At 36.3% G+C, this 72,089-nt stretch overlaps 3 protein-coding genes, 1 long non-coding RNA gene and 1 other non-coding gene across 9 annotated transcripts; 2 read left to right on the top strand and 3 right to left on the bottom strand.

The window, feature by feature from the left end:
• Positions 1-7,421: 7,421 nt before the first annotated feature.
• Positions 7,422-12,157, top strand: LOC105637120 (FAD-dependent oxidoreductase family protein). 3 transcript variants are annotated; one of them, XM_020680495.3, is made up of 5 exons: positions 7,422-7,692; positions 8,602-9,211; positions 9,290-9,726; positions 10,732-10,891; positions 11,640-12,157. In XM_020680495.3, exons 2-5 carry the CDS (start codon positions 8,654-8,656, stop codon positions 11,754-11,756), a joined length of 1,272 nt encoding a protein of 423 aa, XP_020536154.1. In that variant the 5' UTR covers positions 7,422-7,692; positions 8,602-8,653; the 3' UTR covers positions 11,757-12,157. The 3 variants fall into 3 exon arrangements, with proteins under 3 accessions (XP_020536154.1, XP_020536153.1, XP_012075914.1); XM_020680494.3 differs by having other exon boundaries at positions 7,423-7,692; positions 8,624-9,211; XM_012220524.4 differs by having other exon boundaries at positions 7,425-7,692; positions 8,624-9,211; positions 11,347-11,680.
• A 5,020-nt stretch (positions 12,158-17,177) lies between these two features.
• ABO6 (DEA(D/H)-box RNA helicase family protein) lies at positions 17,178-39,834 on the top strand. 3 transcript variants are annotated; one of them, XM_089724744.1, is made up of 19 exons: positions 17,178-17,489; positions 17,573-17,727; positions 17,846-17,933; positions 18,058-18,294; positions 19,257-19,352; positions 20,749-20,937; positions 21,064-21,223; positions 21,324-21,454; positions 22,164-22,334; positions 22,722-22,994; positions 25,110-25,304; positions 25,937-26,140; positions 29,563-29,632; positions 29,756-29,904; positions 30,444-30,752; positions 30,838-30,897; positions 32,311-32,463; positions 32,543-32,653; positions 33,254-38,714. In XM_089724744.1, exons 1-19 carry the CDS (start codon positions 17,280-17,282, stop codon positions 33,362-33,364), a joined length of 3,072 nt encoding a protein of 1,023 aa, XP_089580870.1. In that variant the 5' UTR covers positions 17,178-17,279; the 3' UTR covers positions 33,365-38,714. The 3 variants fall into 3 exon arrangements, with proteins under 3 accessions (XP_089580870.1, XP_089580869.1, XP_089580871.1); XM_089724743.1 differs by lacking the exon at positions 33,254-38,714 and adding an exon at positions 38,745-39,834 and having other exon boundaries at positions 17,179-17,489; XM_089724745.1 differs by lacking the exons at positions 20,749-20,937; positions 21,064-21,223; positions 21,324-21,454; positions 33,254-38,714 and adding an exon at positions 38,745-39,834 and having other exon boundaries at positions 17,179-17,489.
• Positions 39,835-40,519: 685 nt separating this feature from the next.
• On the bottom strand, positions 40,520-43,259 carry LOC119370420 (uncharacterized). The gene is made up of 2 exons (XR_016322181.1): positions 43,130-43,259; positions 40,520-42,616 (listed from the first exon to the last, which is right to left on the bottom strand). It is a non-coding gene; the product is annotated as an uncharacterized LOC119370420 (long non-coding RNA).
• An 8,624-nt stretch (positions 43,260-51,883) lies between these two features.
• Positions 51,884-52,348, bottom strand: LOC110009863 (uncharacterized). The gene has a single exon (XM_020680492.1). It carries the CDS (start codon positions 52,346-52,348, stop codon positions 51,884-51,886), a length of 465 nt encoding a protein of 154 aa, XP_020536151.1.
• Positions 52,349-60,406: 8,058 nt separating this feature from the next.
• LOC149494231 (small nucleolar RNA R71) lies at positions 60,407-60,513 on the bottom strand. Its single transcript, XR_016322359.1, has one exon. It is a non-coding gene; the product is annotated as a small nucleolar RNA R71 (small nucleolar RNA).
• Positions 60,514-72,089: the final 11,576 nt, after the last annotated feature.

Here is a 72,089-nt window from a genome sequence, read left to right as displayed (position 1 = left end):
TTACAATGCATCCTTCCTCTCTTTATATAGACTTCTTGGGAGAGAACTTCTACATTGTTTAAGGAATAAATTCCACCTTGTTTATGGAATAAATTCCACCTTGTTTATGGAATAAAGCTCTCAATCAAGCCTTGAATTTCTCTCAATTATGTCTTCCATGTGCATAAATTAAGGCTTGATTTGTATGTGAAGAAAGTTGTCCAAGATTAGCTCCATAAATTGGTGGAAGTTAGTTGGCAACTTTTGACTAAGTTTAGGATTCTTTGCTTGGCACGGGCGTGCACTGTAGCACGGGCTGGGGCGTGCACTCCTCTGGAAGTCTTATGCAATAACAGCACGGCACTGTAGCACGGGGGTACTGTAGCAGCACGGGCGCTGTAGCACGGGCGTGCTACTGTAGCACGGCCGTGCTTAATGAATTTTCAGCTCATTTTTGTCCTTTTCTTGCAAAATCCTACAATATTCTTTTCAATCAAATGAGTTGTGGTTCAAGGAAGCTTTTAAATAAAAACATATTAATATTTCATAAAAACTACTTTAAATAAATTGAAAGCAATAGAAATTTTAATCAAAATCACAATAAAAATACTATAAAAATAACACTTATCAGAGCATATTAATGGTATGTCAATAGATAAAACAAAAGTATAGTAACTGTGTCATAATTTGCATGCTTGTGTCATGTTATTTTCACATGCTTATGTCATAATTTGCATGCTTGTGTCATGAAATTAACTGCTTCATAATTTCACAAACCTTACTGCTTACCTGTATGCGGATAGCCTTGCCAAGCGGGCAACTTGTGTCATGTTAGTTTCACATCATTTGCATGCTTGCATTTTGTGTTTATGCATGTGTTCATGTTGTCTTTTTGCTTTAAAATGATTGAAGGCATACAAGTTGAGAAAAGGAATACAATTGCATAGAATTCATAACTTCATACACCATAGTGTTTACCTCATTTCACATCATTTGCATGCTTGCATGTTGGTTTGATACATGTTCTCATGTTTTTTTTTTTTTTTTAAATGATTGGAGGCATACAAGTTAAGCAAAGGAATACAATTGCATAGAAAATGATATCCAAAAGAGTATCAGAACACAAGTCGCGAGCGCGAGAAGCACATATGAGAGTCAGTGAGTTTACAGGCCAAATTCGCGAGCGTGCAATGAAAGTCACGAGCGCGAGAAGTGCAAAATGAGAGTCAGAGAGTTTACAGGCACAATTCACGAGCGCGCAGTGAAATTCGCGAGCGCGCGTCGTGTTTTCCAGCCTGCGCAGTCTGTACTATTTTGGTCATATCTCTCAATTTACAACTCCGATTTGGGTGATTCAAAAACCCATGGAAAGCTAACACATAGAGGAACAAATAACTCTTCTATGACACTTCCTAATTCCATCATTAAATAGGGTCAAAATCATGGTGAAGTTACTAGTTACTTTTCCAGCAAAACCTGTTTCAGCATGAACTCAATATCTACTTCATTTATTCATTTCATCTCATGCTTTTTCACCATTTTCAGTCTTCTCACTCAACATTAAGCAACATATCTTCTCATTTTCAACACATCACACAAATTATCATGTAAGGAAATGAATTAAACTAAAAGAGATAGCACACCTTCACTCCAAAAAGCTTGAGCTCTTCTTCTTAGCTTCCTTTTACCTTTGAGCTCACTTCTCCTATACATAAGAATTCTTATGAATCATCGAAAAATATCACCAAATGATTCAAGTATGAAATTCAAGAAGGTTTACTTACTTGGTTAGACTAGAAGTTGAATATAATGCTTGAATCCCATGAAAATCTTCACTACCATTAAAAGTGATGGAGAAAGGAAGGTGGAAGAGGAAAGTAGAGGAAGAAGATGAAGATAAGGATGAAGAAATGAAAATGAAATGGAACTCACGAGTACATCTCCAAAATATCATGATTTTTATGTGAAAATTATCAAATGGTACCTCAAGTGTCAAAATGGTACAACTCAATACCTAGGCTTTATATTTTAGAGCAAGTAAGTCCTAATCCTTATACTTTGATCTTTTTGTTTCCTTCAAGTAAGTCCACTTCTTTTCTTTATTTCAGTTACATCCCATTCTAGCCCACTCTAGACTCCAATGGCTCGAACCGGGTTTTGGATCAGCCCGACTCGACTCTAAACAACGACTCGATTCAATAGAAAAATGGGACGTTACAATACACCTAATTAACCTTTTCAAACTTTTAATTTTTACTTTTTAAATTTTATTTTTTAAAAAAAAATAAACATATATGTATTGGTTGATGAACAATTGAAAATTTTAATTTTAAAAATACATATAATATTTTATTGTTATATTTATATACTCCCTCCGTCCCAAAAAGATAGTCCACTTTCTATTTTCATACAGATTAACAAATGACAATTATTATGGATAAAAGGACAAGTTACTTATACAACTTTCCTATTATGTCCATCTTAAATTACACAGAGTAATTATTATATTGGAATAACAAGTAAGAATTAATGAAGGTTATTGAAAATAATATAAAATTTAATAAGAGTATAATAGACAATTTATGAATTAACTATAATACAAAAAGGGAAGTGAACTATACTTTGGGACAAACTAAAAAAGAAAGATGAACTATTTTTTTAGGACGGAGGGAGTATTATTAAAATGTATTTATTAGGTGATATTGTAGAATTGTACATATACAGTTATAATGAATTTTAGATAAATAACGATATAAATTCAACTGAAATGTGTATGTATATACATACTACTGTTTTATTGATTAATTATTATATTTACACTAATTTTATATGAAAATTTTTTTAACATTATAAAAATCTAAATAATATAAGATAAAAATTATAATCAATACTTAATATTAAAAAATAAAAACAAATATAAATAACAAACGAAAGTGAGCAATGACATAAAAAAATTGAACGAGTACGAATAATAAGTAAAGTCAACATTCAAAGCTAAAAAAAACTAAAAAATTATATCTTATTAGTTGATTGGATATAATTAAAACATTCCATATTTTTATTTTCAAAAAAAAAATTTGGAATTCAGTTAAATCGAAAATCCAGATTTCAATCTCATGGGCTACAAGTGTCAATAATTATAATTCAAATCCAAGTTCGCAAAGTTAGACACAAGACCCAAAGAAAAACAAGTTTGTCGAAATTTCAAGTCAAGAACCTTCTAAACTTTTCAAGAATTAATATAAAAAATATTAATTATTATTGTTATAATCTTACTAGTTAGTTTAATTAGTTGCAAATGTTATTATTATTAAGGAAGACTCTAGAATCAATCCAACAAATTAAATTATAGAGTCTCTAACCAAACAAAGGGGAAAAAACCAAAGGTTTATTATGAGAACTATATAGACAATTAAAAAACCAGAGTTTGAACCGAGTCAAACCCAAATAAGACCTAGAAGTTTCTAGCCAATCATAGAAGAGAAAAGGAATAAGTTTTGATAAAAAAAAAAAAACAGAGAGAAAAGACTAGGCATGGCCGGTTCATTGAACCGCTGATTTGAAATTTTTAAAATGTTGAACCTGAACTGGCCCTTTGACAGCTGGTTCCGGTCCGGTTCCAATTCCGGTGCAGTTTCGATGAATTGACGGTTCCAATCACGGTTTCCGGCGATATATATATATATATATATATATATATATATATATATATATATATATATATATATATATTTTAAAAAAAATCAGTTCTAACGTTACGTCTTTCTTTTTAAAATATTAATACGAGTTTAAAAAATATTAGTAAATTTTATTTTAAATAAATTTTAGAATGCTCATACTCATATAAGAATAAAATTAATTAATTTTACAAATAATCAAATAAATTATCATTTTATTTTATTTAAATATTATTAATTAATAAATTATAAGAAAATTTTGAAAAATGCTTGAAAAGAATGTAATTTTAAACTTAGTAAACAATTTAAAAGGGTAAGAAAACAAGTTAAAAATAATATAAGTTCAGACTAAATATTTATTTCTCCCTTTTTTTACCATTTTACTTTTTAGATTTTTAACTTTTAAAGTATAGTGTATTTAAAAAAAAAGTCTTAAGTAAAGTATATCACGTAGTAAAATATTATTGAGACTTTTAGAGATATATAAAATAGGCTAAGTGATTAGCATTTTGAAAATAAAAATAAAAAATTTTCAATTCTAACCGAACCAGAATCGCCGGTTCAGGGCCAGTTCAGGTTCAGATTTTAATATTTACATGAATCTTAACTAGCCTTTGAACCACCGGTTCTGGTTTAAAACTTTGAACTGACTGTTCCAGTCCAGGTTCGACTCATCTATAGTACGATTCGGTTCTGGTTCAAAATGAACCGGTGTCCATGCTTAGAAAATATCGATCCTTATTCTCGATCGCGCGACAAAACCCCCCCTAAACAGCTTCACCTCCGGCCACCATCTAGTACGATTCCGGTAGCCACTCACTCTCTCATTGATGGTGAACCCATTTTCAGCTTTCCCTTGATGGCTGGGAGCCATCTTTCGTGAACTCCACGATCTCAGTCGTGCCTTTGACTACCTTGAGCTATCTCCGGCGACTCCTTTCGAGCAGGTAGACCGGTTACTGCTATCTAATTTATCTATGAATGATTTCTTTGCATAGTTGTGTATGAATTGGAGATTTTAGGAGGATTTAAACGTAGGTTTTAGTTGCTAGAAATTTGGGATTTTATTAAATAATTCCATAATTTGTGAAAGTTGATTTAGGAAATAGAATCCCCACTAGAAATGGAATGTCTTGATGTTAAAATTGCTTGATTTGACTGAAGATTAATTACTGGCCACCACTTGCCGGCGGTTGTTTCTAGTGACCGAGAACCCAAACACTCAGTATATCAAGTTTGGTGCGTAGAATACGAATTTGATAATATTTTTCAATCTAATATTGTTTGATAATTGAATTTGTAATAGATGCAAGTTAGTAATTAGATTTCAAAGCTGAAATTGCAGAAAATCAACTAAAATAAGAGATGATAAAACCATAGTTAAGGTAATAGAACGTGACAGTGTAGTATAATTCATAGATTCTAATTATGTAACTAAAAATGCAAACTGACTTTGTTTAGTAACACAAGCATTAATCAATGCAAATTTGATATGTAGGCTTCCAAGCCGAAATGTTGCAGAAACTTAAATAAATGCGAGTTATATGATTTTTAGAAGATGTACATGGATAGATAACAAAGCAATTATTATTTTAAAGTGATTAGAATTGATTATTGTTGTAATTCAGGTTGGAGGAAGTTTTAGTTCTCTCTCTCTACATAAATAACCTTGAACTTAGTTGCATTTAAGTGTAAATTTAGAACTAAGTAGCATAATAAAATAATTAGGATTTATTATTATTATGATTTAAGATTAAAAGAAGTTTTAGTTTTACACTTACATAAAATCTTAAATTAGTTACTTTAAAACGTGACTATGAACCTAGTAACAAGAAGTTCGCTACTATTAGTTGAATTACAAGTTAGTTATTATTTTGAGAATATATGGACCCATGGTATAAGTATTGATAGGTTGAGATTGGATGTGGTAAATATGTTCTGAACTAATTATTAGTGAAGTGAAAGTAGAATACTTGGATTTCTAATTATAATGAATGAGTAATGCTATTGGCAGATGGGATTTTGAGTTAGTCATTGGTTTCTTGTGGATTGAAATGTGATTATGTTGATGTGTTTGTGACTTTAAACAAGTTGGATAATCCGACTTTTAGGGGTAATGTTGCCGAATTTTCGGTAGCATAGTAAAGTAATATAAAATAAGACTTTAGTAATTTCGAGGAAACTAGAATACTTAAGAATTAATTATAATAAATATAGTAACTTAGGAATTTTGAACTAAACCGATAAACTTGAAACTACTTGACTATTTTTTTTTCCCTAGCTATCTTACTGGATTTTCAAAAAAGTTTTCATCAAGCTCATAAAGATCGAAAAAGGAAGTAGGAATTCATATAAGCTATTACAGGTTTCAAGACTTTCAATAACTTGTTATCCTTGATCACCAAACGTCTCGAAGAAACCTCAATAAATATTTTGAAATTTTAAATTCCTAGATTGTTTCACAATTACGATAATCATATATATTCTTTGAAAATCATTAATCTATTACTTATTAAAGTTTTTATTATATAATATATTAATATGGGCCTAGAGAACTTTTGAAAATTGAATTATTATTGAATATAATGATACGGGCCAAGCGAGCCCCAAGACTTATGACACTTGACTGTTTATAATATTGGCTTGAGGACATTTCTATTAAACAAGAAATTTATTTGGTATGCGTTTGGCTCCCCACGGGTTTTAGTGACTATAAGCCTACTCAGGTTCTAGTGCCGGTCCGGCCAACATAATGGGTCGTGACAATAATTTATTAAAATTATTTTTAAAATAAATACATATAAATTATTAAGTATTTCAAAATTTTAATTTTTATCTTTTTTAAATTTATTTTTAATAAATATATATGATAACGAGATATTTAAAAATTTTATATATTATTGTTCAAATTTATTTTATTTGAATATTTTATTCTGTTTTCATTATAATTTTAAATATTTCATTTAAGAGAGATAAAAAAATAAAAAGTATTTTTTTATAATATTCTTTTTTCTATATGTTTGTATAATTTGATTGGATATATTTTTTAAAAAATAAAATTTCAAATAGAATATATATAATTAAGCCTTTCAAATTTTGAATTTATTTACTTTTAAAATTTATTTATAAATAAAATGGACATATGTGTGCATGGGATGACCAAAAACTGAAAATTTTAATCTTAAAATATATATAGTATTTTATTGTTATATCTATATATCTATATGTATTGCTATGTATTTATTAGGCGATATCGAGAATTGTACATATACAATTTTTATTAATTAGCAATTATATTAATATTAATCTCATATGAAATATTATTTTAGCATTATAAAAATTTAAATAATATAAGACATAAATTATAATCAATATTTAAAATTAAAAAATAAAAACGATTATACATGACAAGTAAAAGTGAGCAATGATATAAAAATTTGAATGAATATGATTTTTAAGTATAACCAACATTAAATATCTATAAATACAATAATTTTAAATGTCTATCAGCGAAACATGAGTAGCTAAATTAACCAAAAATATTATATTCTGTCTTTTTAATTATTTTAAACAAGTTCAAATAATAAATTAACCTAAAATATTAAATATGATATTTTTAATTATTTTAAATAAGTTCAAGAATTAAATTGATCGAAAATATAAATTTTGATTTTGCTAAACAAATTCAGTAGCTAAATTAAGCTTTATTTATTTTAAAATGAGGGTGAGAAATTGGAATAATTTAAGAAGGGAGGGTGAAAAATATGATTTAGCCATTTATTTTTGTCAGTTGTCAAGAGCCCGATTGATGGTTGTTCTGGTCGGGTGCCGGTGAAAGAAGAGAGCAAGAAGAATGCAATCATCAGACACAAGTGAAAGAAGAGAGCACGAAGGCATTTTTGATATTCATACGGTAGATTTATCCTCAACAGTCGGTTGCATTAGCCGAACAAGTAAGTGAGAGCTATACCTCTGCTTCTCTTCCAATGCGAAATTCCAAGTTAAGGAGATTTTCTCTCCGGACGAGACGCATAAGGTTTTCTTTCTTTCTTTCTTTCTTTCTTTTAATTGAAAACCATCTTTTCTATTTTGGGATTTTTGATGATATTGGGTGCTAATTTAGTACACATCAGTTATCTATACTCTGAAATTCTAGAGTGTAATTCCCATTTCTTGGAAGTTACTACCTCTGTAATTTGTAAAGACATAACAGAGAGACATAGGCTACTGTATTTGGTACTAATGTGCACGAGGCCTTAGTTCGATTCTTACATACGCAAAACAGAATTGTTATGTGGAAGAATAAGGAAATTTAGATGTAGTTCATATAGTCATGTCAGTTGTTATCTATGTAAGGTAGAGAAATGAGAATCTATTCACTGATTGTAATACAATTCTCTTTCATGCTCCATTTCTCTTTCTCTCTGTCTCTGTCTCTCTCTTCCTTACTTGAACTTTCTCTCTCACCAAACGGAAACAATAATTCTAGCTATAATAAGGATGTAATGGAACACCCTGAGTTCGATTTTTCGGATTTTTAGATGAGCTTTTTTGTCTTAAGGTGGAAAATGAGTTTCAGTCCCTTTTGGTATGTGTCGTCACAGGGTATACCAAGAACATATTCTGGTTCTTCATTCTTATACTAGAGTTAACTTTGGTATTCTTTTATGGCCAATGCATATTAAATTACTTATATAACTCAACAATTACTCATTTTTCTAAATTTTAGATACGGATGATTATCGTAAAAGATTCCCAACATATCATTAGACTGCCTTTCTTCAAAATACATGCTTTTCCCAAACCCAAAAAATAGACAGAATTCTGGGATTCTTCCTTAGGGCAAATACTTCTATACATACTTCTTCTAGTTGATCTATACCATACGCCATTCTATATATTTATATATATATATATATATATATATAATTTATTTGATGATTAGCCTCTCAATCATATGGTAAAAGGGGCAGAGCCTGCAATTGAGAAGAAATAAGATGCTCAAGCATACAACTGGAAATTTGAAAAGAAGACTAAGCACAATCTCAAACTCAAACACATTAAGACTAAAAGCCTTGCAAGTGCCAAAGGAGAAAGTAGAGTGTGTAGTGATAGGAGCTGGTGTAGTGGGTGTAGCAGTGGCCAGAGAGCTTTCACTTAAGGGCAAAGAGGTACTAGTGTTGGATTCTGCCCCAACTTTTGGCACCAGCACTAGCTCTCGCAACAGTCAAGTCATTCATGCTGGCATCTATTACCCTCCTAATTCTCTGAAGGCTTTATTTTGTGTGCGGGGAAGAAATTTACTCTACAGCTATTGCTCTAAACATGGGATTCCACACAAGCAAACAGGGAAACTCATAGTTGCCACTAGGTCTTCAGAGATTCCAAATCTATATCATCTAATGAATCGTGCAGCTCAAAATGGAGTGGATGGCTTGAGAATGCTGGAGGGTTTTGAAGCTATGAAAATGGAACCTCAATTACAATGCCTCAAAGCTTTGTTCTCTCCTGTTTCTGGGATTATTGATGTGCATTCTCTTATGCTATCTTTAATGGTAATGATGCTACTTTCCTCTTTTCTTCCTTTCATATATAAGTTACAAAGTTGTAATTTTTGACCAATTTGGGTCCAGGGAGAAGCTGAAAGTCATAGGACAACATTCTGTTACAATTCTACAGTCATTGCGGGCCATCTTGAAGGAAATCATCTGCACCTTCATGTCATGGGAAGCAATCGTCTCGAAAACTGGGATGAAAAATTTGAAGTGCACCCAGAGCTTATTCTTATTCCAAAGCTTGTCGTGAACTCTGCAGGATTGAGTGCCCTGCCCCTTGCAAGGAGATTTAATGGCCTACCTAGCAATATAATTCCACCAGCATATTATGCTCGTGGTTGCTACTTCACCCTATCAAATACCAGCATCCCTCCTTTCAGGCATTTGATATACCCTATACCTGAGGATGGAGGCCTTGGAGTGCACGTTACACTTGATTTGGATGGGCAGGTTAAGTTTGGCCCAGATGTTGACTGGATTGATGGTGTGGATGATATATCAAGCTTTCTGGATAAGTAATCCTTCTTTTGTCCTGTGTTATATCTCCACATCATTTATAACTTTTTTCATTTTAAGTTCGAAAGAATTATTGCCTAATTCTGCAAAAAATGCTTAGCATATGTGGGATATTATCTAGAAAGAATCTACTCTTTGATTTTTTAATGTTGCAACAAAATTATGATTTTCTGAAATCATTTCTTTTACACTATTGCAAATACTGAGCAAATTCTTGTATGTTGGGGAGCACCCCAAATACATAGAGCAACTTCTGAACGTGTATCTGAAACATGAACAAGAAATCTGTTATGCTGTTACATGTATTTTTTCTCATATGTTACATTTTGAAAAGGATATATGAATATGGATGGTGGTATCACTGTTGTAGTGTGAGTGACCTCTGTGTGAAAAAATGCTTTGTGTTTAGGTGTGTTACAGTAATATTGAAATGTTGTTCTAGCTATGCTTATCAATTCTATTAATCATTGATAGAGATCTACTTGGGAGGTTCTAATCATACAATTCATAACTTGTCTAATTCTTCTCTTCATTTAGTTTGTAATTTCTCCTCAATTTATGAGTCTGATTTTGTATGAATTACTTCGTCATTTTTCAATCCCAAGGCTTGGTTTGGGTTCTAACAAATCTTTTGTAATGGTTAAACCATATCAAGTTTCACAAATCACATAGGACCTAGTAATTGTATGTATTGTTAAATTTTCAACTTTGAAGCTTTCATTTCATTATATTGCAGGCGCCTGCTATCAGACATAATACACCCACCAATTGCTTGTCTTAAGTTCTTCAAATAAGAACCTGGGGTTTGAAAGAAGTATTTCTAGTGAAGCTTTTGGAAACTTGCAATTTCTTTATGAATAATGAATTTCGTGCTGGTGTTGCTATGTAATAGACAGTAAACTATGTGGATGGAAATTTCTTTTAATTGTTTATATGCGACATAAAAAATCTGTTAATAAGTGGTCATTTAATTATAAAATCTGAACTCTGTAAGACGTTTTCAGGTATGACTATTCTGTCAGTGCCAATCGTTCAGAAATTTTTTACCCAGAGATAAGGAAGTACTATCCAAATCTGAAGGATGGTTCACTGGAGCTAGGTTATGCAGGGATTCGACCAAAAATTTCTGGTCCTGGACAATCTCCTGTTGACTTTGTAATACAGGTAAGCACCCTCCTTTTAACTGTAAATTCTTAATCCAACCTGCTTCACATCCTTGGGCATTCTCTATCAAGTGGTAGGCGAAGCTGGGGATGTGAGGTCAAGGTCATTACTGAAAGAGCTAGAAAGTTTTGCTAATTGTCAACAACTATTGAGCATTGTAGCATATTTTTGCGCAATTTGCTCTTGTGAATATTTGAAAGTTCACATTATATTTTCATGTACAATAAACTTGCAATTGTCTTTGATTTGACTTCTGGGGTATGCAGTGATGATGGATTAAGTGATGTACGGGAGTATGAGATTATGAGGTTAATTAACTACAGGTCCTATCCATAGGATCAAAGATTAGTGCTGAACTCTGACACTAGCTATGTTAATCATTATTACCAAAAATGAATCAGTAAATAAAATTTTGACTCACTAGTAATAGTGTTCTTGCAACCTTGTTTACATAGGGTGAAGAGGCTCATGGAGTGCCCGGTCTTGTCAACCTTTTCGGAATTGAGTCGCCTGGTTTAACATCGAGCATGGCAATTGCAGAATATGTAGCTAATCTCAATTGAAGTTGACGATTTATTGTTTCAAATTCAATTCCATGGAGATGGAGATGGGCAGAACTATCAATAGTTTAACCTCTGTTTATTTTTTTTTCTTCATTTTGACGTGAAGTTTAACCTCTGTTTATTAGTCATGAGAATGTAATCATATTAATAATATACTTAACAATTCTATATCTAACTATATGTAGGGATGGCAACTTAATCCGATCCAGTGTTTATCCGAACCAAACCGACCCAATTTTTGTGGATTCGGATACTGTATAAATGGGTTTGGCCTAAATTTTGCGGATTTGGATAGTGTATAAATGGGTTCAGGACGAATCTGAATAGTGATTTTAGTACCCGCATCGGGTTCAGATCGGAGTCGGATTCGGATTCAGGAGATCGGATAATAGGTACCCAATAGTAAATGGGTAATGGGTTTGGGACGAGTACCTGCAGCACCCGCCCCATTATCAATTCGATTTAAAACAAAATTTTTATGATGATTAAGCACCTCTATGTAATAATTAAACTACCTTTCCACCAACCAACTCATACAAAGTTTCTGGGTTTCTGCATGTTTTATTTGTTGAAAGTGTATATATTAAAAGACGAAAGGATGGTGAATATAAGCCAATTCGTGGCTATATGAGTGAAATTTGACATGTTTGGTTTGTTAATTCAAAGTTTGGATTGTTAATAATGATATGAGTGAAATTTGACATGTTTGGTTTGTTAATTCAAAGTTTGGATTGTTAATAATGATTAAGATTGTGTAGAGATAGTGAGAATGAGATTATTTGCATGTAATTGTCATATACTGAGAATGGTTTGTTAATAAAGTTTAATTTTCTGCTGCTAAAATTATGAATATTCATATATATTTTGTGATTTTGCACGGGCTGAATTTTTTTTTTTTTTTTTTTTTTTTGAAGTTTATTTTTTTATTTGTTATTTTTTTGTTGAGAATATGGGATTAGGGCCAACTTGGATAGGTTGAACATGTAAGTGTTTCAGTCACATTGCTACTTTGAATTTGCTCTAAGTGAAATGTTGCTTTTTTCTTTTTTCTTTTTTCTTTTTTATTTTTTCTAGACTGATGTGCTCTCAAAATTGGTCGTTGGCTAACTCAAGTGGTAATTACTAAATTTATTGAATTTTAGATAGGAAGTTTATCAAATTATTATAATATCAAAGTTTCTATCTATTTATTTTTCAGATTTTTATTCATGCGCAGAGTTATAATATATTTTTTGCGCGGAAGGAGATGATGTTGAATGTTAATCCTCGTGATTGGTTCTTGAATAACTGGAGTTGAAGAATTATGTTTATCATAATAATATTATGTTTACGTAAAATTCCTGTGTTGCTGTTGTAGGCTTGTTGGGCTGTTCTGTTTTAATGTATTTTTTAATTCAGTAATTTTTTTTATTGAGATACGTTTTATTATGATTTATATGGATTTAGTTCCTTATTACATGATAGTTTTTTATATTTTAGTATTATTATATTTTAATTGTTTTTAGTTTGTTATTGTTATTATCTTGAATTTCAATAGATGTTTGATTCTGAAATCGTATAATTGAGATATTGCTTTGAATTGTTTATTTATTGTTTAATTCTTTTGTTTTATTTTAATGTTACTATGTACTGTGTTTTAGAATATTATAGGTTAAATTATTTTATTGTTTTGAAGTTGAATTTTAATGTATATTTCATATATTTTTTTGTTGTAGTTTGGGTCGGATTTTATGCGGATTCAGATTTTATAGATTGATTAATTTCGTAATAAACGGGTAATAAACGGGTAAGAGTGGTATGGGGGCAATTCTAAACAGATTTGGATGGATCTAAGTATTATTGGTTTAATCGGGTGGATATGGGTATTATAGATTTAATTTTTAGTGAATTCAAAATGGATTTAAAGTACTTAAAGTGACAACGACTGGGATTGTGTATTTTTAGGATGCTAGTCCTGCTGCTGTTCTTTTTTTTTTTTTTTTTGAAAGAAAATGTTGGATTTTATTAGTCATCTAAACAAATTAACGAAGAAACAAAAGACGGGAAATTACAAAACCAATCTCCCACATTCGACAAGGAACGAGATGCTTGAGCTAGTCGGTGAGCAAACTCGTTTGACGAGCGATAAACATGCTTAAACTTAAAAACACAACCAGATTGTGATGATAACTGCCGAATAGAAACGATAATATCACCCAAAATCGAGCCATACACAAGCCCACTTCCCTGTAGAGCATTAATTATTGATAAGTTGTCAGATTCCACAACAATTTGATGCCATCCTCTCCCCTTTAACCAGCTTAACGCTTCTTTGATGGCCATTGCTTCTGCTTCAATTGGCCTTAAATTGGCCTCAAATTTGCCAACCTTAACACCCAGCAAAATTGCATCACTATCCCGTAAAACTGCCCCATAACCAGCACCAGTACCACCTGTATAAACAGCTGCATCCACGTTTAATTTGACCCAATTAAGTTCCGGTTTTTGCCATTTAGACACAGCAGATGGTGTTCTACCTGACCCAGTAGCGGCCTTCAACCAATCAGACAGAAAACTCGAGGCTCTATGCCAAACAGCCATCGGTGAGGAGTGCTTATGAGACCATATAATATCATTCCTCGCTGACCAAATCTGCCAGCAAACAGTCATTGCCACAGCCACATCCTTATCATTAAAAAGAGCAAAAATCTTCCCCATCCACTCTTGGAAAGAGGCAACCATAGGAGAATACCAGCCAAGGAAAGAAGCTCTCCAAACTTGCTTAGAAAACGGACAATGAACCAATAAATGAAAAATATTTTCATCAGATTGGCAACACAGAGGACATATGGAAGGAACATCCACACAACGCCTTCGCAATAGATCACGAGTTGGCAAAATATTATTGCTAGCTCTCCATGCAAAATTAATTACCTGCGATGGTGTTCTAATCTTCCATAAACGAGTCCACAACCTCCTCATATCTGCATGGATCATTAATGGCCATTTCTGCACAAGTGCTCTATAGGTAGTCTTCACTGAATACGACCCATCAATCTCAAACCTCCAAATGATCTCATCAGCGGCTCCAGTGATTATGGGTATTCTTAAAATGAAGGATACATCTTGATCATTAAATATCCTCCGTATCAACTGCTCATTCCAACTTCCATTTAACATCAAATCCTGCAAATAAAAGACTCCAACACCAGGGTCAAAATCCGTAGTAATAAATGGGTAAATCGCATCACGAAGCCATGGTTTTGACCATATAGCAATACTCCTTTCGCATCCAACTTTCCAGCACATCCCACTCTGAATAAGCTCCTGACTCTCCCGAATACTTCTCCAAAGATAGCTGGGATTACCTCCCAAAGGTGCTGCAAGAAAATCGACATTCGCATAATATCTCGCTTTTAGCAACTGTGCCACTAAGGATTCTGGCTCCTTAATCAGTTTCCACCCAATCTTCCCAAGGAGAGCAATGTTGAATTCCCGTAGTTGCTTAAAGCAAGACCTCCAACATTTTTATCCCAGCATAAACGTTCCCAACTCATCCAATGAATGCCTTTATGTGTAGCATCAGAACCCCACCAAAAGCGGCACATAATTTTCTCCAATTCATCACAAAGGGACTTTGGGAACAAAAATAGCATCATAACATAACTAGGCACAGCTTGGAGCACTGTTTTCAAAAGAACTCCTTTACCTGCCTTTGATAACTTCTTAATCTTCCAAGAGTTGAGTTTTTTCCAAACTCGATCCTTAATGTACCCAAAGACTTCTTTCTTATTCCGCCCGATAGCCATAGGTAGCCCCAAATAAGTGCCAAGGTCATCGTGCTCCCCAACCTGCAGTAAAGAGCAAATATCCCTCTTTGTACCAGTATCTGTGTTTGGGCTAAAATAGACCAAAGATTTTGAAAAATTAATGGCATGTCCTGATGCAAGTGCATACTCTGAAAGCAAAGACTGAATAGTTTGAGCCTCTGGAACAATAGCCTTAAAAAATAAAACACTGTCATCGGCAAAAAATAAGTGGGACACTGTTGGAGCACCTCTAATCATTTTTATCCTATGAATTGCTCCTGCATTCTCCTTTGCTTGAATAAGTCGTGAAAGGGCTTCGGTACAAATAATAAATAAATAGGGACTTAAAGGATCACCCTACCGCAAACCCCTACTAGGTACAATAGGTCCGATAACCTGTCCTTGATGCAAGACTTTGTAAGAAACCGAAGAAATACAGTGTAGAATTTGGGCAATCCATTTCTCGCTAAAACCCATTTTCCTCATAACAGCACTTAGGAAAATCCACTCAAGCCTATCATAGGGTTTGCTAATATCAATCTTCAATGCAGCATAGCCAACTCTTCCACATCTTCTGGCTTTCAAATAATGAACTAACTCATAGGCAATAATTGAGTTATCCTGAATGTGCCTTCCCGGTACAAAAGCACTTTGAGTCGGTGAAATAATTTTTGGAAGGATAGCCTGTAATCTATTCGCATACATCTGGATATAATCTTGTAAAGGACTTGACATAAGGCAATAGGACGTAAGTCCATCATTGTGACAGGATTTTGCTTCTTGGGAATTAACACCAGAAGAGTTTCATTCAGAAGTGGTGGGAACGTACCTGCATCTGCACATTCAATAAAAAATCTGGTAACATCAGGGCCGATGATACTCCAAAAGTGCTGGTAAAAGCCGGGATTTAGTCCATCAATACCAGGAGACTTATCGCTCCCCATGGCAAACACTGCCTGCCTCACTTCCTCGGCTGTAAACGCTTCCTCAAGATCCTGATTATCCAACCAAGACACACACCTGGGAATCGTGTTAAGGATACTCTCTGGTGAGCAAGCCTGTGCCGCATAAAGGTCACCAAAATAGTTTGATATAACACCACTTAGACCCGTGTCCCAAGTCTTCCACTCTCCATTAGAATCCTGTAACCGTTCAATTCTATTCTTCTTCTGCCTCGCAGTAGCCTTTGAGTGAAAATAACGGGTATTCCGATTACCACACTGCAGCCAAAGCTCCTTAGCCCTTTGTTTCCAGAACAACTCCCACTGCACATAAATTTCAGCCAGTCTCTCCCTTGCCTGCAAATAGTTTCGCCTATCTGACTGTGATCTCCTACCTCGAAGTAATTTCAGCTTCTGTCTACAATCATTCAAGTCTTTCTTAAAACTGTGTCGATAATTTCCCCCCCATTCATTAAGTGCTTTACTACAAATCACCACTTTATCCAAGAAATTAGCTTCATTGTGATTCGTCCAACATTCTTCTACCACCTGTCTACATTCCGGCTCCTGCTGCTATCCTTAGTTATACGTATTTCCGTTAGTCTATTTCTCATTTAACTCGTCCACATAACATTTATAAGAGGACGGCCGCGCGTTGCCAATACCTACTATAATCATTCAACAAGAGGCCCGCACAGTAATATGTCAAACTGATCGAACCCACTAATTTGGTTTGGTTTGATTTTGAAAAAAATTAATTTGATTTTAGTTTTAATGAAAATATAAAAATAAATATTTGGTTTTGATTTTTTTAAAAATCAAATTAGTTTAATTCAAATGATAAGTTAAAATTGAAAAATTGAATTGAATTGAATCAAATCGATTTGATTTGATTTTTTAATAAAAAATTTCGGTTTAGACATTGATTCGATGTCCGAAATGTACGCCTCCACAGAGAAAGTGAATATTACTGGTTCACTTGATTAGCCGGCTCGATATTTTTGATCAAGGGCTATCAGCACTTTGCGTCGCTGTAGAAAGCACCTTGTGTTGGCCAGAGTGAAGAAGGGGGAAAAGCCATGCCTCTGCCTTTGTTATGATGCGAAATTGTAAGTTAGGTGGTTTCCTTGTGGGCTGCGCCAACAATTACAAGCTTCACTCCTCCTCTTCAAACCGCCATCGCACCACTTTTCTTGCTTTGCTTTTGTCTTTCCCAAATTCTTCTTTTTTCGCCCGCCCTTTCTCCGGCTACGCTGCCGAGCAGTTTTCAGATGACGACTACGAATGCGATTTCGAGACCCATAAGGTATCCTTTCTTTCTTTCATTCAATAGAAAAGAAATCAAGCAGCTTTCTTTCAAGATTAAGATTGGACTGTTGTTAATGGCAGGCATCTTCCTCTGTGGCCAATATTGATGAGTGGAAATGGAAGCTCAGCTTGCTATTGCGCAATGAAACTGACCAAGAAATTGTGTCCAGAGATAGAAAGGATAGGAGGGACTTTGAGCAGATTTCCAACCTAGCCAAAAGGATGGGCCTTCACAGGTAATAATTAAGCGTTATTACGAATTTTTCTTTTTGCTTTTGAATCTTTGTAATTTATGGAAATGACGTATCATCATCTGAACTGTTATTTTCACTGGTGTATTACTACTGCTGATAGTGAAATGTATGGAAAAGTGGTGGTTGCAAGTAAAGTTCCTCTTCCTAACTATAGACCGGATTTGGATGATAAGAGGCCTCAAAGAGAGGTATTTATTGGAGAAAATTTTCAAATGCATTCATGTTTCTTAGAGATTGAGATCCTTTTCTTGCATCATCCTCTTTCTATCTAATTTTGTGTAACATAGTTTTCGTTGCATTATTTTGGTGAAGGTGGTAATCCCACTAAGCTTACAAAGAAGGGTAGAGGGTTTACTTCAGGAACACTGTGATAGAACTCGGCTAACTTCTCCAGGAGCTGGTGATGCTGCAGGCGATGCTAAGTCTCTTGATCAGGTTGAAGATGTTACTCTAGATGACAATCCAGATTCTTTTCTAGATGGCTCTGTTATGGAAAAGGTTTTCCAGAGGAGGAGTTTGCGGATGCGTAATATGCAAAGAGCTTGGCAGGTGTGTGTATATATATATTAAAGAATTTCCTATATGAATCTGCAGCTGTGCTGTCTCATGCACTAGGCTTTGGGCTCCACATTAAGTCATGTTGTCCCTAGTTTAAGCAATCAAAAGACATATCCTTAGGATTGCCATTTACAAGTATTAATATGTTGTCACTTGTCAAATGTATGCAAAAGCTTTTTGGAGAGCTTAGCCAGTTGCCTGTTTTTCTCTTATCTTATATGTTTTCCTAGGGCTAATCTAAACCTCAAGTTCTTAATATGTTGTCACTTGTTAAATGTATGCAAAAGCTTTTTGGAGAGCTTAGCCAGTTGCCTGTTTTTCTCTTATTTTATATGTTTTCCCAGGGCTAACGTAAACCTTTCCAAGTTCTTAATATGATCTGGTCATAGCTCATTTAATCATTTCATTTATTTCTGTATTTTGTAATTTCCTTATAAAATTTCATGTTATATAATTTCATGCGTCTATCAATTTCTGTTGCCTTGTGCCAACAAATATGTCTTACATGAACTTCAGTGTATCTTTTTACTGCATAATGACATTCAACTTAAGTAAGTAATCACCTTTTTATGATGTACTCTGCATGTTAATAGTAGAAATAAACTTGAAAGGCCTAAATCTGTTATTTCTTAGCTCTTATCCATTCATGCAATGTCATAGATAAAAGTGCTAGTTTCAATTACTTTTCCTAAGGTATGATTGAAATTATTTTGAAATTCTAGAATGTTATTCTTACCATGTGCAGAAAAGGATGGCGCTTCTTGATTTGGAACTTGGATTAATAGAGTTATTGTTTTTGGTGGAATCTGATTTTTAGTCTCTTTTATATACTTGGTGCTCTTTGTTTGCATTATGATTTCCTGTAGTAATTAAAATACCTTGAGTGGGAAAACAAATCAATTTGTATCATTCTGGCACTATTTTTTTATAAATTTACTGCGTCTGTTTTACAGGAATCACCAGAAGGCAAGAACTTGATGGACTTCCGGAAGTCTCTACCTGTATTCAAGGAAAAGGAAAAACTGCTTCAAGCAATAGCAAGGAACCAGGTTTGATTATGGAACTCAGAATCTAAGATGTCAGAAGTGTTTCGTAGGTTGAAGAGGATGACTCTTTCTTCACTTCAATTTTCAAGAAATTTCTGCTTGCTCCTCTCTTGACAAGTTCCCTATATTTAGTTTTGGATTTTTGTCTTAATACTTATTCAGAAGGGGGTACCTTGAGGGTTGAACTGGTAATATAATTGTTTTCACCAAATTTCGTCAGTATTAATTGATTAGTAGAATGTGTTGAGAGTGCAGCTCTAGTGATGGGACGGAAGGAAATTAAGGTGGAGATATCTCCGGGGCATGTAGGGCATAAGACACATATTTCAAATATCTACTATCTATCACAGGGTGTGTTAAATGAGGATGCTTAGGTGGGTGCATGGAGAGTTAAATAAAGAAGGAATGAATACATATTTAGGAAGGTGGAAGTGGCACCTATTGAGGAAAAATTAAGTGAAAGTACATATGAGATGGCTTACATGTGTACTATACACGATAGACCAACCTAATCCTTTGTGGTAGGAAATGGAGGGCTAGGCCTTAAGTGACATGGAAAGTAGTGAACCAAAATCTCGAGGCCCAAGACCTTAATGATAATGCAGCTCGAAATTGGGCGGAATGGAGAAAATATTTGTGGTATTTCAATCCATTAGTGAATATTGAATAAATTTTTTGCATTACCGTAATTATTAAGTGGGACAGCTTGGAAGAAAGATTAGTTTGAAACATTTTTTGTTTGGGTTTTAAATTGATTTGAGTTTTCTTTTATCACTTAACATTAATAGAGAAAAAGGGAAGAAATATCTTAACTTTGGATAATATCAATATGAATACTCATCTAGGAAAAAAAGAGATATTGTGCTGATATTATTATTGCACAAAACATTATACCTGGTAATATTTTCTTTTAAGCATGTTTCAAAGAATGAAGATCTCAAAATTGATGACCCCTTTTCTAAAATAAAAAGTAGCAGTTTGATTTTTCAAAACCTGGACTGTGTCAGCCAGTTCATGGTTGAACCTCTTTCTCGGCTGGTTTTAGCTGAGCGGTATACTCTAGGTGTTAGGCCTTCCTGATTTAATTGGCTGATATAGTCTAGACAAGGTGTATGGCTGCTTCTAACTCATCTGTTTAATAGAATGATGAATAATGTGGTTTGAAATCCAGATCTTTTGGTTCTCATACTAAAGAGTAAATATATACCTTTGGAAAAGAGAGAGAAAAGAAGAACAGAAACACACAATTGGAAATGCTTTTAAATGCAAAGCAAAACACACAATAATGCATTGTTAAGCCTAAGAAACTGTAGAAGCCGATTTCCATTTTTTTTTTAATTTTTACAAAATAGTCATATCCTCTAGTATGGGAATTCTTAACAAGTTATTTTGTTCATAGGTCATAGTAGTATCTGGGGAGACTGGATGCGGTAAAACAACTCAACTTCCTCAGTACATATTGGAGTCAGAAATAGAATCTGGTCGTGGTGCATTCTGCAGTATAATTTGCACGCAGCCTCGAAGAATATCTGCTATGGCTGTTGCAGATAGGGTGTCTACAGAGAGAGGAGAGCCTCTTGGTGAAACTGTGAGTGTTTATCCCCTTAGAGCACAAATACATGCACATACAAAGCTATCATCTGCTGAAGTAATTATTTGTGAATTGAAAACCTCTTTATTCTTGCTGCTATACCACAACAGATTTTTTTGCTAGGTTGGTTACAAAGTTCGGCTAGAGGGTATGAAAGGAAAAAACACCCATCTGCTTTTTTGTACCAGTGGAATTTTACTAAGACGGCTGCTAAGTGACAGAAACTTGAATGGTATAACCCATGTTTTTGTTGATGAAATTCATGAGCGGGGCATGAATGAAGGTGACTTCCTTATAAGTTCAGTTTAATCACCTAGTGCAAACATGAAGCTGTTTAGTTTAGTTATAAAACCATTTCATTTGTTTATTTTTCCTTATAACAGACTTCCTATTGATTGTGCTCAAAGACCTTCTTCCACGTCGTCCAGACTTAAGATTGATTTTAATGAGTGCCACTTTGAATGCGGAACTATTTTCCAACTATTTTGGCGGAGCACCAAGGATTCATATTCCAGTAAGCTAAATGTTATTAACACTTTAGACTGACATTTGGTTGTAAATTGTCTTGATATCCATAGAGTGTTGAGTTGTGAGTATCAGCCAATTGAATAAAAATTATTATTTTTTTATTATGTATCAGCCAATTGAGTAATTAATTTCTTTTGTTATGTATCTGTATCAATTTCAGTGTTGGGACTTTAAGTTGTGACTTGTGATGTCTTTAGTTTTCAGGTGACTTTTTTGTTGGTTTTGGGGCTTGCCGCCATTTAACTGACAGAAAAATTTGCATAGAGAAAATGTGAATGGCATGTTGAGAAACTGCACATGAATAAATGGCTTGCTTATGTGCTTAGAAGCGTTTGAAAGCCATACTGTCTTTCTTTTGTGATTAACTATGAGAAAATTAATTCTCAAATCAAAAAAAAAAGTGAGAAAGTTAGAGACAGTGTATATTTTGTATATGCAATGTGGTCCAAAAACTGCTTGGTGATTCTATCATTGATTAAATCCTTTTAGAAAAAAAGCTAAGTGTTTCCAAAGCCAATTTTCTATTCCTAGACAATTTTACATTGTCTTATTTTATTTCCAAATTTGAAAATTTGGCTGTCTCCAGTTGTGCTATACAATTATTGAATCTTTTTACTGGAGTGATGATGCATTTACATGCTAGAGATATATTGCACCATGGATGTGGTACTTAGGCCCCGTTATTTGTCATTCAGGGCTTTACATATCCAGTAAGAGCACATTTCTTAGAAGATGTACTGGAAATGACTGGATACAAGTTAACTTCTTTTAATCAAATTGATGATTATGGCCAAGAGAAAATGTGGAAAACACAGAGACAGCTTGCTCCTCGGAAAAGGAAAAATCAGATCACTGCTCTTGTTGAGGTATGACTTCTGACAGCTAGGGGAACTCTTGACATTAAGAATTGCTACAACTTTGGTTGAATGGTGGACAAGTCTTGGAAGATTCCAGTGAAACTTTCTGAGTTTCTCCCTGTTTCTGTTATGTTTTCCTATGCTTTGGGTTGTTGAATTCTTAAATATGTATACACCACAATGAATATCTCTAGTATGTAGCATCTTGAGACTTCATTTTACATGAAAATTGTCTCTTCCATTTTGCTTTCATTATTTACATACAAAAAAAATCGTTCGATTACCTTTTATGATTATTGCCATTTAGTTATGCACAAAACTTTTTTGTAGAAAATCCACATCAGATTCTTAAGCTTTGCATGGAATGTCTTTTTTTTTTTTTTTTTCTCTGCACAGGATGCTCTTAATAAATCAAGTTTTGAGAATTATAGCTCTAGGGCACGTGATTCCCTAGCATGCTGGATGCCTGATTGCATAGGATTCAACCTTATTGAGGCAGTTCTATGCCATATATGTCGAAAGGAACGTCCTGGTGGTGTCTTGGTATTCATGACTGGCTGGGAGGATATTAGTTGTTTGAGGGATCAACTTAAAGCTCATCCCCTCCTGGGAGATCCAAATAGGGTTTTGCTTTTAACATGCCATGGTTCTATGGCGACATCTGAACAGGTAGCATTCTCTTTATTTGACCTGATTATTCATTTTGCTATTAACTTTCCTACAGGTTTAGGATTTCATTTTTGCGCCAATCTTATTAGAGGGGGAAAAAAAAAAAAAATCTCCCTTGATTATTTTATAGGGCTACCAGATATTAACCGATTTGGAAGGACTGAGAAGACTGATTTGAGAATAGCTTGTATCGTTATTGTTGATACTGATTGTGTCGAGTAATTGAATGGGATATAAATTTCATTTTATGGTAGGTTGTTGGAGCTGTATCGTACTTCTCTTGTACAAATGTCAGCATTCAGTTGTGAAATCACATTTTGACTAGTAATTAAGTGCTAAGGAATAATGCTTGATACTAAAAATAGGAGCTGGCATGCAGAAGATACAAAGAGTTGAAATTCAAAGTTGAAGTTGTTAAATTTAGATTTCTTTAGTCCTTTGATTTCATGACCTATTTACTAATTTTCTGTACTGGGTATACAGTATTGCCATGAGGTGGAAATTTTTTACCTGAATTGGGAATCCAGCCTAAATTTGCATGAGTAATAGGGCCAAACCCCAACTGTATCTACACTATACTTGGGAATGAGCTAAAACAATTTTAGGGTCAACCTGAGCATTCTAAATGAAACAAATTTATTTTAAATTGAAAAATTATGACACTCCCCAAAACTAAAAATAATTAAAAACAGAATAAATTTCAAAAATAAAAAAATAGACCAAAATGATTTTCCAAGAGGTTGACTCATTGGTGAATGTCCAAGACAAGTTCAATGGGTTTATTCTTATATGCCACAGTGTTAGTAATTCATGCTTTTACCTAACTCCATTTACCAACTTGCTATCACAGCAAGTATTTTAATAATAATAAAAAAACAAATACAATTTTCCCTCCAAAATATTATGTATTGTGAGAGTACCTAACCAAATTCTCAAATCTAATGACAATGTTGAGGTGATTGTGTGAATTGTTAAGCATTGAATTTAGCAGAGCATCCTCCCTATTAATCTCTTTTCTTTTTGGTGGATTTGTAAAGATTGTAATAATGTTTTGCATCTATGGGTTTGTCTTCCGACGTGGTGCCTTTAACCATATATGTTGTGGTGGGGTTTTCAAACACCACTGTTATCAGCTTCCCCAAGATTTCCACACATCATAAATTGACCTGGCCCTACCTGACTCAATTGCCACCTTATTTTGTGCTAGTGGTGCTGACTACTAGTTGGTCATATTCTTTTCATATAATCAGTATGTGTGGGGGGCATCCTAAGCTTAAGTTATCAAGCACTTGAGTTTCATAAATATTCCCATCAGTTTAGTATAAAGTTACAAAGCGATCTGCAACACAAACAAAGATGAGATTAAGAAATCTTAGTTGAACGCATATTTACACCGCTTGATTAGAGCCAAGCCAAGCGGAAAACAGAACATGAAAGTGACCAATTGTCCAAAAATGCAACTTTGTTGTTAGTTAAGTCAATAATAAGCTAATGGCAAAAAGTCTATAGGGATCCTCATATCGTAATTGCAAAATAGGAAACCCTAACCCTCACAAGTAACATAAAACCAAAAAAAACCTAATAATTGTTATTATTTCTAAATTTATTTCCTAAAATTTGTACCTTATGATCCTGCAAAATAGATTCACTTGTGCTACCTTTTCTATTCTTGCAACATCAGTTGTTGAATCCTCATGCCCCCTGAAATTGTTTTCTGCACTTTCGTTGACTGGCTCCTTACTTGGTTTCATTGTTAAATATAGTGGAAGTGGAACAATTATGAACTAACATTTCTATTTTGAATTCTTGGGAGAGAGAGAGAGAGAGAGAGAGAGAGAGAGAGAGAGAGAGAGAGGGGGGGGGGGGATGTGAAACAGTGCCTTATCATATAAGTTCATTCTTCTTCCTTGAAAGTGAATGAATCTGGTCTGGAAATGGTAGACATGAATGTTTTCAATTTTCAATAATAAATATCGTACAAAACATTGCTTGTAATTGGTCTACTGCAGTTAACTGCATATTGTTCTTATGAATATGTAGCATGCCGCTGTATTTATCATCTGTGGATTTGACATCATGCATTTTATTCACTTCTTCTTGTATTGGTTTTTGCAGAAACTTATATTTGACAGACCACCTCCTAATATCCGTAAAATAGTTCTTGCCACTAATATGGCAGAAGCAAGTATTACAATCAATGACGTAGTTTTTGTGGTTGATTGTGGAAAAGCAAAGGAGACTACTTATGATGCTTTGAACAATACACCTTGTTTGCTGCCATCATGGATATCACAAGCATCTGCACGGCAGGTAAATTTCGCATACATTAATTTCACTTTGACTTGTTCTTAGGGTTGTATTTCTGAATTGAATAATTGAAATTATTTCTGGAACTTTTTTTGATGTCTTCTATTGTATAAAATTTTTAAATTCAAGTGCTTTTGCACTATTTTAAAATGCATAACCTATTTCTGGACTTCATCACCTTTAATGGCTGTTTGCCTGTTTATGTGTTGCTGGTAGTGTTTGCTTGACAGCAATATCGTAAGCATGCTTGGTGGCTTGTGTAATTTGAGATGGTTTTGCACAGGTAATTGGGCCAGATCAAGGGCTCAAATTAATGATTTAGATGTCATAGCTTACCTCATATGCAGTGGTGCAGGATTTAAAGCTTGGTAGGGCAAATGAAAAATTTTTCAAAAAATTAGGGGGGAGAGGGGGGTGGAGGAGCTCAAAAAAATATTTACTATTTTATTGGCTAAAAATTAAAAATATATAAAAAAATTTGGAGCTACCTCCTTACCTTTGCCACTGGTCATATGAACTGCTTAAGGTCTAATTTGCATCTTTAAGAGCATTTATAATCTAGCTTCCTTTTGTCCTTTACTTTCGGTCTTTATCCACATCTAATATGCTCTTTCTTGGAATATACTTGTTTGCAGAGAAAAGGCAGGGCTGGCCGTGTGCAGCCAGGTGAATGTTATCACCTCTACCCCAAATGCGTTTATGAAGCTTTTGCTGAATATCAACTTCCTGAACTTCTGAGGACTCCCTTGAACTCTCTTTGCTTGCAAATAAAAAGCTTGCAGGTGGGAAGCATTGCAGAATTCTTGTCAGCTGCACTCCAGCCACCGGAACGATTAGCTGTAAGTATTATTGTGGAACTCTTATTTGTCTGGATAAACCATGCATGTTGGCAGCTCTAAACTTTCTGAATCCCATCTAATTTCAAGAATCTGTCTCTTCCCAACTCTGAGATTGTTACATATGTGCAATTGCATTGCGTTCTGTGTTTCTAATGTTTGTCAAACCACATTAGCAAATAAATGACATTATATAGATATGGGAAATATATAGGTTTTAGACAACTTCTACCAAAATTTGTTCTTTATGCTAATGTGGCATGTTGAGGGGGAAAAAAAAGAAGCATGCAACTCATATAGACAGATTAGAATAAAAAAAAAAAAAAAAAGAGAGGGGGGATTAGCGGAAGAGGAATTTTATATATGGTCCAGAAATATGGGTCTATGGAGATCCACCGTGAGTTATCTTTCAATATGAAGGAAATAAGGGTAAGTATTAATTATAAGTACCCTTGAAGTATCTCTTACCGTTCATATATATTACTAATTTGAATTTTAGTAAAAGACCAAGTAATAAGGAAGCATAGAATCTGGTATTTAAGCAACATCTTTTGTTGAAGACCCTGTCTTTCTCTCATGGTTGTTGTCAATGTATAATTACAACTATTGCTGCTTCTACTATTTTTTTTTTCTTCTTCTAAAAAAAAAAAAAAGGAAAAAAGAAAGTTCAACTACTATTGCATGGGCTAACAGAGAAGATCTTGTATAAAGGATGATTATTTTACCATATAATGAATTACTGTTTTGCATAGATTAAAAAATGATCAATTGGCTCCTTGACAGTCTGCATGAACTCGCATTATTTACTTGCAACTCCATGTTCGAGGTCAATTATCGTGGAAATGCTTGTCCTAAAAAAGTTTATTTTAACAATTTGTTCATTGAGTCGTGCTAAATGGCTCAAGTTGGGCCTAACACAACTTCTACTGTAGCGGGCTAAAATGTCTGAAATGCCCTCAGCAGGTTCATGCGGCGAATTTTGCCCGCAATATATATGCAGGGGCATGTTAGACATTTTATCCCGCCTGATAGAGAAGTGAACGTAAAGCAATAGAAAAAAAAAGAATAACAGATGGGGAATTTCAGAGAATTGAATGGCAAAACTGAAGAATATGCTGTATTAGTTTCTCAATCCAAAAAGCTACAAGATGGCTAGAAAATTCTGGAAACATGAACCAGCTACTAACAGAAAAAGAAAAGGATAAATGACTGATAGAATCAGCCCCCAGGCCTCAGCCCGTGCAGAGAATTCTGCCCTACAGTAGTTGGTTGTCCAAAGATGCCTTTCTCACTTCTTGATTCTTCTATAAAGATCACAGCTCTAACTAACTTGTATGACGTGGCTTATTTCCTTGTTCCCCAATCTTGCTAGCCTTAGCTGTCTTCCCTCTTCTAGAATATACCAAATAGGGCCGTGGGCCTGGTAGAGCAGTATTTGTATCATTACCTCCCACTGGAAAATCTGCCTTGTCCTCAAGGCAGAAATGAGGAACTTGAGCTATGAGATCATATTCATTTACCCAAGTTGCGTTATCTACTGTCTGTCCTTGCCATTGAACTAATACTTGGGAAATTTGCTGATGCCCATCTTGTAGTATACGTCTCTGACAGACTTTACAGGATTCCAGAAGGGGTCCTTCTTCAATATCCAAGCTGTCAGGTAATTGTTCTTGCACTGCATGTGCTCGTATCACCTTCTTAAGTTGTGAAACGTGGAAAGCAGGATGTATTTTAGAGGTAGGTGGTAGTTGAAGCTTGTAAGCAACAGCCCCTATTTTGCCAATTATTTGGAAAGGCCCAAAATAACGAGCAGAGAGCTTCGCATTGACCTGATTAGCCACTGATTGCTATTGGTGAGGTCTAAGTTTTTAAGAACACCTTGTCTCCCACTGAGATGTCTGCTCACCGGAAGGATGGCGATGGAAAGCCTGTTGCTGGGTGGGCTGTGCCAGCTCACGCTCCACTTCCCTGGCAATTTGCATGGCTTTGTATAAATCAGTAGTGTCATAAGAACGGAGGCAAATACTGATTTGTTCTCGCAAACCATTCAAAAAGTAACCCAAAAGCTGTGAATCAGATTGATCAGGAGTTTGCGCCACTCAGGATATAAAATCATCTATGTAATCAGATACAGACCCGATTTGTTTTGCTGCGGCAAGGTGTACATATGGATTATCTAAGAGATCACTGCCATATCGCTGCATTAATTCCAATCGCAGTTGTGTCCAACCATGCTTAGGAGTCCTTTGACGGATCCAGCGAAGCCAGTGGAGTGGGTGGCCCTCCATAGAGATTAAAGCCAGAGAAACTTGTAGAGTAGGAGGGATCTTATGGAGCTCAAAATACTGCTCCGCTTGGGCTACCCAGCCGATTGGGTCTGTTCTGGCAAAGGTGGGCATATTGAGTTCTTGGCTGTAAAATGGGTATCAGCTAAATTTTTGGGGTTGGTGGGAACAAATCTGTGGTGGGTGGAATTGGGTGATTCTGTTTGGGCGTTTGGTGGAGGGTTGGAGCTACCTGTGGATTCACCCGAGTATTTGCCCTTAAGGAGTAGTTGTTTTAGGTCAGAGAAACCTTGTTGAAGTTCATGAAATTGGTGCTGGGTATCCAGTTTCATTGAAGCAATAAATTCATCAATTGTTGCTACGTTCTTTTCTAGTAACTCTATTTTGGAATCCATTTCTCGTTTTGGTCATGGACGAAAGACTCTGCAGGTCTGACCAATGATAGAGAAGTGAACAGAAGCAATAGAAAAAAAAAAAAGAATAACAGATGAGGAATTTCAGAGAATTAAATGGCTAATCTGAAGAATACACTGTATTAATTTCTCAATCCAAAAAGCTACAAGATGACTGGAAAATTCTGGAAACAGGAACCAACTACTAACAGAAAAAGAAAAGGATAAATGACTGATAGAATCAGCCCCCAGGCCACAGCCTGTTCAGAGAATTCTTCCCTATAATAGTTGGTTGTCCAAATATGCCTTTCTCACTCCTTGATTCCGCATATAAAGATCACAGCTCTAACTAACTTGTATGACGTGGCTTATTTCCTTGTTCCCCAATCTTGCTAGCCTTAGCTGTCTTCCCTCTTCTAGAATATACCAAATAGGGCTGTGGGCCTGTTAGAGCAGTATTTGTATCACCGCCACAGTGAAAGTTGGACTAGGCCCAAGTTGGGCCAAATATATTTTTCGTTGTTCATTTATGCCGACTCATAATGTAATTGTTCTTGAAGTTGCCTTATAATGTCTGATCATATGCTTAAATGTAAATGTATAAAGGGCCAATGGATGCGAGCATCTTCACGTTACCTTGTGCATTATAGGGCTTTTTTTTGGTCAGTTTGTAATTTCATAAGTTATAATAGAGTTTTCTATCTCGTTCGCTGTCAATGGCACAAATGATCATTTTGATGGGTGACAGGTCCAAAATGCCATTGATTTTCTGAAGATGATTGGTGCTCTGGATGAGGAGGAGAATCTAACTAATCTTGGTAAGCTTGCTTTTTTTTTTTTTTTTTTTTTGGCTGGGAATAATAAATATTCTGCCATAATTTTTTCTCTTTAGCATTATGATAGTTATTAAAACTCTCTCTCTTTGTTTTATGTTCAATCAGGGAACTTTTTATCAATGCTTCCAGTAGATCCCAAGCTAGGGAAAATGCTAATTATGGGTTCTATCTTTCGTTGCTTTGACCCCATCTTGACAATTGTATCTGGCCTTAGTGTCAGGGATCCTTTCCTTCTTCCACAAGAGAAAAAGGATGTAAGTAGCCTATTGCGGTGTTTTATTTGGCTTCTCAAAGTTTTATTATGATGTCTGAAACTGTATATGGAAGTATTCAAGCATAATTCACGTACATTGCTTTTTCGAAATATGTTTATTAGTAGTTTGAATTTGCAAGTCCTTGCTGTAATTTCACAAGGCAAGATGAGAACCCAGTTGGGAAGAAAACTAGTAAATGTCAATGCGACATATAAATTCATAGTACAAAAGAAATTGATTTTAAACTTGCTATTGAAACCACATAATTGTAATAAACTCCAACTTTTATTTCAATCGATATAGAATAAGAAAGCTTTTGGACCAGTTGGGTGAACTTCATGAGATGGTATCATATCTTATTTGTTCTCATTTGGTGCTAGTGGTAGTCAAGATGTTTGTGAGTTTGTTAGAAATAGAAGACTCTTCAGCCATGGATCACACCGTGTCATGAAGTTTGTGAGTTATTGCTAGAATAAATGCAACTGTCAGGTTCCATTGTCGGGATCCTCATTAAATAATGATTTTTCTTCCTGGTTTAGTTAGCTGGGACAGCGAAGTCTAGATTTTCTGCAAAAGACTACAGTGATCACATGGCTCTTGTCCGTGCATATGAAGGTTGGAAAGATGCAGAACGAGAAGGGTCAGCTTATGAGTATTGCTGGAGAAATTTCCTATCTGCACAAACTCTACAAGCCATCCATTCTCTCAGGAAGCAGTTTAGCTTCATTTTAAGAGATGCTGGGTTAGTCGATGCAGATGCAGGCAACAACAACAGATTAAGTCACGACCAGTCCTTGGTTCGTGCGATCATATGCTCTGGCCTCTATCCTGGCATAACATCAGTAGTGGTATGCTATGTCTACTTAAAATTTATTTTCATTTTTCACCAGAAATTTATTAGTTGATCTTTTGCTGTTTTTTCATCATGTGCAGCACAGAGAAACATCCATGTCTTTCAAGACTATGGATGATGGCCAAGTTCTACTATATGCTGTAAGTGTAAAACTCAAACTAGTGAACCCAATCTATACTTTTGTTTGCATAGGGCTTGTATATGGATAGTTCATATGCTTGTGCTTGGAAAGCTTGAATTTCTAGAAAGATTCTACAAATGCTCATTTTTCAGTTGGGTCTGCTCTAACTTTGAGTTACACTGCATATGTAATATGTCATTGCCTCGCATCTGGAAATGAGGGATTATTATTATTATTATTATCATTATTATTATTATTTTTGAGATTGAAATAACAATTGAATTTGATGAAGTATGCATTATATAACCAACAATACCAACTATAAGATCATAAGCATCCATTTTATACTTTGGTTACAGGGATATCTCTCAAAGTGAAAGAGTTATTGTATTTTTCTTTTCCAATTAATCAAACAATATGAAACAGTTGAAATTTCTCATAACATCTCTTTTTAACATACAAAAATTAGACAAATGTTTGTACTTTGTTCTCTTTCTTTTTTTTATCTCATGGTTAAAAGGTTAACCTTTCCTTTCTAATCCAACCTACCCTCCCCCCTGAAACACAAAACACACGCGCGCGCGCACACACACACACACACACACACACATGCACGCACCAACCGGTAAAAAGAAAGAGATAATGATAAGAGTTGGAAAAGCTTGAGAAAAAAATATGAAACATTTCATTAGGAAGAAGTGTATAGATAAAAAAAATACAGTTTGTTCATTATTTTCAACGAAGAAAAGATCTCAGAATCCAATCCATGGGATAGAACCAAGGAATTATTGCTTTTTATTATTGGGATGGTACAAAGTACGGAACAAAGTTGGATAGTTTCATTTTTTTATTTTTTTATTTTTTTTGAGTATTCCAATTAATTGGGATGTGCTTTTTTAATGATATTTCTGGTTTGAACTTTTAAGAATATTAGATAGATAATATGCAATTTTTTCTTGGCGTTATGTGGGCCAGCATATTGGAGCAAAAGGAAGGCATTGGAGTGGTTAATTGAGAGTATATTGGAGATATTCTCTCGTCCATTTCTTCTCCTTTTCTATTATTATTTTTATCCTTTTCTTTTCTCTCTCTTGTTTTCTATCTCATTGCTTTACGCAAAGTTACTAAAAATTAGTAGAACGTCAGTGTAAAGAATCTAAGAACTTATTTTCGCATGACAGTATCTAAGTCAGTGAGAGAATTTTCTTAACTGAACAGTTCCTGCAAATGTGAAAATTGTAAAATCAAAAAATTAGGGATCCTTAGCAAGAACAGCAATATATATGTAGCTGCATCATATATCCATCCATCTGTTAATGTTAATTTGTATGTGTTTTCTGTTTGGTTGTCCAGTGTTGTTTCCTTTATTATCATTACTTGAATAATTGTGTCATGCCTTAGACAATTTAATAATAACTTGTTTCTGGTTCAGAATTCTGTAAATGCACGTTATCAGACAATTCCTTACCCATGGCTGGTCTTTGGTGAAAAAGTTAAGGTCAATACTGTTTTTATACGTGATTCCACTGGCGTATCTGATTCGATACTGATCCTTTTTGGTGGTGCTCTCAGTTGTGGTGGGCAGGTGATTACTTTATTGGGAAGTTAATTCTTTTGTATTTATGGATTATATAATCATTGATCACTAAATTTTCTGTATGCAGGCTGGCCATCTGAAAATGTTGGAAGGGTATATCGATTTCTTTATGGATCCTAGTTTGGCAGAGTGCTACTTGAACCTTAAGGAAGAATTAGACAGGCTTGTTCAAAAGAAGGTAAGGGTGAAGAAAAAAAGTTCATAATTATGGGACAACATAAACAATTTTCAGAGCAAAAATATAAATGAAATATGTGACTAACAATTTTGAGGGTCCTTTGCATATCTTGGAAGAAATATTTGAACCACAACATAAGAAACAAAACATTTTTGAAAGTACATATAAGAAATTATAAGAAACATCAAGGCTGTTTTGAAGTTATTTAGGCAAATCTCAGAGACTCTTGTAATTGTAAAGTTTAGAAAATATTTGAAGCTTTTGCTTGATCTATCACTCAAACATGTTAGGTTTAAATAGAATCAAGAATCAATACAAATATGGTGATACAATCTTTGCAAATCCAAATCATAATCGCAGCTATAACTCTAGAGTATATTCTAATAATTACAATATATTCTAATGCTCTCCCTCAAATTGGAGCATGCATATCATATGCTCGTAGCTTGTTACAAATGTATTTAATCCGAGGACCTCTAAGAGATTTGGTAAGAATATATATAAATTGATCATTTGAATTGATGGAGGTAACAATACGGCTTTACTGAATAATCTGTCTAATACAATGATATTCTATCTTTATATTTTTCATTCTTTCAGGAAACATTTGATTTGATGCAATATGCAGTGCTGCCTGATTATCACATATTAGTTTCATCTATTTCATTTCGCCACACTTCAACTCTTGAAGAAGTTGTTTTAGCCAAATGAGTTAACAAGTAGCCAATTCTACGACTCGATATTCCGCTTTTGCATTTGATCTGGCCACAACACCTTGCTTTTTACTTTTCCAAGATATTAGATTCCCTCCAATCGTAACACAGCAGCCTGAAGTCGATCGTCTATCAGAAGGAAAGTCTGCCCAATCTGCATCAGACTAGCCAACTACTTGTTTATGACTTTTGTCTTCATAGAATAAGCCTTGCCAGGGGTACCTTTGACATACCTTAGAATGCAAACATCCCAATGGCTATTACATGGGGACTGGAGAAATTGGCTAATCACACTCCCTACAAAAATAATATATTGTCGTATGATTGTGAGATAATTAACCTTATTGGCAAGTCTTCTGTATCGACTAGGATCTTTAAATGGCTCTTTCTATCCCAAAACAAGTTTCACATTGGGTTCTATAAGAGTATCCACAGGTTTGCAGTCTATTATGCATATTTCCTCTATGAAATCGCAACATCCGTCTTGGATTGTGCTATCTCTATCCTTAAAAAGTGTTTTAGTTTTCCTCAGTCTTTGGTTTGAAAGTGGCTAAATAAATAAATGCTGCTTAAGTTGGGAGATCCCTTCATGATCATTGCCTATTATGAAAATATAATCAACATAGACAACCAAGTAAGTGCATTTACCATGATCTCCATGTCAGTAAAAGCCTGAATGATAAGCTTCACTCCGACTCATGCCAAATTGTTGAACACTAACTCTTCCAAACCATGCACGTGGAGATTGTTTCTAACCATGCAGAGATCGACGTAGTCGACATACCAAACTAGACTCCCTTGAGCATCAAAACCAGGTGGTTGCTCCATATATACTTCTTCAGCCAACTCTGTAGGAAAGCATTTTAATATCAAGTTGATGAAGAGGCTAGTGATAAATGGCTGCCAGAGAGAGAAGTCGGGTAGAAGCAATCTTTGCCACTGGTGAAAAGGTACCATAGCAGTCTAGACCATAAATTCGTGCGTGCTAGCTACAAGCGTAGATTTCAAACGGTCATTTTGCAATCAGGACCAACTTTGACAGTGTAAACCCAACACAACACAAGCAACAATACTTTTGCCAGGAGGTAATGAAACAATTTCCCAGTTGCCATTATGGTGAAGAGTAATCATCTCTTCAGTCATAGCTAAGGAGAAACCGGGATAGGCAAGTGCTTCATGACATTCTTAGGTATAGAAACAACAAACAAGGTGGAAACAAAGGCATAATAGGAAGGGGATAAACGATGATAACTCAAGAAATTGTAAATAGGATGAGGATTTCGAGTAAAATGAATACCTTTTCGATGAGCAATGGGAGTAGTAGTTGCCTCTGTGATTGGCATGGCCAGTGTAGGAGGTGAGACCGGTGTAGGAGGTGAATCACTAGGTTGTTTACCTGTATCCAAAACAAGGTCAGTAGTAGGACAACGAGAATAGACTTGAAGAGATCAAGATATGGCTGGAGTTGGAAGAATAGGGATCGGAAGGACTTCATAAACTTAGTGTTGATGAGTTGGTTGACTTGGAAAATAAGGAGTAGTCTCGAAAAAGGTTACACCTGCAGAGACAAAACTTAGAGGAAATAGGGTTATATCATTTGTATCCTTTTTGTAAATGAGAGTAACCTAAGAAGACACACATAATTGACTTGGGTTGAAGCTTTTCTATCCTAGAACAACGAGAATAGACTTGAAGAGATCAAGATATGGCTGGAGTTGGAAGAATAGGGATCGGAAGGACTTCATAAACTAAGTGTTGATGAGTTGGTTGACTTGGAAAATAAGGACTACTCTCGAAAAAGGTACACCTGCAGAGACAACTTAAGGAAATAGGGCCTATATCATTTGTATGCTTTTTGTAAACGAGAGTAACCTAAGAAGACACACTTAATCGACTTGGGCTGAAGCTTTTCTATCCCAAGAGTATGGTCACGGATAAAGCAAGTAAAACCAAAAATGCGAAGAGGAAGACAAAATGGATCCTATTTAGGAAACAAAATGATTTTGTAATACAACATTCTATTAATAAGAAAACATGCAATAAAAACTACATCCCCCCCTCCAAAAAAAAAAAAAAAAAAGTGATGTGGAACATGATTATAAAGAAGTAGAATATGAGCTATTTTAATGAGATGGTGATTCTTTCATTCGACGATCCAATTTTGTTGAGGTGTATATGCACAAGAGGACTGATGAAGGATACCTTGAGAAGACAAACTCGTTAAATGGTTGAGAAAAATATTCTCAAGCATTATCACTGCGTAATATTTTAATGGAAACACCAAACTGATTTCAAATCTCAACACAATTTTTGAAAGATGGAAAATAATTCTGAACGATTTTTCTTTAGGATCAACCAAGTACAATAGGAACAGTCATCAATAAAGGTAACAAAATAATTAAATCCCAAAGTTGTACTGACACGACTAGGACCCCAAACATCTGAATGAACAATTTCAAACATAAATGAGGCTTTATTATTGACATGCTTAGAAAAAGAAACATGAAGTTTGTTTCTCAAGTTGACATGAGTCACACTCTAAAACAGTTAATCAAGTTAAATTAGGAACTAAATGTTGAAGTTTGGTAAGATTGGGACGTTCGAATTGGTTGTGAAGAAGTTCAGCGGAAGTAGTAGAAGCAAAAGCAACAGTGGTTCTGGGAGTGGAGAGGTAGTACAGCCCTTGTGACTCATATCCTGCATCAATCATCTTCCCCATACGTCGATACTCTACAAAGACATAGTCAGCTATAAAGGACACAATGCAATTAAGTTGTTTGGACAATTTACTAATAGAAAGTAGATTATAAAGGCATTCAGGAGTGAACAAGAGTGATGTCATGGTCATTGAAGGAGGAGGTTGAACTTCCCCAAGGCATTTAACCTCAGTTTGGGAATCATTAGCAAGGGTAATTATAGATGAGTCTGGAGGGTGAGAGTAGAGAAAAGTTTTCCATTACTAGAAATGTGATCAGAAGCACCGGAGTCAAAAACCCAAGGATCATTGGTTAGTCATTAGGAAACCTAAGTGCTAGACTGAGATACAGATGATGACTGTTGTAATGCTTGTTGTTTGGCAGCCTGAAAGTGTACATATTCATCATAATCGGATCCCGTCAAAGTGCCCGAATTACTTGATGCACCAGGCAAATGAAGGATTCCAGCTCTGTTACTATGGACCATATGAGTGACTAACTGTTAATGTTGTGGTGGTTTACCATGTAATGTCCAATAGGTCTCCCGGGTATGACCAGGTTTTATTACAGCGAGTACAATGTTTAGATTTGTTTCCTTTCCATTTTTGACTACCGTTCTGTAGAACAAACATAGATGCTTCAATATTAGGAGATGAAGCTGAAGTCACAGAAATGCGAAGAAGGCGAGCAGAAATATCTTCCAGAGTAAGGATAACAGAACTTGTCAATATTTGATCTCGTACGGAACTAAAATCAAGTCGAAGACCTATAAGTGCCATGACCATGAAGAATTTATTCCTTTATTGTTCTTGTGCAGTAATACTCTCTGAGAAAGGCTTAACGAAATAAAATTCATCAAGTAATGTTTCAACTTGTCCAAGATGACTAGCCATATCTTGTTGATTTTGCTGCAAATGGACAATATCAGAGACAATTTTTTATATTTGTTATATGTTATTTGTATACAATGTCTTGGCTTTAGTCTAGACCTTACAACAAGTTTTGCAAGATTGAAATGAAGGAAGGAGTTTGGAATCAAGAGAATGCCACAACAAACTACACAATTGTGCATCAATCTTGACCATGTTGTCCTATCTGTGGCAACAATATCAACAACTTCTTTGGTTAAGTGATCATCATATCCCTTCCTCATAAACCATAATTCTACAGATGAAGCCCATGAAATATAGTTACTGTTGCCTGACAATTTAACTGTAGTAATAGTACGTATTAGAGAAAAGAGGTTTAAACAGATTGGATGATGAAGATTCAGTAGTTCTAGTCATTGTGATACTGAATAAGGGTAAAGAAAGAAAATTGTACCTTTTTTAGAAGAAATAAAGGGTTGTTTGTACCTTGGTAGAAGAAAGAGAAGGACCCAGTGAAAGGGGTGACCAGAAAAAGGACCGCCAGACTCAGGTGAACTAGACGGTGGTATCCGTTGAACTAGACGGTGGTATCCGTTCTAGGAGAATTCGCTGGAAAGTGGGCTCACACGCCAGCGTGTGTACTGGCCGACAGAAGCTTGTGGTGGTGTGTGGACAGTGACGACAGGCTTCGGAGATGAGATTGAATGATTGAGGTTGTTAGCTACTAGCACTTCTTCTGAGATAGGCAATGAGAACCGTAGATTGGTAGGGTTGTGTGTTTTGTGCTTCGGCAAAAAAAAGGGTAGAGCTGAAACTAGAACAAAATCAGAGAAGAAGAAATCAGGTTTGTTTGGCTTTGATATCCTATAAAGTTTAGAGAATATTTGAAGCTTTTGCTTGATCATTCTCTTAAGCATGTTAGGTTTAAATAGAATCAAGAATCAATACAAATATGGTAATACAATCTTTACAAATCCTAATCGTAATCACAACTATAACTCTAGAATATATTCTAATAATTAAAACATATTCTAACAATAATCAAACCATAGTAAATTATTATATGGGAGAATTATGATTTAATTCATGTATTTTACCATAATATACAGCATTGCCTCTGCATTTTTAGAAATACATGGTTTTGTCCTTATCTTTTATCACACTGTTATATAATTTTGTCAAATTTTTTGTACTTTTCTGTCAACAAATTACTATTTTTCCAATATCCATGTATTTATTAACTATTTGTCCTTGTATTTTATCAAAATTAGCTAATCTGTCTCTATATTTAACAAAAAAGTACAAAGACTTGAAAGAAGGATATAGCGTCACGAAGGCAAAAGATGGGGATAAAATTATGTATTTCTAAAGTACAGGGTCAAAGTCTTGCATTTTGTCAAAATGCAAGGATAAGATAGTAATTTTCCCTTATTATATTCCTTGAACTATTTCCTATGAAAACCTGCCAAAATCTGCTTTGAAGATGACCTCCTTTATTGTTTGAAAGTTCTCGCACTTGTGGACACTTTTTGTTTGAACGAAATTTCTTACTTTGAACAGTTTATATAGCATAATGATAATGATGGAGGTGCTAGTTCCTATCATTTATCTACTTAATGATATTTCTTGACTCAAAATATTGACTGATTCTTGAGTTCTTACATCTTGATTTGTATTAAATTGTTTCTGTTAGAGGGGTCCAGTATAGTGGAACACTAAGTTGGTTGAGCATTGAACTTTGGAATTGGAAGTTTTTCAAAAATAAATGATATTTATTTCTAATACCGAGTGATATGGCCTTGCAATGATGCAGCTACAAGATCCTACCGTTGACATTCATAAGGAAGGAAAATACCTCCTTCTTGCAGTTCAAGAGCTGGTGTCAGGAGATCAATGTGAAGGGAGATTCGTCTTTGGACGTGAAAGCAGAAGGCCAAAGGAGTCGAGTGAAAGCAGATTTACAAAGGATGGAACAAATCCAAAGAGCTTGCTACAAACTCTGTTGATGAGAGCAGGGCACTCCCCTCCAAAATACAAAACAAAGCACCTTAAGACGAATGAGTTTAGGGCTCTAGTTGAATTCAAAGGAATGCAATTTGTTGGGAAACCCAAGAAAAACAAGCAACTTGCCGAGAGAGATGCTGCTATTGAGGCGTTGGCCTGGTTGACTCACACCAGTGACAACCACCAAGACGAACATGATAACTCACCCCCAGATGTTACTGACAACATGTTGAAACTTCTAGGAAAGCGCCGTAGGTCGAAGCGCTGTTCTGGTTGATGGTTCTGCTGTGCACCATTTTCTTGACAGATGCATGGCAACCAAGAAAATACATAATTTTTGAGGAAGAGAGATACACGATGCATCCATTTGCTGTAAATCTCTAAGAAAACTTTAGTTTTTTTTCCATTAAAGGGCAGCAATATAGATTATAGAGCAAGCATTCTTGTAGATTTCGCAAGTATCGAGCTTAATAATATAGTGGTGTTGTTAGACAAGGCGTCAGTGGTACAGGGCTAGTCCAGATGCATGCAAAATTCCCAGATGCCCGCTTTCTCTTGTCTGGTATCAGATATTACAGTTCTCAATGCACTATCTGAAGGGATTGCCAGCCTTCGTTTTTATGTTGATCTAGACAGCTGGTTGAGGGGGAAATTTACAGTTGGTTCATAGCTGATTACATATTGATATTGCATACACTTGAGTGGCAGGTTCTTTACAAAGGAATACAAGAAATAGTCTATTCGCAGGTTTGAGCTTTGGTTTTATGAATTATCCGCAGGTTAATAAGATTTAGATTTTTTTTTCTTATTAATTTATGCTTAATTTGTTAAATTGGAGGATGTTTACAGCAAATACTTGTGAAATCTTCAGGGGATGTATGCAAGTGAGTGTTTGATGACCTTTGTTTTGCAGCTGCTGTAGGATTGTGGATAAATGGATTGGTGAATGATTGTTTTAAATTAAAACCAGTTAAGTAAACAAAATAAGTGAAGCCTATGGATTGAAAAATAATTGCAAGAAAAGATGGGATGCAAAGTGTGCTGAAAAACAATTGCCCATGGATTCATCTGTGAGACATTTTCTTAAAATTCTTGGAGGTCTGTATCAAAGTTCACCTCATGAAACCACTCTCAAATGTTTATATATGCTAAATTTCTCAAGAAGATCCTATCAAACAAAAGGGAGCTCGAAGAATATGAGACATGAAAGAATACAATGCAAAATGACATTTCTCCTAAACTTAAGGATCTTGTATTGGTAATGTGTGTATAAGAATGCCTCTATCATTTTGGAGCTAATGTCAGTTTGATGCCCTAAACAATTTTTTTAAAACTGAATCATCACTTAATCGCAATTGGCGGATAAATCCATGGTTGAAATCTTAGAAGATGTACCTATTAAAGTTGGTAAATTTCATATTTCAGAGGACTTCTAAATTTGTACCACACTTGGACGACCTTAAACACCTTAAACAATTCAGTATCAACCTAAGCAACATGCCATGGCTTGCCATTCCATACGAGGACAGGACGTGGCGAGTCCTCTGTAGGATCTTCAACATTATTTTTTAAAGAAAGAGGATGTAGTATGCAAGATAATTTGTCATTTATCATAAGAGCTTCAATAGCTAAAGGAAGCTCAAACCAAATTTGGAAGCTAGCATAATAATAAGAGGCCTTTGCTAAAGTATCAGCGACATTATTCGCTTGCCTCCAACCGAGCAAACTATAACATTGTTGCTGTTGCTAATTATATGACGATAATCTTCCAAGATGAGGTGCCATTCAGAAATCCTCGAAGAAGAGCCCAACTATTCCTTCCAAAAATCCTGAGCATCTGTCTCAAATACATTTGAAATTCCCTCTGCTTGATCCAGGAGAGGACCTCACGTAGTCCGACGGCCTTCCGTCTGGCTAGTTGTGTAAACGCCGTGACAATACTCTGATGATCCCAGGAGAAAACCTCCATTACTATCACGGAGCACAACACCGTATCTAGTCCGGTTTTGGTTCCCGAAGGTAGTTGCATCGATATTACACTTAACAAAACCCAGTGGGGGACCCTTCCAGCAGCATACCACATTGTCCTCATCCTCAACGTTCGCTGCATGGAGAGTTTCTTGTGCTTTACGCCAATTATACAAATTAATGAGCCATCCACAACGACACTGTAACAGTAGGCTGGTGCTGCTCCAATTTCCAGGTAGCCAGGTTCCGATGGAACCACAGAAGCCATGCCACTGTTACACACCTTTAGCTTCTCATTATCATATGCACGATGAATAGCCCCAAACCAATCTAAGAACGTTTCACCTGCAAAGTCAGCCATGGATACCTGCAAAATAGACCAACAGGCCAAAGCCCTTGGACACAAGACAGTAGCATGTGGTGTATTTTCCTCCATACCATAGTAGAAACACTAAATTAGCAACAGGGACCGATTTTTTAATTAAGTTAGAGCATGTGGGGAGTGTTTCTCTGGCAGCTTGCCATGCAATTGCATGTTCCATAAGGCTTTCCAAATAGGAATCAGTGGAGAGGTATGATTAGAGATTCGTTGAAAGGCCAAGAAGTAAGCTGTCCTAACAACCATTCTTTGTCCAATGCCACAAAAGCTTGTCCGAGACAGAACTCAAACTCAAAGGGTTTTGAAGAATAATCATAGCTTCCTCAGGTGCAACCAGACCCCTTATAATATCCACATCTCACTTCCGTCTTGCTTGATCAATGAGGTTAAAGACTAGCAACGTCTCAAACCCATCAAGAGCCACAGGTTGCACATAGAACCTCCCGTCCCTATTTAGCCATGGGTCGGAGAAAACTTTAATGTAAAGACCATCCCCCACCCTCCATCGAGTTCCTTCACTTAGCACCTGCTGAGAATGCATAAGACTCCTCCATGTAAAGCTTAGGTTATTCCCTAAATCGGTATCGTAAATATTTCCATCCGGATAATATCTAGCTTTGAGGACCAAAGATAGAAGAGTACTATGGTTGGTGGATAATTGCCAACCCTGCTTACCCGAAAGTGCTAAATTGAAACTATGAAGGTGTCGAAAATCCGTCCCTCCTTTCCGCTTACTTGCACACATCCTCTCCCATGACAGCCAATGAATAGATCTCCTATCATCCTTGTTTTTTTTTTTTCCCACCAAACTATTCATCATTCTTTCCAGCTCCACACATAAAGAAATAGTTATGGGAAAAATACTCATACAGTAAGATGATATAGTTTGTGCTGCGGATTTCAACAACATTTCCTTCCCGGCTTTAGACAAAAAACGATGCTTCCACTCCTGTAATCTATTCCACAAATGATCTTGCAAAAAAGCAAAAACACGCTTCTTACTTCTCCCAATCAAGGAAGGGAGTCCAAAGTAATGGTCATGGTCTAAAGGAGTTGAGACCCTTTAAATATTCGAATAGATAATTTTATATTCTTAGGTACATTAGGACTGAAGAACATACCTGACTTCTGAAAATTCACTGACTGTCCCGATGCCCGTCCATAGGTATTCAAAATGTTCTTAACTACAGTCCCTTCTCACTTCGTGGCTTCGAAAAAGAAGTAATTATCGATGGTAAACATGATATATGAAACACTTGGGGCCCGACTATTCAGCTTACACCCATGAATATCCCTAGTAAGTTCTGCGCGCTTAAATAAAGCCGACAACCCCTCTGCACAGATAAAAAATAAATATGGTGAAAGCGGTCCCCCTGTCATAAACCCTACGCTGGTGTGACCTAACCAACCGCACTTCTATTCAAACAAATGTTATATTTCACAGGACAAATGCACAACATAATTGATTCTATTCATCTATCCATGAATCCCATTTTCTGCATAACGGCCTCCAAAAAATCCCAATGCACATAATCATATGCCTTGCTAATATCAACTTTCAAAGCTGCAAGGCACTTCTTCCCCGTAGTTTTCCTTTTCATGAAACGGATAAGTTGAAAAGCTACTAAGATGTTGTCTGTTATCAGCCATCTAGGCACAAAAGCTGATTGGGAGACTGAAATGATTTTATCCAAGGCAACTTTAAGCTAATTTGCTAGGACTTTAGCTACAATTTTATAGATTACATTACATAAAGAAATAATCTTGAAATCTTTGACATGTTGGGGTTTATTAATCTTCGGTATCACCACAATATTAGTGACATTAAGAGAATCTGAAAAAAATACCTGAGTTCAACCAGCTAAGACAGCATTGCGTAACCATCCCCCACAATACCTAGAATTTCTAGTAAAAACACGGATTCATGCCATCCGGGCTCAGCGCTCTGTCCGGGTGCATCTGAAACAAAGCCTTCCATATCTCATCCACGAAAAAGGAGCTAGCAATAAATTATTATCGACCTCGAGAATAGAAGAAGGGATAAGTCGTACTAGCAGGTCACAGTCAGTAGACATATTAGGGAATAAATTATTAAAATAATCAATCACAATATTACCCATAGCCTGAGGGTCCTCACAACAATTTTCATTTTCATCAAATAAACCAGTTACAGGAGCAAAAGTGTTGGGTAGATACAACTTAGATTTTTTTTCTTAATCTCTCTATGCCTATTAAAAATTCCCTTATTGTATTAGTTTGCACTGGTCAAACCACCCCTATAATTATTCTTTGCCTCATATTAGTATGATTTTTTGATATAAAAACTTATTATATACAAAATTTGAATGATTAAATAACAAATTTTATTCGCAACACATATACATATCATATTACATTTAACCAACTTGATTATGAATGTAATACCCCTTTCGCTCCCGCAGAACCAAGCAAAAGATGTTACATTCCGCCGAAGACACATACTGACTTAATTGCTCAATACTTATTCAGTTAATTAATAAAAAAAAGTTTATTTTATAAAAATGTTGGAGTTTCAAAAATTTTAAAGTATGAAGCGGAATACTGAGTAATAAACTTATATAACAAATTAAGTTTAGTAGATAACAAAATTTGTTCAAATGAGATTATAGGTAAAGCCCCTCAAACAGACTCATTAAAATAGTCTAGGAAAAAAAACATAGTCCACATGATACATCAACCTTACATCTTAAAAGAAGTTCAATAAATTTAAAATAGGATAAAAGATTTCAGACGAAATATCAGAACTAATTCCAGTAATACTTAAACAAGAGACTTATAAAGTATTTAATCCAAAAATAATTACAATGTTCCTAAACTTATTAATTAGAAACCCTAATGATAGAACCAATACCCTCAATGAAATAAAACTAACACATGCCACGAGTCCACTTTAAGGACTCTCACCTATGACTGGAGATCTGAAGACTTCATCCTCTGACTGTAGATACTCAGGAACTAAACAACAATCCAAGTCTTCAACCACGTGAGATGAAATCATCGCGCTGAGTATAAAACTTAGCGGTACTCAACATATAGATGCATACACCAGGCACACAAGTATGGTTCACTGAAACCATACATATTTAAACCATATAATCCATGGCATCAAACATAACAGTTCATATCAACTCCATCTAAATACAATGGTTATCAAGCAAGGAGTTTCACCTTATAACTCTAACACAAATGATTATACATCATTTTAATAAGCTTAAATACACGGCAAAGTTATAACAATAGTAACCAGAATTCCAAGTAATTAAACATTAGTTGCAATATAAGAAAGTTGCATTACAAGCAACAACATAACTGTATGACTTTAAGTAACTTGTGTCACATGTAATCATATAACAGTATTAACATTAGTAATTCATATCTCATGAGGCTCGTTTCAATTCTCAATGTAATAGAATACAAACAACTCAGGTATCAATGATCATATTTCTTTATATTTCAAACACACACTACTTCAGAATGTCGACAAAATGTACACCACATCAGAATAAATTTAGAGTATATCCTTTTTATTAGATGGATTCAGAGCATATGTACTATATCAAGATATTATCAGAATATATACTTATACTGAAACATTAATAGTCATAATGCCATATCAGAATGTTATCAGTCTTACTGACAAATTAGAAAATGAAAATTTTGACTTACTAAAAGAGTGGCGATTCCACAAGTATCATCCTCAAGAGGACATCATTGATAACCCTTTAGAAAGGATGATGACTAGAACTCAACTTAGAAGATAGTTTGATAATGTTTCTTTCGTTTCTCAAATAGAACCTAAAAATATAGAAGATGCTCAAAATGATGAAAGTTGGATTGTTGCTATGCAAGAAGAACAGAATCAGTTTGAGATAAACTAAGTTTGGAAACTTGTTTCTAGACCTAAAAACCATTATATTATTGGAACAAAATGGATGTTTAGAAATAAGCTTGATGAACACGGTAAAGTTGTGAGAAACAAAGCTAGATTAGTGGCTCAAGGGTACAATCAAGAAGAGGGCATCAATTTTGATGAAACCTTACTTCAGTTGCTAGACTTGAGGCCATTAGAAGCTTTGTGCATTTGCTTGTTTTAAAAACTTCATGCTGTATCAAATGGATGTAAAAATTGCTTTTATAAACGGTTTTCTAAATGAAGAAGTGTATGTAGAATAACCACCCGGTTTTAAAATGTATGAAAAACCAAATCATTTTTATAAACTTACTAAAGCTCTTCATAGTTTAAAACAAGCTCTTAGAGCTTGGTATGAAAGATTGAGTAAGTTTTATTGGAAAATAGTTTTTCTAGAGGAAAGGTGGATACTACACTATTTATTAGAAACAAAGCACCTGATATTCTAGTTGTGCAAATCTATGTGGATGACATAATCTTTGGTCCTACTAACGACCTTTTTTATAAGGAATTTTCTAAGATTATGCAAGGTGAGTTTGAAACGAGTATAATGGGAGAACTAAACTTCTTCCTTGGGCTTCAAATCAAACAATGTGACGATGGAATCTTCATAAACCAAAGCAAGTACACTTAATAACTATTAAAAAGTTTAAAATGGAGAATGCTAAGGTATGTAGCACAATAATCAACCCATCCTCAAAATTAAAAAAAAGATGAAAATGGAAGATGTGGATGTTAAGTTGTTTAGAAGTATGATTGATTCTTATTATATCTAACTGTAAGCAGACCTTTGTTGACTATGATTTCAGCATCGGGCTCTAGAAAATTTCGGCATGGTTCCAACGGCATGAGAATCAGCCCGATTGGATATTGTTTGGGCCTTGAATGGACCTCCGAAAGCCCAAAAACCCCAAAATCAAAGGCCAGGGGCAGGGCAGTAATGTGCCTTGATCGGGGCCGACCAGCTCCTAGCTAACACCGATGAGCTCAAAATCCGTATCGATTTGGTGCCGACCGAGCACCTCAATCGGTACCGATTTTAGGGACCTTGGTACCATCACATTCCTGACCCAGCAGCCTCTTGGCCTATAAATATGGCCCTTTCCCCCTCATTTCAGGCACCTCTTGCTGCTTGATCGGGCACTTCTCAAGCATCAACGACTCTCAATCTCCCTTGAACAATTCTAAGGCCTTATAGTCCAACTATGCTCTTCTTCCTTAGTTGAGCCAAAGCCCAACTTGGATCTCAAAGTCGATCCTTTCGACTTTCACTAGCACTTTAGTCTTCCTTAGACTAAAGCTATTATTTAATTAATAAAAGAATTAATTAATAATTTGTAATTAACACTAGTATATAAGACTATAATTCGGGTCCTCGCGTCCTTCCCTAACTTGATTTGGAGGAAGACTCGACCTCTTTGGTCGTTAACCATTGTGGAGCTCTGATCCAGCTGCATCACGAGTGCAAGGGTATAACCACACTAAACTTAAATCTTTATCAACTAAGCTCGGTTCGTCCGGCACCTTATATCTATCAAGCACGGTCCATCTAGCACATAGCATGCTTTGAAGCCCGGTCCGTCTGGTAAAACTAATAAAACCAGTTTTCAACTCTAAGCTCGGTTTGCTCAGCAAACCTTTTAAGCCCACTCCTCAAGTGGCACCCTCAAAACCCTACCATCCTGATCGATGGTAGAACTTCGTGCACCTTGATCCTCATGCAAACGAGAGGCATACTTACGGATTTCAGCCTAGGTAGCGAGGCCCCCAACCAAACTGACCGGTTAGGATTTACAAGAATGTGTCTCATGACCTAGAATCCTCGATAAACGAGGCTAGAGTCGGGCTCCCCTCCAAATTACATACCCTTTATTTGTTTATTTACTTTTAATGCACTATATTCCTAATATTGCCATGTATTATTAGTATGCTCATGCATTGCAGGGTTTTTTTCCTTAATATTTATTTGAAAACAAAAACAAATTAAAGTGGCGACTCAATCACATTAGACACCTGTCAAAGCACTCCAAAGAGCGAACCTGACATAACTTAAGTGCTAAACAGAGCCACAATCTATTAATCTGACCAACAAAAGGAATCGTAAGGAGTTCGTCCCAGTTTCCGTGATGAATCGGTCAATGGGCCCGACCGGATCAAGGACTCCATCATTCGAACATCCTTTCCCTCGGTGCTCGACGGGAGCGCACAACGAGTGACTCTACTAGGGAATTAAACATTTTTTACAAACTAAAAAATGTAGTAAGAGGACTACCGGTAAGCTTCAAATCTCCGGTTTGGGTCTTATTGAAAAATCACCTTTGCATACATTCAGATGCATCATTTGTGATCCTTTCCCATCATTAGAATTAAGCAAACCAAGTTGCTATTATCACTTAGGGGCAATCTTCCTTAGAGCTGCCTCGAGTAGAGAAAGCTGCTCACCCAATCCTGGGTACCTCTGTTCCTCAGTAGGATAAAGGGTTTGGCATACGAATCGTTCCATTTGATACGACATGGTCAAATGACGAGGTATATTCCAACTCTAGCGGATGGAACCCTTAAACTAATCCACCAAAAGCATGTAATGACCCTAGAACCAATCCCTAGGATTACATGCACCAACAATCATGAAACAATTTTGGCATGACATTCACGCATTCAAGCATTTCATGTCATGGACCAAGAAGTATACCTAAACCCATGGTTCCTCCAAAACCCGTGGTCCAACCCAAACACCAAACTAGTGGTCAAAACCTAAATATTAACTAGTAGTCCAAACCTAAACACCAACCAATGGTCCAAACCCAAACAAACAACTGATGGTTCAACCCAAACCCATGGTCAAAACCTAAACACTAATCAGTGGTCCAAACCCATGGTCAAACCTAGGGTTCAATCTAAAACCATGTGTAGACACTTAAATTTTGCCCTTAAAAAGTTAAGTGATGGTACACTGTTTTTTATATAAAATTGGATCGGGATTCCCGATCGCCCTGGTTCTTAGGCTAATGGTCCATGGCTGAGATTATCCTTATATTTAACCATTTTTACTTTTTCGGGTTACCAAGCATTTCGCGATGAAACCGGGACTGAGAAGCCCGACACACTTTTCGGTGCACTACCTCATTTCGCATGCCACTCGGTCTAATTTGGTAAAAGTGGGCTCAATCCCGTTGTAGGGCCAAACAGTGGCATTTTTGCCACGTCAGCCCTAAATGGGGCCAATCACCCTCAAATGCCTATAGATAGACATTGGGGGGTGAGCCTAAGGGGAGGATTTTTTGGAACTAAGGGGAAACTCTTGCTATTTTGAAACTAAACCTAAAGATTCAAAGTCAACCAGTGTTAACCTTTGATCTAAGTTGAGATTTTATTGCTTAATCAATCAAAAACCCTTGAGATCAATCAAAAATCCTAAAAAACACATACCTTAATCTTGAATCTCGGACTATTGGATCAAGAACCAAATGCTTGGGTTTCTTCATCCATTTTTGAAAAAATCTTCAAAGAAATCCTCAAAGATAGTTTCTGAGAACCTTAATCTTATTCCTGCACCTTTTTCTTTCTTTTTTCAATGCTTTGAACACCTCTTTTCGACCTGGTTGTGAGGAAAACCGAGGATCAACCAATAAGGGATCTTTGTGCCACTGTGGTGCACAACCTAAGAAAGTGGCAACGCACTGCATATGGCATGCGTCACAGGATTTTGGCTCGCGCCACATGAACCTAGATTTTCCCTGTTTCGACTCATAACGCATTTGAACCTTCTTGATTTGGAAAGGCCTTGTGCCACCTCGTGGGGCGCATGCCACACCCATATGATGTGTAATACCTTAACACCATGTATCTAAGGACAAATAGTGCTGGGATGCTACAAAACATATCATACAGATCATTAATAGAAATATAAGTCGCACCATGTGTTTAACAGTAAAAACTAATATCATAAATTTTCTTACCTTTCACAACAGTCATATATAATTATATACATGAGCAAACATAATTTAAAGTTACTTAATACATGGTGGACATTAAGGAGTTTTAAACTCCTACAAGCATATTTACAAACTGAATATGTGACATATGCAGACATAATTGATCCCGGCCTTTGTTCCATTTCTATCAGTCTAAATAGATGGAATGTTGACTTCTAATGCCTCCTAATGCCCAAATCTAGAAAAACATTAGCTTTTTATATGAGATGCTTCTTAGTGAGTAAAAACCATCATAATGATTATTAATCATACAACAAAAATCAACCATCTGAATCGGGGCACACAGTACACTCCCAATATTTTAGAACATTTCAAACTCCTTGGGCCATCGATGCCCAGCATCAACAATTATCAAATAATAATAGCCACTCATCACATCATTCACAGCAATAGTGTGTAGATATCACATCATTCTCATTGACAGAAATTTAGATCATGGTCATTCAAGGCATCACATATACGATACTATAGAAATATATTTAAGAAGGATAATGCAGATGATTGTAAGTATCAGATAACATATTTCAGAGATCAGATTTAGCTGACCAGCTTTCAGATCAGATATTTTGAGCATGCAACTCTAGATTACAGATTTATGAGCACGCAGCTCCAGATAACAGATTTATGAGCATGCAGCTCTAGATAACAGATTTATGAGCACGTAGTTCTAGATACAGATCAGATTCACGAGTTGGTAATGACAGTCATAACTTCCTTTTGTCTCAGATGCAGACATGACAGAATTGCATTCACAGATTAGGCTCATTGGCCTCAGAATAACACATACCTTTTTGCTTAACCTATCCCTTTTCAGAATGAATCATATGCTTTGCATTCACAGGTTAGGCTCATTGGCCTCGGAATGACACATACATTTTGCTTACTTGCCTTTTTTCAGATAAATCATTTCTTTTTTAGATCATAATATCAAGAATTGAATAATATCATAACTGATATATCAAACAAATCATTCGTCACATACAAATAATCATCATAAGCTTTTACTCACAGTACATAGAGCTGTAGCTTTAGGGCTTGGAAGAGCCTGCTTCTTCACCTTCTCCTATGATCCTTTTACCTATATGAATAAGCAAGCACCTTAATTCTCATTTAGGCATTTAATCAAACATTTGGTGTGCATGACTTAAATGCTTAATATTTTTATTCCTATTTGTATTTTTGAATTCCCAGAGAATTCCATGTAATCCCCAATAATCAGTAAATAATCCTGTAATCTTAATTTAATCAATTACTCATCAATTAACATTATTAAAATTCACCATAATATCACCATTTAATGAATATTTCTTAAGCTCTTTAAACTTCCATAATCATATAAATATGGTAACTTCAATTTAAGCACCATTCCTTTCAAACTAACACTTGATCACATAATTAGAATGCTTAATCAACTGATTAAATTCATCAATTCAAAACGAAATGACCATTTCCAAGGTCATTTTGAGTTGGCAGAATTTCTATCTTTGGCCTTAGGTGAGATTTTCTCAATTCAATTAAATTAAGGCTTAAATAATGGTTTATATAATCAATACTAACTAATTAATAATTTAAATCACATTTATTTCACTTATTAGCATCAAAATCAATCTCCCCTTCAAAATATCTACTTTGAAACCCTAGCTCAAACTTCTCCAAATCATGAAAATAACATAAACTAAATAGAGATTAAGTTACCTTAGATGATTTCCAACAAAAATCCTTTGAAAGTCAAGTTGAATTCTTAGCACCTTAAGCTTTCTTCTTCTTCTTCTCTCTTTATGCGTCGACCTCTCCTTTTCTCTTTTTTATTTCCTTTTTGTTCTTTGGTTTTTGCTATTACTTAGCCTTTTATAAACTAACAAGTCATGTGCAAGCACATGACCTATTAATCTCCCTTTAACTCCTCAAATTCTCATGTATTCTTGTTTTTACCCACATTTGTAATTATGACTTTTCTTTTATGTTAATCAAATACATAATTCTCCATTAACACTTAATTAATCTCATTTAGGCCCTAACTAAACATCTTAGATGATTTAACATCAAGTGATTAAGTATTTAATCAAAATACTAATTGAGGTGCTTCTCGTGCTAGCTTCTCATCACTGTGACTTGAGCACATTTGACCTTCTTCTGATTAATCTGCATAATCATTTTCTACTTTCATTAACTAAGGATTTTGTAATTAACACTCTCTTACTAGCATATTAAGGTAAATCTTAATCAACTTAATCATCAAAATAGACATAATTTTCCATAAGAATCTCACTATTCCTTCTTGAGTTAACTCATACATAAACACCATATATAGGTGTACTGAGAGGCTTTAAAGAATACACACACACACACACACACACACACACATATATATACACCTTCTGAGTCTAAGACAAAATGTTAAGCTTTCTGGGTTCAGAGCTTATTCAGACTCATGAATTTGCATATTCACATTATTATCATATGCTTGTGTGCATGGTCGTGCTTAGGTATATCATTGCCCAATATCATCACAAGCAAATTGTAAATGCATTATATATATATATATATATATATATATATATATATATACATTCATGTTACATGTGTCATGTTCATAAATGCAGACGTATGATCACGATATGGTGTTTCAGGTCCAGGATGTTACAATTCTTCCCTCCTTAAGAAATTTCATCCTCAAAATTTTTACCTGATTCAGGGAATAAGTGGGGGTAATTCTGCCTCATATGTTGTTTTGTTTCCCATTTAGCTTCCTTTCTATAATGGTTTTGCCAAAGAACTTTTACCAATGGTATCTCCTTATTTCTCAATTTTTTAGTTTGATATCGAATAATAGCAACTGGTTCTTCAACATAACTTAAATGATCAGACACTTGAATATCCTGAGTTTGTATCACATGTGATGGGTCTGATCGATACCTTCTGAGCATGCTTACATGTAATACATCATGGATCTGAGCTAATTCTGGAGGCAATGCTAATCTATAAGCTAAGGGGCCAATTCTTTCAAGGATCTCATAAGGGCCAATGTATCTTGGGCTTAGTTTGCCCTTTTGACCAAACCTGGTAACCCCTTTCCATGGTGAAACTTTGAGAAAAACCTTTTCTCGAACTTGATATTCCATTTCCTATCTGTGTTGATCCGCATGGCTTTTTTGTCTATCCTGGGTTGTTTTAAGCTTATTTTTTATAATTCTCACTTTGTTGACAGTTTCTTGCACTATCTCAAGTCCTTCTAGTATTCTAGCACCTTCTTCATCCCAGTACAAGGGACTTCTGCACATTCTACCATATAGTGCCTCATACGGTGCCATGCCAATACTACTATGGTACTGATTATTATAAGAAAATTCAATTAGGTCAATGTATTATTCCCACGATCCCTGAAATTCAAGTGTACATGCCCTTAATATCTCTTTAACAGTCTGTATGGTTCTTTCAAATTGTCCATCCGTTTGGGGTTGAAAGGTACTACTAAAATTCAATTTGGTACCCAAAGCATTCTGTAAACTAACCCAGAATGTAGAAGTGAATGATGGATCTCTATCAGAAACACTTGATACTAGCACACCATGAAGTTTTACAATATCATCTATGTATCTTTGGGCTAATTTTTCCAGTGAACTATCTAATCTAATAGGTAGGAATTGTGCTGACTTAGTCAATCTATCAACTATAACCCATAGTGCATCATTTCCTTTTGGGGTTCTAAGTAAACCCACAACAAAAATCCATAATGATTTTTCCCATTTCCACACAGGTATTATTAATGGGTGAAGTTTACCAACAGGTGTCTTGTGTTCAATTTTGATCTGTTGACATGTAAGACACTTAGAGACAAATTCAGCCACTTCTTTCTTTATCCTAGGCCACCAAAAGTAAGTTCTCAATGTGTGGTACATCTTGGTGGTTCAAGGATGCATAGCATAAGGTGCCATATGAGCTTCCTCAAGAATCTCATTTCTTAGATCACTTATATCAAGTATACAGATCCTTTGCCCCATCATCAAAGTACCACTGCATCTGAAAATCTATACTCCATCATCAAAGTACCACTGCATCTGAAAATCTATACTCTGATTTCGCTTAACCTTCTCAATTATTTCATTTAGTTTAGGATCCTTGTTGTTGTTTTCGTACCGCCCCCGCGCGACTCGACAACATCCTTTCTATTTTATTTTGGATTGAAAGTGATCTTATTATGAAAAGTGGTGACAAAACATTTTATTGGATACGATACCGATAAATCGGTCTTATAAAACATTTTATGAGTCGCCACCCATTATTTCAGCAATGGGACCGTTTCCAATTTTATAAAAAGTGACTCCATTTTAAACCCAATTTTATTTAAGGCCAAATTATTAAAAAGATTGGTCAGGCGCACCAAGGTGATTCTGGGTAAGGGAATTGGGTATGTCGGCCCATTGGAAGCTGACGCCGGGAAAAACCGACCTCTTTTAACCTACGGTTTCTAATTTATTTTTAGTTAGAAAAGCCAAATTATTAATTTACTTAAACCCAACCCAAATGAATCGGACCGAGTTCTTATATGGAAAATTAATTAATCGTCCCAATCAAATCCAATTATTGCATTTAAAATCATTCAAACCATTCAAACCAAAGCAATTAAACCAAATAAATAAAAGACCCGCTCTTGCCTTATGGTTCAAGGCGGGCTACAAACCGAACCTAAAAATACACTCTACCCAATTCGAAATCAAACCCGAAAACCCTCAAACCAAAATCATGCACAATTACATTTTAGTATTCTAAACTTAATTAAATTGCAATCTGTTCATAATTGGTCATCTTCGGATTTATTGGAGAGATTAAAATTTATTTTGTACAAAATTTATTTTAATTTAAAAAAAATTATTTCTGCAATCCTCGAACAGTAGCGTCACACAGCTGTTCTTTGGAAGAACAGTCGCGTGACGGATCCAATAGTCACATAACGGAACTACTAAAAATAGAATAGCTGCGTCACGCAGCTAGTAGTTCCGTGACCTAACTGTTCATAATCTGGAAAATAGAATACTGGGCATGAAAATAAAATTTTGAACATGAACAGTTCCGTCACACATCTACCAGATCCGTTACGGAGCCACTGACTGCGTGACGCGGCTGCTCTAGTCCGAGCTCTGTTTTAAATGATTTGTTTAGATCGTTCTTTTATTTAAATATGCTTTAAAAGGATCGAAAATGACCACGGATGAACAAAATACAGTTTAACTAAGATTAAACTACTAAAACAATAACAAAATAAATAATAAACAAATAAAAATACAAAAAGTGTAAAGAAATTACCTAATCCTCAGATTGAGGATTGTGAATGGCTTAAATGCCTTAACGAATCGTGGTTAAGGCGCTCCAGAAGCTTTGTCAACAAGGATTTAAACACTCACCCTTTTTCTCTCTTAATTTTTCTCTTTTTATGCTTTTGTTTTTACCCTAATTGATATCTGATAGCTATTTTTCTTTAAAGAAGCTCAAAAGAGTCTCTGGAGAAAAACGTAGTCGAAGATGTGTTTTTTAGACACCCTCAAAAACCTATCTCGAATGAGAGAAAAAGATAAATTTATAGAAGTAGGGCAACAGAGGATAGCTGCATCACGCAGCTTATAGCTGCGTGACAGATCTAGCCAGATGCGTGATGTAGCTTACTTGGTGGACCACAACTACGTGTCGTTCAGATTAAAAAAACATCGTGTCGACGCTCTTGATAACGACATACAAATCTGAGTTGCATTAGAGTTGCGTGACACACCTTATAGTGCCGTCACGCACCTGTGTAGCTGCGTGACGCAACTCTGACGCAGTTAGAAACTTATTTTCAGTTTTAGTTTGAATCCTTGGATTGAAAGACTTCTAGATAGCATTAACCCATTCATTTCGCATCCTCATATCCTCATCGGATCAAGTGGGGGCATAAAGACACACGTCAACAGTTTGCCCCCCACTTTATCATTAATCGTGTAAACAATTAATGTTAAAGTGGCCTACTGACGCGCCTTCAATCTTGGGTTGAATCTGGTCACGTCCAAAGGTCAGTTTAATCAGCTTTGTTGGCTCCCGTCGGATCTGTGATCATCTCCAAAGCTCAGTTTGATTGGCTTTGAGGATACCTCCGAAGCTCGGTTTAGTTAGCTTGAAGGACTTTGATTGTCATGGTCAGCCCACCTTGGTAGGTATTGTCCGCTTTGGGCCACGCAGGCCCACACGGTTTTGTCCCTTGGGCCAGGCTTTTCAACCCACCCCAAAAGGCGCCTACCAGGTTAAGCTACCACCCCTCTTATGTACTGATCGTGAACCTTGTGCGTAGCCGATGTGGGATTTGCCTAAGGTGAGTGCACTGCCTCTCTGCAGCCACCGCTCACCCCCCCTTAGGGACTCAGCGCCCACGCTGAGGTTTGCCCCACCACCGGCCAGAGGAACAAGGCTTGGCTCTGATACCAAATGTCATGGTCAGCCCACCTTGGTAGGTATTGTCCGCTTTGGGCCACGCAGGCCCGCACGGTTTTGTCCCTTGGGCCAGGCTTTTCAACCCACCCCAAAAGGCGCCTACCAGGTTAAGCTACCACCCCTCTTATGTACTGATCGTGAACCTTGTGCGTAGCCGATGTGGGATTTGCCTAAGGTGAGTGCACTGCCTCTCTGCAGCCACCGCTCACCCCCCCTTAGGGACTCAGCGCCCACGCTGAGGTTTGCCCCACCACCGGCCAGAGGAACAAGGCTTGGCTCTGATACCAAATGTCATGGTCAGCCCACCTTGGTAGGTATTGTCCGCTTTGGGCCACGCAGGCCCGCACGGTTTTGTCCCTTGGGCCAGGCTTTTCAACCCACCCCAAAAGGCGCCTTTTGGGGTGGGTTGAAAAGCCTGGCCCAAGGGACAAAACCGTGCGGGCCTGCGTGGCCCAAAGCGGACAATACCTACCAAGGTGGGCTGACCATGACATTGATTGTCTTGATCATCCGGTCACGTCCAAAGCTCAGTCTGATCGGCTTTGTTGGCTCCAGTCAGATCTGCAAACAACTCCAAAGCGAGGTCTGATTGGCTTTGAAGTCACCTCCGAGGCTCGGTCTGGTCGGCCTGAAGGATTTTGGTTGTCTCCAAAGCTCAGTTTAATCGACTTTGTTGTTCACCTCCTCAGCTCAGTTTAATCGGCTTTAGAGGGTTTGGTTGTGTCCAAAGCTCAGTTTAATCGGCTTTGTTGTTCACCTCCTCAGCTCAGTTTAATCGGCTTTAGAGGGTTTGGTTGTGTCCAAAGCTCAGTTTAATCGGCTTTGTTGTTCACCTCCTCAGCTCAGTTTAATCGGCTTTAGAGGGTTTGGTTGTGTCCAAAGCTCAGTTTAATCGACTTTGTTGTTCACCTCCTCAGCTCAGTTTGATCGGCTTTAGAGGATTTGGTATAGAGATTGTCTTGACCAGCTTCGCAATGCACCATCACTAATTAAGAAAAGGATCCAAACAGCTTTGTGATACACCATCATTGCTTGGTGGGACCAACCGACTTCGAGAAACCATCACCGGTTGTCCTGAAAATATTTTCAAGAGAGAAAAAAGCAATTTCTGTGTACAAACAGATCTCGCCTTTGTCAAATGTTGGAGCGTCACATGCCCCCATGCCTTAGGGCAAAAGATTTTATTTTTGCCCCCAGTTTGGAATTTCGTCCCGGGACCAAAAATATTATCTTTTTAAGCAAACCTTGAAATTTTTTTTTTAAATTTTAGCAAAAATTTTGTTAAATTTTTCTAGTCCTAAATTTTCAGGTATACCCTTCCTGATGCGGTGTTTGAAAGAAAACTTACCTGAGGGTATTTGATGATTTTGCCCCTTGTGTGGCGAGTAGATGGAATTTTTGAAGTATACGAGCCGCACACTGACTCCAAATTGCCTAAATAAACCGACTTGGGCTTTGATGGGTTCTTGATGGGCTTGGGCCCATTAACCCTTTTCCTTTATAAGTAACCTTTTACTTTTCATTCTTTTTTACTTTTAAACTTTTAAACTTTTAAACTTCCAAACTCTCTAAACTCTAACAACTATGGCCCAAGTTCCCGAGATTCCTGCTTCTGCCTACACTCCCGAGATGGAGACTCTGGGTGTGATCCCGGATATCCCTGACTTCGAGGGCGATCGGATTCCTGTGAGCCGCAACGCCCTTACCTCCGGTATGCGGCCTCTTCAATTTCTTCCGGCACCGGGCTCCGATTTTCCAATTCGATACAATACCGACACGATGCGCGGTTTCTAGAGTGAGGTAAGTGAATTACGCTTGAATTTCTTACTGTCTGTGTGATTCTGGGTGATTTTTGAATGCATATTTGCGGTCTTTATGCTGTCTGTTCATCGACAGTGGCGTCACGCAGGAGAGAGTTGTGTGACGTAGCTGTTCTCTTATGAACAGTTGCGTGACGCAGCTGTTCTCTTGTGAATAGTGGCGTGACGCATCTGTTCAAAGCTGCATGACCCTCTATTTCTGAACTTTGATTTTGATCCTTTTGTGCATCGTGATGCCTTATTTGCTGCCTTGGAATGTGATGCCATGTTGAATCCGGCTTGTTTAGACCCTGTAAACTTATAGAAAAACACAGGAATTGGTAGATTAATGTTAGGTTTTCTCTTTTAGCTTTTGACAGATGCGTCACGCAGCTGTTCTTTGGAAGAACAGTTCTGTGACGCAGTCGCGAGCTAGGGGATGCAGCTCCTTGATAAGCTGCGTGGCACAGCACTGTAGTTGCGTGACACGATTGCAGTTGCGTGACGCGACTGTGTCCGACCAGAAACTTGAATGCTTTATTTCCTACAATTAAAAACAAATAAATGTTAGCCTAATGATAGGTATTAATTTCATAGTGTTTTTAATATAGTTTTTATTAGAATTTCAGTAAGTTTTTATTACTTTTATTTGATTTTAATTCACTTCAAGTATAATTGTGTTCAAAGCTTCCTTAATTCTTAATCCGCTTGATCTAAGAGAAAATTGTAGGAATTTAGCGCACAAAAGAACTTTACAATGCAAGACACTTAGCTTTTAGCACGCCCAGGCCGTGCTAGAAGCTAAGGAAACCAAAGGAGAGACAGAAGAGAGCACGACCAGGGTGGTGTCAAAAGGCACGGCCGTGCTACAATGGGACCAGGGCGTGTCAAGCCTAGCACGCCCATGGCAAATCTAGGCAGACTTCCAGAAGAAAGCATGCCCTGCCTGTGCTTGGTAGCACGCCCGTGCCTCAGGGAATCATTAGCCCGTGCTGCCTAGCACACCCCGTGTTTCACCAGCCAGATTTCCAGACTAAAGCACACCCAGCCCGTGCCATTAAGCACGCCCGTGCTGCGCAGGCGGAACCAGCGTGAACTAGATACGCAAATCAAGTTTTTTCTCACATGGGCCGACCTCAAGAAGTTTCCTAAACACACTAAACAAGACCTAGACCTATTTTGGGAGAAAAAGGAGTCCTAATCAAGAGAAAATCAAAAGCCTAAACAGTCATGATCTCCTACAAAGGATTTTGCACTAAATAAGGATTCTATTTCCTAAAAGGAATTAGACTTACCTCCAGGAGCTCTATATAAAGAGAAGAACTTCTCATTGCTAGGGATCTCGTTTTTTTGTGCAATTCTTTACATAATTCTCTCTCTCTAAAAGACTTCAAGCATCAAATAATTGTGCCAAGAATCAAGGAAGCCATCCACATAGTTGTGATACAGTTTTTATTCTAAACTCTTCATCTTGTTTCTTTCTTTTATTATTGTCTTTAAATATGATGAATGATTCAAGTATGATTGAGTTTAATTTAATTACTATGTCCAGCTAAACTCTTATACTAGGGATTTGATGTAATTTAATTCGATTCCAGTTTATAATATTAGATTTGTTTTTCTTTATTCTCGTTATAAATTATTATTGTGCTTAATGCTTCCAGGCAGAAAATTTCCCCTGGATTGAGTTATTTCAATAATCACATTCGGGAGAAGGGTTATTGATATGAAAAAGATAATAATTTACTTGAGAATAATAACTTGATGCGGAAGCTTTATGGTTTGACTCAAGGGGGGGTTTTCATAAGTTAATAAAGTATTAAGTTGTGAACTCACAAAACAACCATAAAACCTAATGATCTGATTTATGTTTAATTTCACTATTATAGATAGGTAATTAATCTGGATTAGAATAGCTAACAATAAATCCTGAGAGCTTGTTAGTAACTTTAGGGTTATTTCTCCTACTTGAACAATTAAAGTTGATTAATGAACTAATAGATTAAGCTGGATAGAATTAAGTGAAATCAAATTCCCTAGTAGCTTAGTTCTCTGATTTCTTTTCACCTGAATTTTGTGTTGATCTCTTCTGTTTTTACTTTAAAGTTTATTTACCTTATAGCAATTTTCTCTTACCATCGTCTAAATAATAATAGGTTAACATAATTTTAGTAATTGATAAACAATCCCTGTGGATACGATACTCTCTTACTCTATATTACTTGTTGCGATTTCGTACACTTGCGAAAAATGCTGTCAAGTTTTTGGCGTCGTTGCCGGGGATTGGCGTATCAATATCAATATGAATTACCCTATTATTAATTTAGACACTCTTTTATTTAATTTTCTTTAAAGTACTGTTCCAGGTGTTTTATGCAAAGAAGATCGAGGAAGACTGAACCTCTAGTCTTTGATCCAGAAATTGAACGAACTCTTCGAAGGCTTAACGCTCCAAGAAAAACACAAGAAATAAAACTTGAACAACAAGCAGACATGGCCAACGAATACGAAAACGAGAATGAAAACATAGTCGGGCCACCACTTCAACATCCGGTTCGTACCTTAAGGGATTATACAACACCTAATCTGAATGGGACAACCTCAAGTATTACTAGACCTAGGGTAGAAGCTAATAACTTTGAGATTAAACCCGCAATTATCCAAATGCTCTCTACCTCTATCCAATATGGGGGTTTGCCTAGTGAAGATCCTAATGCCCAAATCACCAATTTTCTGGAAATTTGTGACACATTCAAACAAAATGGTGTTTCTGAAGATGCAATCAAATTAAGACTTTTTCCATTCACTCTTAGGGATAAAGCTAGATCATGGTTACAATCGTGTCCCGCTGGGAGTTTTACAACGTGGGATGAATTAGCTCAAAAATTCCTAGCTAAATTCTTTCCATCCTTAAAAACCACTAAGTTGCGCAATGAGATAATGACATTTGCTCATCATGATCAAGAGAGCTTGTATGAAGCTTGGGAAAGATTCAAGGACTTGTTAAGAAAGTGCCCACATCACAGCTTACCCAAGTGGTTACAGGTACAAACTTTCTATAATGCATTATCTCCTAACATCAAAATTACTTTAGATGCAGCTGCAGGTGGATCCTTTGAAAAGAAAGGAATTGATGAAGCATATGAGTTGATAGAGGAAATGGCAAGCAACAGCCACTACCAAAACAATACCGAAAGAAGAAGAACCGCAGGAGTCTATGAAATAGACGCCATTACAGCACTTAATGCCAAGGTAGATAACATGGTAAGGAAATTGGACATGTTAACTACTAATCCTGTAAATTCTGTTATGCAAATTTGTGATAGGTGCAATGGACAACATGGAATTGGGGAATGCATCATGGACTCCTTAAATCCACAAACTTTGGAGCAAGTGAACTATGTGATGAATCAAGGAAGAAAGAATTACCCTTATTCAAATTCATATGATAACAGGTTAAGGAATCATCCTAACCTATCCTATGGTAATCCTAACAATGCCTTGAATGCACCACCAGGGTTCCATCCTCCGGAAAAGAAATCTCATGATGACCTCCTCACTGCTCTTTCCAAATCACACATGGAGTTCATGAATGAAACTAGAGAGAACCATAAAATCCAGCAGGCTGCAATAAGAAATTTGGAGATTCAACTAGGGCAATTTGCAAACATGATGGCATCTCGACCTCAAGGTACGTTACCTAGCAATACTGAAAAAAATCCAAAAGAACAAGTGCAGGCTATCACCTTGAGAAGTGGCAAACAATTAGATGAACCTCCAAGGAAAGAAAAGGAAGAAAAAGAACAGCCAAAGGTGCCTATCATTGACTTAGAAGAAAAAGAAAAGGTAAAACCTTATGTTCCCCCTGTTCCCTTTCCACAAAGATTAAAGAAAGCACAAGATGACAAGAGCTTCCTCAAGTTTCTGGATGTGTTTAAGAAGCTTCAAATCAATATTCCTTTTGCTGAAGCTCTTGCTCAAATGCCTAGCTATGCTAAATTCCTAAAAGATATCTTGAGCAAGAAACGAAAAATTGATGATCAAGGAACGGTAATGTTAACCGAGGAGTGCAGTGCAATTATCCAAAACAAACTGCCTCCAAAGTTAAAAGATCCAGGAAGTTTTTCTATCCCTTGTAACATTGGTAATCTTGACTTTGAAAAGGCTTTGACGGATTTAGGTGCTAGCATTAATCTTATGTCCTATGAAGTTTTTAAGATGCTAGGTATGGGAGAGCTCAAACCAACAAGGATGTCGTTGCAATTAGCAGATCGTTCAATTAAATATCCCAGAGGGATTGTAGAAGACGTGCTTGTAAAGGTAGGTACATTCATCTTTTCTGTTGATTTTGTTATTCTTGACATTGATGAAGACAGGGAAGGATCTCTAATCCTGGGACGACCTTTTCTTGCAACTGCAAGAGCATTGATTGATGTCTATGAGGGTAAGTTGACTCTAAGAGTTGGACAGGAAGAGATTGTATTTGATGTACTTAAATCTTGTAAACTTCCTATGGACTATGGAGACTGTTTTAGAATTGATGTCGTCGATGAATGTGTGGAAAACACCTTGCATGTCAAAAATAACATTAATGAACCAAGCATCCTGAATGAAAAAGAAAAGGAACCACCTAAGCATGAACTAAAATAACTCCCACCTCATTTAAAACATGCATTCTTAGGTGAGAACCATTCTTTTCCTGTTATTATTTCTTCTCACTTAACGCTTGATCAAGAGGAAAGGTTGTTGCAGGTTCTACGTAGACACAAGAAAGCATTAGGGTGGTCTATCTCGGATCTACAAGGAATAAGCCCGAGTGTGTGCATGCATAAAATCTTGATGGAAGAAGACTACAAACCTTCAATCGAGCACCAAAGGTGACTGAATCCAAACATGAAGGAGGTTGTCAAGGCTGAAATCATCAAACTCCTAGATGCCGGTATCATTTATCCGATTTCATACAGTAATTAGGTAAGTCCTGTCCAAATTGTTCCAAAGAAGGGAGGTATGACTGTTATCTCTAATGAAAATAATGAACTAATCCCCACAAGAACAGTCACAGGTTGGCGTGTGTGCATAGATTATAGAAAACTAAATAAAGAAACACGCAAGGACCATTTTCCCCTACCCTTTATTGATCAAATGCTTGAAAGACTTGCAGGCTATCCTTTTTATTGTTTCTTGGATGGCTATTTAGGGTAATTTCAAATACCTATAGCTCCTGAAGACTAAGAGAAAACTACATTCACATGTCCTTATGGCACTTTTGCCTATAGGAGAATGCCTTTTAGGCTATGCAATGCCCCTACAACCTTTCAAAGGTGCATGATGTCCATCTTTTCAGACATGGTGGAAAAATTTATTGAGATATTCATGGATGATTTTTCTGTGTTTGGTTCTTCTTTCGATGCATGTCGTCATAATCTATCTTTAGTAATGCAACGATGTGAAGATACTAACCTTATGTTAAATTGGGAAAAATGTCACTTCATGGTTAGTGAAGGTATTGTCTTAGGGCATAAAATCTCTCAAAAAGGGATTGAAGTAGACAAGGCAAAAATTGAGGTAGTTGAAAAACTACCTCCTCCTAACACAGTGAAAGGTATAAGAAGTTTTCTTGGGCATGCAGGGTTTTACAGGAGATTCATAAAGGACTTTTCAAAAATCACTAAACCTCTTTGCAATCTATTAGTTAAAGATGTTCCTTTTGATTTTGACAAAGAGTGTTTAGATGCTTTTAAAAGGTTAAAGAAGGAGTTAATCTCAGCCCCGATCATCACTACACCAGATTGGACTTTACCCTTTGAACTAATGTGTGATGCTAGTGATCATGCCGTAGGAGCTGTTCTTGGACAAAGAAAAGACAAGAAGTTGCATGTTATTTACTATGCAAGTCGCACATTAAATGATGCGCAACTAAATTATGCAACTACGGAAAAAGAATTGCTAGCTATTGTTTTTGCCTTTGACAAATTCAGGGCATATCTAATTGGAGCTAAAACAATAGTCTACACAAATCACTCAGCCATCAAATACTTGCTGGAAAAGAAAGATGCAAAGCCGAGACTCATTCGTTGGGTACTTCTATTGCAAGAATTTGACCTTGAAATTCGCGACAAAAAGGGGACCGAGAACCTCGTTGCTGACCATCTTTCCAGGCTTCAATTGGGGGAAGAAGATACAAGCAAGCTACAAATCAATGAAAGCTTTCCCCATGAGCAACTTCTTCTAGTAGCAAATGCTCAAACCCCCTGGTACGCTGACATAGTTAATTATCTTGTTTGCGAAATTCCTCCTCCCAATTTTTCTTACCAACAAAGAAAAAAATTTTTTCATGATATCAAATTCTACTATTGGGAGGAGCCATTTTTGTTCAAGTATTGCAGTGATCAGCTATTCAGGAGATGTATACCTGAAACTGAAATAGAAAGTGTCCTTAAATTCTGTCATTCAATGGAATGTGGAGGTCACTTTGGAGCAAGCAAAACAGCTGCGCGTATACTAGAAAGTGGTTTGTATTGGCCTAACCTCTTTAAGGATGCTTATAACTATGTTCGTCTTTGTGATCGTTGTCAAAGGTTAGGTAACATTTTGAAGAGACATGAGATGCCCTTAAATAGCATCCTTGAAGTCGAAATCTTCGACGTATGGGGTCTGGACTTCATGGGACCTTTTCCACCATCATATTCAAATCAATACATTCTAGTGGCGGTGGATTATGTGTCAAAGTGGGCAGAGGCTGTTGCTCTTCTAAATAACGATGCCAAAAGTGTGATGAGCTTCATCAAGAAAAACATTTTTACAAGGCATGGCACTCCTCGAGCAATAATCACGGACAGAGGTAAGCATTTTTGCAATAAATATTTAGATTCCCTTCTTGCAAAATATGGTGTCACTCATCGTGTAGGTACTCCATATCATCCTCAAACAAGTGGACAAGTAGAGGTCACCAACAGAGAAATCAAAAAGATCCTCGAAACCACTGTTGGACAATCAAGAAAGGATTGGTCCAAAAAGTTAGACGATGCTCTATGGGCCTATAGAACGGCATTCAAAATGCCGATAGGTATGTCTCCATATCGCATGGTGTATGGTAAGGCTTGTCATCTTCCTGTAGAGTTAGAACATAAGGCGTTTTGGGCCATTCAATTTCTTAACTTTAATGCCAAAGAAGTGGGACAAAAGCGCTTGTTACAGCTAAACATGATGGATGAATTGCGCCTCCATGCTTATGAAAGTGCTAAAATATACAAAGATCGCACTAAACAATGGCACGATAAGCGCATTATCATGAGAGATCTAAAGGTAGGCCAGCAGGTGTTGCTCTATAACTCTAGGCTCCGGTTATTTCCTGGTAAGTTGCGCTCTATATGGTCTGGACCATTCACAATCAAGGAAATCTTTCCTCATGGCGCGATTGAAATAGTGGATGGTAAGACTACTCGAAGTTTCAAGGTAAATGCTCAACGTTTGAGAAGCTATCATAATGACAACTTTGAACCCATCAAGAGTACAATTGGTCTTGCTTAGCCTAAACTAGGTTAAGTGCGTCGAACTTAACGACGTTAAACAAAAGTGCTTGTGGGAGACAACCCATCTAATTTTCTTGCTAAATTTTCGTTCCATTCATTTGATTTTATTTTCTGTTTTAATTGTCAAATTCCCAAATTTTCTCCATAAGTGTTCTTTTGTTTTAGTTAGAGTTTTTTGTAGGAAAAAGTGAAAATCCAGAGCAGAGCACGCCCTGGCCGTGCTAGGTGGCACGCCCGTGACATAGGGTGAGGAGCCAGCACGCCCAGGCATGCCTCACAGCACGCCCGTGCGTTTTTCAAAGGTGCTGACACTTGAGAGGTCAGGGAGAAGCACGCCCCAGGCGTGCCAGATAGCACGCCCGTGCTATCTGCAGGCAATTTTTCAACTTGAGGGTCAGAGAAGAGCACGCTCCTGCCGTGCCCATCAACACGCCCGTGCCATAGAGAAGGGAAAAATTCACTTGAAAGGTCAGGGACAAGCACGCCCCAGGCGTGCCAGATAGCACGCCCGTGCTATCCGCAGGCGGTTTTTAACAAGGGAGAGGCAGAGAAGAGCACGCCCAAGCTGTGCTCAGTCGCACGCCCGTGCTACTTGCGCGACAATTATCAGCCCAAGGGTCAGAGAGAAGCACGCCCCAGGCGTGCTCAGCAGCACGCCAATGCCAGGTACGCTTCTTCTTTTATTTTGCAGGTCAGAGGAAAGCACGACCAGGCCGTGCTTATCAGCACGACCGTGCCACGATCAGACCCACTCATTAATTGGCGCCCCTATTTAAAGAGCACGCCTTCAACTCCTCTCTTTTCCATCTCGCAAGCCCTAGCTGTCATCCTTCTCTCTCAAATTTTCTCTTTTCTTCTCCCTTTTCTCTCAAATCAAACACTCTCCACCCAAAATTTTCATATAATCAACTCCAACAATGCCTCCTAGATACAAGCGCAGCAGACCCGCATCCTCCGTTGCTGCTCGAAAGCGTTCAAATACGCGATCCTCCACGGCTCCTCAACCTCCTTCACCTCCTGCACTTCCATTCGAGTTTGCCTCATCCGAGCAACAAGAAAGGTACACAAAACTATCTCTTCGACCTATTTTACCGAATAGATTTATTGATGAAGCTACTTTAGCACAAGTGGGTCTTAGAGACATTGTGTTAGAACCTCTTAGACGAATAGGGTGGGGGGCAATTTCTTGACATGAAGGACTTAGTATATGCACCATTAACTCTAGAATTTCTAAGTTCTTATTCCTCTTTTATCCCGCTTTTGCCTACATCTCCCCCGAGCAAGATTCGATTTAGGCTTCTTAGCCAAGATTTTGAACTGTCTGTGAATGAGATTAGCCAAATTTTCGAATTTCCCACAGAGAATAGTCAGATACAAGTACCTAGTGATTTTAATGCACGTAATGCTTGGAACCATTTTACTGAGGAAGTAAATTATAATCCTAGGTATTCAAAAGCCTCTAAATTGAAAAATCCTGGCCTTAGATACGTGCATAAATTCTTATCTAATACTATCTTTGGAAGGAGCGAAAGTGATGGGGTTCTGAGTTTAAATGAGTTATACTTCTTGTGGGCCATTGAAAGAGGAATTCTACTCAATGTTGGGTATTGGTTGTGCCAAAGATTTGCAAGAGTGGCTAGAGCCGACAAAGGGGCTATAATGATGGGGTGTTTTGTGACCCGCATTGCTAGATATTTACATGAGAGTGTTGGAGGGGGACGGGGTACCCGAATGGATTTAGATGTTATGATCCACATGAAATTAATCAAAAAGGTCGGGGATGCGTATCGAATAGTGGGTGCTCCAGAGGTCAATCCTGATGATGTAGGAGCAGAGGCAGCAGGTGGTGCTAACATGGAGGAGGACAATCCTCCCCCTTTTACCTCTTCTTTTGGTGTAGGTACATCCGGCGCTGGTCCATCGTTCCAAGGCACCTCCAACATGTCAAATGATGAAGTCCTTGCAAGAATGATGTCTCGAATGGACCTTTTTGACACACGCCTTAACGGGATGGAAACGATGATCACAGACCGTTTCCAGTCCATCGAAATCATGAATGACAGTCTTGATTCTAGGATGGATACCATGCAAGGCCAACTCCAGACCATTCTCCAGCTTCTGCAGCCACCCCCACCACCGGAGAATTGACGGATTTCTCGCTTCTCTTTTGTTTTGTTTATGTTTATTTTTGTTCTAGTACATTGTCTTAGTTGCTTTCATTTTAATTTGTTTGTTATTTGAATTTTTTTTAACTTCTTAGTAGTTTTTGTTCTTAATGTTTAGTTGCTCTTTTAGCTAAGACACATTCCACAACCATTCTATTGTATTGTTCAATACAATGTTGGTAAGATTTCTTCTTCTCTCTTACTGCTTTCCTTCTAGTAATGCAATAAGTTTGGGGAATTTATACACATTGGGGACAATGTGATTGATTGAATTGGGGGAAGGGAATTTTAGCTAAAAATTTTTTGTTTTTGCTTAACATGTTTGGAATGATTACAAGTAAGCTTGAAAGGTCTCATGTCTAGCAATAAGTGTTAAATATAGTTGATTCTCAATTCTAGCATATTTAAGCTCTGAATTTGAAATTTTGACTTAAACATGTTCATTGATCTAAATTATTTGTTTCTAGATTTTTAAACACTGATTTTTATGAAAGTTATGATTTATAGGTTTGTTTTACTCTAAAGTTATCTAAACCTTGGCATTCCTAGAACAAAAATTAGAACTCCTTTCGAGGCGGAAAATTTAAATGTTTACATTTTGAAAGAGATGATTTAGGCAATTTTTGTTGAAACCTATATTTAGCCTAGACCACCTAAGTTAAATATATGACCCTTGAAACCAACTTTGAAGCCTTAAACCGTAAAATTTTCTTCTTCACCCTCAATAAACCGAGCCCTCAAAGCCAAATTCAATTTTCCTACCCTAAGTACAAAGGATCGTATGATTGAAAGATTCATCTTTTAATTAGAATATAGCAACAAAAGAGGGAGAACTTATCAATTAATACTAGCAAATAAAGAAAAAGAAGAAAGAATCGAGAAAGAGGCACATGAAAAACAATCAAAAGAATTCAAGAAGAATGGAAAAAGCAAGGAAGAAAAGTACCAAAATATTAAGAAAAGACCTTGCCCAAGATGCCTCTAGCTAGTAAGAAAGTTTCAAAACAGGCACTCCCTAGAACTAGTAAAAGTTTAATTAAAATAGAATCTTGAATATTATACATTCTTTTGTACTCTTTGACTACGTTTTATCCCTTTCTTTGATTAAGCAAAATATGCACCAAGAAAAAGCCCCATTACAACCCAGAATAAAGATCTTTTGATCTTTTAATCGTATGCATTTAAATCGTGGAGAAAGGATGACTAATTCTGCATATGGGAATGCCACTTTTGCACTATCAATTGTCTTATTTTAAAAAGGTTGAAAATTCTTTAGATGATTCATGTCCTATTTATCATAAATTGAATAAGTATTAGTGTTGACAATCTCTTTAAACTTATATTTTACTCAATGAACGTGCTTTATTCAAGAATAAAAGTCAAGCTTAAGTATGAATAGCATGGAGAACGATTGGGTTTATTCACTTGTTTACTAATCATGATATCTTGAAAGTTTATTGAGATCATCTCCAACCATGGTAAGTTAGTGTCGTCAAATTATTTTTCTTTTAGTTTTGTTGCTTGAGGACAAGCAATGGTTTAAGTTTGGGGAATTTTGATAGGTATTAATTTCATAGTGTTTTTAATATAGTTTTTATTAGAATTTCAGTAAGTTTTTATTACTTTAATTTGATTTTAATTCACTTCTAGTATAATTGTGTTCAAAGCTTCCTTGATTCTTAATCCGCTTGATCTAAGAGAAAATTGTAGGAATTTGGCGCAGAAAAGAACTTTACAATGCAAGACACTTAGCTTTTAGCACGCCCAGGCCGTGCTAAAAGGCACAACCGTGCTAGAAGCTAAGGAAACCAAAGGAGAGACAGAAGAGAGCACGGCCAGGGTGGTGTCAAAAGGCACGGCCGTGCTACAATGGGACCAGGGCGTGTCAAGCCTAGCACGCCCATGGCAAATCTAGGCAGACTTCCAGAAGAAAGCACGCGCTACCTGTGCTTGGTAGCATGCCCGTGCCTCAGGGAATCATTAGCCCGTGCTGCCTAGCACACCCCGTGTTTCACCAGCCAGACTTCCAGACTAAAGCACACCCAGCCCGTGCCATTAAGCACGCCCGTGCTGCGCAGGAGGAACCAGCGTGAACTAGATACGCAAATCAAGTTTTTTCTCACATGGGCCGACCTCAAGAAGTTTCCTAAACACACTAAACAAGACCTAGACCTATTTTGGGAGAAAAAGGAGTCCTAATCAAGAGAAAATCAAAAGCCTAAACAGTCATGATCTCCTACAAAGGATTTTGCACTAAATAAGGATTCTATTTCCTAAAAGGAATTAGACTCACCTCCAGGAGCTCTATATAAAGAGAAGAACTTCTCATTGCTAGGGATCTCATTTTTTTGTGCAATTCTTTACATAATTCTCTCTCTCTAAAAGACTTCAAGCATCAAATAATTGTGCCAAGAATCAAGGAAGCCATCCACATAGTTGTGATACAGTTTTTATTCTAAACTCTTCATCTTGTTTCTTTCTTTTATTATTGTCTTTAAATATGATGAATGATTCAAGTATGATTGAGTTTAATTTAATTACTATGTCCAGCTAAACTCTTATACTAGGGATTTGATGTAATTTAATTCGATTCCAGTTTATAATATTAGATTTGTTTTTCTTTGTTCTCGTTATAAATTATTATTGTGCTTAATGCTTCCAGGCAGAAAATTTCCTCTGGATTGAGTTATTTCAATAATCACATTCGGGAGAAGGGTTATTGATATGAAAAAGATAATAATTTACTTGAGAATAATAACTTGATGCGGAAGCTATACGGTTTGACTCAAGGGGGGGTTTTCATAAGTTAATAAAGTATTAAGTTGTGAACTCACAAAACAACCATAAAACCTAATGATCTGATTTATGTTTAATTTCACTATTAAAGATAGGTAATTAATTTGGATTAGAATAGCTAACAATAAATCGGGAGAGCTTGTTAGTAACTTTAGGGTTGTTTCTCCTACTTGAATAATTAAAGTTGATTAATGAACTAATAGATTAAGCTGGATAGAATTAAGTGAAATCAAATTCCCTAGTAGCTTAGTTCTCTGATTTCTTTTCACCTGAATTTTGTGTTGATCTCTTCTGTTTTTACTTTAAAGTTTATTTACCTTATAGCAATTTTCTCTTACCATCGTCTAAATAATAATAGGTTAACATAATTTTGGTAATTGATAAACAATCCCTGTGGATACGATACTCTCTTACTCTATATTACTTGTTGCGATTTCGTACACTTGCGAAAAACGCTGTCAAGTTTTTGATTTCACTTAATTCTATCCAGCTTAATCTGTAACACCCGCCGCCCAATCCTGAAAGACCCGACGGTGGATGCCACATTCGGTGCTGGAGGCACCGTCCTAACCTCCATATAAATCAATTTCCATATTATGAATTAGAAGTGATTGAGTATTCACAAGTTTAGCAAGTAATAATATTTTGTTTTGAAAATGATTTGAGAGAGTCCTACAGAAAAATTGCAAGAGTTTCCCCTAAAAATAGAAGTTGTCAAACATATGAATACAAAGCACTCCCAAATTCAAACTCCAAACCCCATCAAACTCCAATAACAACACAATAGCACTTCTATATTTTCATAACTACATAATTCCTCAATAACATTTTAATAATCATCACTTAAATACATTCAGTATATGAATCTTATGCTTATCTCCGAATATATATACACCAACATAATTGCTAATTACATGCTTAAGTTATAATGCAAATAACACAATCTCCGAAAATATAATACTTATACATGCCATAATTCTTAATTACATAAATTTCAATCTACTACTACCACAATAGTCATTTCTGCTCTGATGCTACTCTTCTAGTCTTCAAGCAGCAACCACAGTCTTTAACCTGCGCGTGATAAAAATCGACGCGCTGAGTATAAAACTCAGTAGTGCTCATAATTCACATACTTACTAAAGTTGCGATGACAACTTACTTAAAACACAAATTACATAAAATCATTAAATTTCCACAGACATTTACATTTATAGCAAAAGAAATATCAAATAAACTATTAATTAATAACATAAAGAAATATCAAATTACATTTACATCTATTAAATCATTACTTGCACATTTATTATACCAATACACATGTACCTGAATATCATGCTTTGAAAATTCATTTGATAACATAATCATTAATTTCCAAAGTAAGGTTTACTAAAATAATATGATCTCATTCGTTTAATTCAAATACTTTGAAAGCAATAAGACGATTATAAATACAAATATGTTCATTCTTTAGTTAAGGCTCGTACTAATACAGAATGAACATAAGCAGATTTGATCGTGGCCTATGAAAGCACCACCGTGGCCTATGAAAGCACCACCCCCATCACACAATCGTGGCCTATGAAAGCACCACCGTGGCCTATGAAAGCACCACCCCCATCACACAATCGTGGCCTGTGAAAGCACCACCGTGGCCTATGAAAGCACCACCCCCATCACACAAATAAGTGCGTTCGCCTATTTATAAGGGCTGATAACCCTAGCATATGATCATAGCTTCACGTAACAAAATCAATCTCATCATACCACGTTTCAATCATGTATAGTAGAGCCCAAAGCAAAATCATTCTTTCACAAAAGTAATAATTCTTCAATCATTCTTTCACAAAACTCTTCATTTCTTAATACCCATCATTTCAAAATTTCTCAACTTACAACTTACAAAAATTACCACATTCTTCAAAGGAAATAATGAAAAAATATATATATGGATATATATACTTAATATAGGAAAATTTCTCATAAATTCCTTTTCTTTTAAAACTTTCTTAACATCATAATGAAATTTATCATAAGAAACTTCTTATCATATAAAATCATACTTATGTCATACTTATACCATAAAAAAAATAATTAAGTAAGCCTTACCAC

This window comes from Jatropha curcas, chromosome 8 (assembly GCF_041381405.1).
Source record: "Jatropha curcas cultivar XTBG-Jc1 chromosome 8, XTBG_Jcur_1.0, whole genome shotgun sequence".
In the NCBI taxonomy this organism is placed as follows: domain Eukaryota; kingdom Viridiplantae; phylum Streptophyta; class Magnoliopsida; order Malpighiales; family Euphorbiaceae; genus Jatropha; species Jatropha curcas.
Note: the sequence above shows the minus strand (reverse complement) of the source record. Positions and strands in the feature narration are given on the sequence as shown.

Excerpts from the sequence above, each read along its gene's own strand:
- LOC105637120 (XM_020680495.3), top strand. The coding sequence starts at position 8,654 with ATGCTCAAGCATACAACTGGAAATTTGAAAAGAAGACTAAGCACAATC. Across the intron at positions 9,727-10,731 it reads ATATCAAGCTTTCTGGATAA|GTATGACTATTCTGTCAGTG; the intron begins GTAATCCTTCTT and ends AGACGTTTTCAG. Across the intron at positions 10,892-11,639 it reads CTGTTGACTTTGTAATACAG|GGATGGCAACTTAATCCGAT; the intron begins GTAAGCACCCTC and ends AACTATATGTAG.
- ABO6 (XM_089724743.1), top strand. The coding sequence starts at position 17,280 with ATGATGCGAAATTGTAAGTTAGGTGGTTTCCTTGTGGGCTGCGCCAAC. Across the intron at positions 17,490-17,572 it reads GCGATTTCGAGACCCATAAG|GCATCTTCCTCTGTGGCCAA; the intron begins GTATCCTTTCTT and ends TGTTAATGGCAG. Across the intron at positions 20,938-21,063 it reads GAGAGCCTCTTGGTGAAACT|GTTGGTTACAAAGTTCGGCT; the intron begins GTGAGTGTTTAT and ends TTTTTTTGCTAG.
- LOC110009863 (XM_020680492.1), bottom strand. The coding sequence starts at position 52,348 with ATGGAATATCAAGTTCGAGAAAAGGTTTTTCTCAAAGTTTCACCATGG.